Genomic DNA, 71,707 nt, shown 5'->3' on the forward strand with positions numbered 1-71,707 from the left:
CAGGTAATTTAACTGAATGAATCTAAATAGTCATGGGCTTATTTTACTCGTTAAGACTAATGACCTATAAAAAAAAGTTTAAAAAAAATACATTTATGTACACAAAATAATTTAATGTAGGAAAATGCTTAAAACCGGACCACCATTTAGTTTTTCAGTCCATGTGTATGAAAAATAGCAAAAAAAATATTATAGCAGTACATACCATTTACTTTATAATGTTTTGAATCATTTATATTCAACATTCATTAATAATAAATAAAAATTATTATAAAAAATATTTATTTTTCAAAATCCAGTGTTTGGTGAGTTCAGAAAATAGTTGCTAAAAGTTGACCTCCTTAAAAATGATTAACAAAGTTGTACCAATAATTGGAAAAAAGTATTAAATAAGAGAAAACATGATCTACTTTCTAAATATTTCAACAATTTCCAATATAATACATTAAATATACAAAAATATTTAGGACAACATCTTTGGCAGTTGTTCGATCTTTCTTTCTCTATTGAATTGAAACTCCCCACTTTCTCACCCCTTTCCAAAAAAAGGCTCTGCTATACTTACTTGATGTAAAACAGAGACATAACGAACAACGAAGAAAAAAGATGGTTTCCAATATAGTACATTAAATATACAAAAATATTTAGAACAATTATTAATTTATCTACAAAAATCGCAGATGTAGGCATCTTTATTAGCCCCAGCACAATCCACACGGGCCCACAACGAACACATAATGCACAAGACTCAAAATTCTCCTTTACAATCTTCCGAATATTTTCTGTCACAAAGCATGCACAAAGCGTCATCCTCTTTAGATGGTGGCATTCCCGGAATTATGTCCAATTAAGATGTTCCAGAAGAGACACTGATTTCACCTTCGGTGTCCGATTCTTTTATATTTTCCTCAAAATTTAGACATCTTTTTACTCTTTTCTAGAAGGTGCTGCTGCTGAAAACCTTTTCTGTCGCGGTGTTTTTGAAACCTTAAGCACGTTCTTGCTGTTCAGTTTTCATGGCCACTTTAGCTTTTTTAGATTCCATCAACTTGGATTTATAAGGAGAAGATGTGATGATTGTTGAACGCTATCATAGACGATTTTGAACTATGAGGATTGTCAAATGTAGATGGTAACACAGGATTGCTTTACCTGCCGAAGATGTTGACGATTGATTTGGGTCAAACACTCCATTAAGTTATTCACTGATCCCTGTAAAGCTTTCATTATCTGCCGGTTTTTGCTTTGACGTGGATTCGTAGAAATATTAAACTCGCCTTTTCATTGCTTCTTCAATGTATTCAGCATCAGAAAACAGCTTTTTGTTCAGTGGATATATACCTGTGGCTTTAAACCCATTGATTGCAATTTCAGCTGTTTGACATTTAATGTATGCTTTCCCAAAGAGCCCCATTACGTCATAAGCTGTAAGTGGCCGTTCATCGTTTCTTAACCACTGCCTTATTTCCTCACTTTAATAAGTTTTTAGACAACCCATGAAACTTTTGTCCATAGGTTGAAATTTGTGTGAGGAGTAAGGGGGTATGGACACAATGGTAACATGGTGTGTTTTTGCCAAATCTATCACTTTAATATTTTGAGTGTGGTTATAATGGCCATCTAAGAGTAACTGCACAGGTTTCTCCTTTGTAGGATGGACACAGTCGATAAAGTGCTTAAACAATTGAGTGAAGGAGTTGATTTGAATTTAACCTGAAGGATGCACTGCAAGAATTTTTCCTGATGGAGCTTCTTTTTTCAATTGTTCACTCATATTTTTTCTCGGAAAAATTACTAAAGGAGGGACGAATGAGCCAGTGGCATTCATACAAGCAACAATCGTTATAAGGGCTCTACGTTGTCCTGAACTTGTCTTTTATTTTTAAAGACCAAATTTTATAACTTTGGGTATTTTAGACTGCACCACACTGATTCCGCTTTCGTCTACATTATAGATTCTATCAGGAGTAAATTCATTTTTAACAGACAGTTAAACTGACAGTTTTGTTTTATTCCGTTTAAGAAATTGATTGGCCCACTTTTTACCAGCTATTTCTTCTTTGAATTAATGATTAATGCCAATTCTGTGGGTCATCTGCGCGGTCATTATTTTTAAATCACTTTTAGTGAGTCCAAAAAACAATACGTTCATTGCACAAGAATATTAGACTACTCCTAATTACACTTTCCAATCGATTTCGCATGGATCGGATGACTTTTTTAATAAATTCTTGAGGCATTGCTCCCCATTCATCATTTAGCGCAGCTCTCAATTCCGTTATGCTCCTTGATGCGTGATTTCTGTCCCGGACCCTTCGTTTAATCTCATTTCAAACATGCTCTATTGGATTTATGTCCGGACTCAACGCAGGCCAATTTATTGTAGGTATACTGGTCTCAGTCGGATAGGTGGTGGTGACTTGTGTAATATGGCATTGTACATTATCGTGCATTAAAATAAAGGCATCACCAATAAATCCCACGTATGTGACGATGATGTAACGATCTGCCGTTAAACCTCCTCCGCGTCCCCCACCAGGCATGAAAACCAACTGGGTTTACCATCCATGGAAATGCCTGTCATGTAGGCAGATCCTACTGTCGTCGGAGAATAATACCTAGCTCCATTAAAAGTCGTCCCAATCCAGATGTTCGCGAGCAAATTCTAATCGTTTTGGCTTCTGTGCTGCAGTTAGCTTGGGACCCATAGCTGCTCTTTTTGGTGTCAGGTTGGCTGCCTTCAGTCTTCTTTTGACTATCCAAATGCTGATAACCACACCTCGGACCTCTCTAAGCTCTTCTTTGACGTTAGCACCAGTTAAATGTCGATTTTTCAGGGACTTCGATACAACAAATCGATCATCTCTCTCCATTGTTATTCGTTTACAGCCTCCTCCTTGTCAGTGGACATAATCGCCAGTATCTTGATACTGACGATACACTCGGGACACAGTAGATTGGCTTAAATTTAGTCGATTTGCCACGGCCCTCTGGCTTAGGCCTTCTATCAATAATGTTACTACTAGGTGCTTTGACGGATGTGGTATCCATTTGTTAAGCAGTTTCGAACTTAAGTGACTGACGTATTAGTGGGTTACTACGGAAATTGATGCGTACGATGTTAACCGAACGCGTTAAATCGGAGCGTGTCGATTTCAATGAGTCAAATTCTGACCCCCTCCTAAGTGTTGCGTTATTTATTTGTAATAGGTCATCCTATTCTCCAAAAAACAAAACTTTTTTAAAACTCAATAATGAGGTTAATGATTGTACATTAAATATTCTTAAATGTATACTTTTTAGATTGGAACAGGAGACGTACTTTCGCAAAATAATTTTGAGTCGATTATTTTGCTTAAAAAAATTCCAAATTCATTCAAATTGGAATATATCATGTTTTTCTTACTTTACAACTACTTGCAAAAATCCACAATATTTTTATACCAGAACTTTGATCTATATTTTGTATAACCAGATAAAACTGGAGATATTTTTTTAAAAAAGATTTTTTCTAAAGATTTTTGTTCGAGGCAGTGCGCAAATTTATCAGAATGCTGTTATTTTCTCTATTTCTCTAGATTTTATATATTATTATGCACTTACGATCTTTTTTCAGTAAATCGAAAACATTCTTTAGTTTTTGTTTAATGCTGGTAATTAACGATTGCCTAGAATGAAATATGTTTACTAGGAGGGTTCTAAATGTCGAAAAAATATGGATAATATAAATAAATGTGCTAGCTTTACACAAAATTGTGCTGTTCCGTAGAATAAAAGACACGTGTGTAATACTGTCTTCATTGAACAGCTTGTTAGTATTATGTGAAATTTGTTGTATTTCTTTAAACAGTTTTTAAACCTACATTTTTAGTTATTTTGTTCAGAAAGAAAACGTATCTATTGTTCTAAAGTTAATACATCAGGAACATTTTTTCTTTGCGATTCTATTTTAAAATAATAAACATGTTGTCAAGAAATATTCTTATGCTCTCTGCTGTGAGTAATAATAGGCCTAATTTACGTTTTATGAGACGAACAAACTAAATCGTAGTACAGAAAAAATATCTCAAATTAAAATATTTGTGCACTGGCTAGGTGTTTGACGTTAACGTTAAGAGCGTAGGCGCAAAATTTCGGGCCAATGTTTTTAAATGCATTCATTTTTTTCGAATCCTGAGAAAACTAACAAATATTTTTGAAAAAATTAAACGCAGAATGAAAGATTACATTATTACCGAGGGCCGAAAGTCCCTTAGAATAAACAAAAAGTTTTTTTGAATGAGATATTTGAAATTAAAAATCACACTAAATTTTCTCTTTTTTTCACCCCTGTAACTTATCAAAATAAACATTATAGAAGTTTTCAGGGACTTTCGGCCCTCAGTAATAATGTATTCTTTCATTCTGCGTTTAAATTTTTCAAAAATACTTATTAGTTTTCTCAGTATTTAAAATGTATTATATAAATGTATTTAAAAAGCATTGGCCCGAAATTTTGCACCTATGCTCTTAGGCGCACAATTGTCCGGACTGGTTCGCAACGGAGCGCTCCACGACGATCGGCAATTTTGTTTAATATGAAATATATAAATCCGCTGACTGAGCTGACGTGATTTTTTCCAAAAAATGCGCATTACGGCATTTAAATCCAGGCTGTAGTGGTGCGTTCCGTTTCCGGACGATTCGGTCAAATTTGCGCTTACCTGAGTTTAAGGGCGGATCAGGATGACCGACACCTCTATATCGCTCATGGACAACTCTAGTATTAAATAATAGAGAGTTTTTAGGCCCTCTATTTTTTTATGTACGTTAAACGTAAAACGTTATACTTGTCATGCGCATTGAGTAGGAAATAAGGGATATCGTTTTTACTTAAAATCGTTTTTGAAATGCTTTCAGAAATTACGCTAACACAAATTAACGTTAATTGACATTTGACAAACGTAACCTATAAAACGGCAGCTCGATAACCTATTTTATTTGAAGTATTTACCATATTGAAAGAATATATTGAAAATATATCAAGACCTGTTTGATCCTGTAATACCTTTTGCATCAAGACCACATTTTGTGATGGAAACATTTAAATATAAATATGGTGAATTAAATTTTCGATTTAAGAAAAGAGATATTCCTCGACTAACTCGGTCCTTACGTATTCCAAATCATATGACATTTAGCTTATATGACTTTTTTTCGTTTTTTTACGATTTAGATATATGGCATTTGACAACATTACAAACACGTAATCCCTTAATAACGTTAACCTTATCTTTACCTAAATAAGGGAATACCTTATCCGCTAATAAAGTAATCCCTTATTTTTCTGTTAATGCGCATGAGCAGAATAACGTATAACGTTTAACGTTACTGAAATAAGGGGCTTAAAAACTCTCTAATAAACTTTCCATTAGAATATTATAAATGTTGAAGATTTTACAGTAGATTGTGATTTTTTACAAACCATTTTTCCTTCGGATTTACATCACATTTTTTATTTTAGTTGTGCACAGACAAAATCAATTACTGTTGCATATTATATATACTAAAAATCAAAAAACTTTAGGTCGACAATATTTAGTTTCTGCTGAAGATTTGAATTTATATATGGCGTTAGATGGATAGTATATTAATGTACATAAATGTATATATAAAATCGGATCATTATGAATAAATTAGGAAAATTAATCACAAACTAAAAATTAAAATGAGTTGTGTGAAGCAGTATATAGGTAAAAAATGTGTTTATATTTCCCTCGTATACTAGCTATATAGAGAGAATAATGTAAACGTTTTTTATTCCTATATGCCTATTATTTGAGATTTTCCCGATTTATATTTTTTTCTAGAATCCCTTTTTTTTAATTCAATCCAAAAAATACCAGCTACTGATAGATATCGAGCATATGACTTTTCATAAGCCTCCATGTTTTCGTATAGACAGATTTGACAATGACGTATAATAAGACTTTTTATAAGCCGCCATGTTGTTCGTACAGACAGATTTGACAATGACGTATAATATATATTATAAATCATGATACTATGACTAACAAGATAGGATCTTCCCGTAGCACAAAATCGGTCGTGTTCGCGCATGCCGTCATTGTAGAGTAGAATTTGAATTCCTGTTAAAGTTAAATGGGATTTTTATGCATTCTGTGATGAAATTATTTAATTAGCAAAATAATAATATTAAATAAAGGTTTAATAACTACAATAATCGTACACAAAAGGATATCTCCAAACTATTTAATAAAGATTATTTATTGACACATACAAAAAACTGACATTACTAACGTGCAACTCTCCAATTACGTCACGACCTATGCGCAATATCTTATCTTCTTAATCATAGTATCATGTTATAAATATATATTATACGTTATATACGTCATATTATATAAAAATAGGTTTATCAATTTATAAAGAAATATTTATTAAATAAATATTTTTTATTTAATAAAGCATTACCATTGCTTATAAAGAAATAAAGGCTTTAGAAAATTTATAAAATAATATATGTATTGTCATTAAATGATTTAGAGCGTGTATCACTCTTACATATTCCATAACAACACTGCTTTGTTATTTCTTTTCGTATAGGTATAATAATAATCGATTAAAAAAATTGACTTTCTGATTGTAGCACTTTATTTTTTTCAATAACTAGACTTTATTTGGTATCATTTATTTATTATATATATTTTTTATACTACTAACCTGTTTGTTTACAAAATGTCTGTTCGAAAAAAATGGCTGACATTATTTTTTGATGAAAAGTCCTATTGATTCCTTAGTGCTTTCAAGACTGCACTCACAGCAGGCATAATACATTACATACACGTCAGTTATGGTCTTTTAATATTTTATTTCTTCTATTGTTTATTAAAACATAATAGGCAATCAAAACTATTTGTGAAAGTCCTGGAGAGGTCAAATTGTCTTGTGTTGTTTATTTCTTATTTTTTCTGAAATGAGTACCTAACCTAAATACAAAAGGGAAAAATAAATCCTGATATCATTGAATCTTTGGAATTAACGTTATGATTATAGCGTAAATATACTTTATATAGTTTGAACTTTTCTTATAATTTTGTTCATTCAACTCCCAACACCAACGACGTTTTGTGATATTTTATTTTGCGTCGGTATAGTGGAGTTTCACAGAAATATGTGTATTTCATGATCTCAAACAAGCTTTTGTAACACTGATAGATCCTTTATAGCAAACTAATTATGTGCATCTATTTTTGGTGGTATACTGGAACATTCAAATGTAATTTGCAGGTGCACCTGAATAAACACTTAAGTTATAGCCGTTTTAATTCCGATCTAGGCTTTATATTAAGAATAATCAGCGGGTTAGTACTAGGAGTAGTTTGTTTTGGACTAATATTGTTCATTTCACCAACTGGAATAGTTCGATAGTTTGTATTTTCTATATTCTATGGAACAGTATAGACATATTTTCAAAATAGAATGCTTTTATCCAAGAAAAACTTATTGAAAAGATTCTTAACTTCACGAAAAGTTGACAGGTGTTTTAATCCGTTTTTTTTAATTCGATAACCAATCTGGTCTGAAAATAAATCTTTGTATGTAATCAAAGGCATATGTGAGTAATTATCTATGAAGTATTAATAATTTAGATATATACACAGAGCTGTTTGTAGTCTTATTATATAAAAGTATTAAAAAGAGCAAATATCACACAAATCTTGTATTTAGTAGGTCACAAACATCAATATTTAGTTTTTTTATAATTGGTACCTAAGGATTGTTGTGAAACTTCTTATTTTTATCAAAGGAATTATTTGCAGCATATATATTTATTATTTTCCTTTATGCTCAATATTCTTAGATGTCTCTTGTTAGTTCTTTGATTAATTATGAAATCGCAAAAGAGATAATATCATATTTGATTTTTGATTACATACACTTATTGACACTCCCTGAAAACATTTCCATGATCCTTGTATAAGATGTTGATTTTTTAGTTATTTAGAATCTTTTATTTTTATATTTTAGTTCAATTGTATAAAGACAGTCTTTGTAGAATATATAGCAAACCAAGGTACTCCCATTACTTCCTTGGAAATGCGGTTCTTTTTACTATCCAAAAGGAACCTTGGCGTGTTAACGTTTTTTAATTTAAATAGCGAATATAATTTTAATTTCTATTATTTTTTTTTTGTTTTACTCTGTGCCGTCAATTAATGTTATTTTCTGTTCTATTTTGTAATCTACAGACCTAGAAGATAGCCGATGGTGTACTCCCAAAGTAGGTTGTCATAGACAAAACAAACAAAAAAATGGTTTGAAAAGTATTGGCTTTTTAGAAAGGAAAAGGCTGGTTGTTGCCATTTAAACAATGACAATTTAAAATCAGAATATATAGTATTAGATAGGTGCCATATATCACTTCGTGTCTTATATGACAGCTATCAGTTTTTGATGTGATAGAACTTCCGTATTAATCTAATAGAAACCATAGACTGATTATATTAACATAGACTGAGCATGCAAGCAACGAGCACTGACGAGAACATCTTTGGCGGTTGTTCGATCTTTCTTTCTCTATTGCATTGAAACTCCCCACTTTCTCCCCCCTTACCAAATAAAAGGCTCTGCTATACTTACTTGATGTAAAACAGAGACATAACGAACAGCGAAGAAAAAAGATGTTTTCGTCACTTTCCTGTATAGATTGCTCAGTCTATGTTAATATATTACGCTTATGATACAAACAAGCAATATATAGGATCAAGTAAGGATGTTACTAGTATCGTACAGAGAAGAAAAAGCTATTATAGGATCAGAAAAAAACATGAACTGGCGCTTGTTTAAATTTTGTTCTGTATCAAAATGTTATACTCCATTTTATTTTTTTTTGTATTCCGTTTTACCATTAGTTAGCACGCCATTTGAGAAATCTTCCAAGGAAATCGTTATAGATTTACGACATTGATCAAATCAAATAAGTGTTTAATGAAGAATGTTTCAAGAAATACAAATTAATGTATTACTTAAGTAGATATATTTGAGTTACCTCAAAGAATTTCAAAGTTTATCGAAATGTATTTAAAAATATATCATATATGTCATTTTATTTGTTGGGTTAACTCACCGTCCGAAAGACTTTGATTATATAACGATTCTTTGCATTTCAAATAAAATTTACAAACATTTCATTTAGATTTACCAAGAGAATTTTTTTAGTGTAGGGAAAAGACGGGTTATACATTTTAATACTTCAAATAATTGAAGGACAAGTGATATTGGTAAACTATCACAAACAATATACATGGATAGACAAATAAAGGTCTACTCCCTAAAGTTTAAGTCCATAAATTATAGTCGGATTGGCCACACACTTCGTAAAAATAGCTCATGTATTTGCAAATACTGCCTTAGAGTGGTATCCCCAAGGAAAAGAAAAATAAGACACCCAGTACTAAGATATGAGAGGTCAAGGAAAGTCTTGGAACGAAGTGAAGGCCTTAGCTCAAAATATGACTCGATGGTGCTTTCCACCATCTGTGGTTTGCTCTGCTTAGGAGTTCAAGTATCTTATACATACTTATATATTTACATATATATATATATATATATATATATATATATATATATATATATATATATATATATATATATATATATATATGTGTGATGTAAGTACATAATGAAATAGGCCAGATGGTAGATGAGGAAAGTTGTCAGTGGAATGTTATCGCGAGATATATTCCTTTCCGGGCTAAATCTAGCGTATAGTTTGCAAACTCTGTGTGCCATTAGTGTGAGGAAAGAAAGGGATGTGTGAGAGTATTCGTGTAATTAGAGCTCCAGATAAAAGCAAACTGGAAGGTGAAATGAAAGATTTTTATAATGGTCTCCAATATCCCATATGCATATCCAATGTCCCATATACAGAATACAGAAATGTGAAAAAAAAAAGTAATTCTTGAAGATGCAAACCAAGAGTAGGAAATAACAGCATAGTGTTATATTGACACAATAAATCGTAACGATAACACCTTTATAATATTTTGAGAATAAAGAGCACGCTCCTCTCTATGATCCAGCCCCACAAGGTCAATAGTCAATGATAGACTACACAATAACAAATACAGAAATAATACCAAAATAAATTCTCTACGTAATAGTTACGACGCCAAATATAGGGTCAGATAACAAACACTGCGAAAATGTTTAGTAAACAAGAAGAACCCATCCAAATACACTGAAAAACTAAACGTAGAGTCTCCAGAATATAAAATTATTGTGTTAGAAGAAAAATTATGAGACAAACCCAGTAATAAAGGAAGAACATGCAAGTGAGATGTGGATAAAAATACAATATAACAGAAAGGATACTTAGAACGTCACAAATAAGAGCCTTGAAATCAATTACTACAAAAATATTAAGAGAAAATGGCTAACTACAAACAGCAATGAAGTTTATAAAGAATATAGAGTAATAGATAGAGAAGTGAAAAAAAAAACAAATAACACAACAAAAGAATGAAGAATGAGAAAGAACCTGCTTAAATATTGAAACATACATAGGAGGTACAAGAACTTCGGAGTCATGGAAAGTACTGAGAGGATTAAAAAAAAAACTCAAAAGAAAAAATTAAATTGGGAAATATACAGGACAAAGAATGGAAGGACTATTACAAGGAACTGTTAACAGAACAAAGACCACAATTCATGGGAAAAGGAAACAGGCGAAGACAAAGCAGATCCCCCACAACAAGAAATAGAAAAAACAGATAGGGAAATGAGAACGGCCAGAAAAGCAATCAAAAATAAGAAAGCGCCGGGACCTGGAGGCATCTCACCTGAGCTTATAAAGTACGACTCAAAAAAATTACACCGGATGATAAAATGAATATTTCAGAAAGCCATAAATGGAAATCAGCTCCCAAAGGAATGGACGGAGTCATATATGACATCTATATTTAAGAAAGGACATAGAAAACGATACGAAAACTACAGAGGAATAAGCGTAATATAGACCACATATACACACGGGAACAACTGTTAGAAAATAAAAAAGCAAAAAATAGAGGTGTACATTTGGCATTTGTGGACCTGAGAAAGGCCTATGACTCTGTAACGAGGTCAAAACTATGGGAGGCAATGTACAAATTAGAAATACAGACGGAACTCATAGAAGCTACAAAAGCTCTGTATAAAGAAAATAAAGTGTCTATTAAAATGGGAATAAGAATCATAGGAGACTTCACCACAACACAAGGGCTCCTGCAGGGTTGTTCCACATCTCCAATATTCAAAATATACTTAGAGGAAGCCTTGACTACATGGAAAAGAAAATGCGAAGGCATGATAGTACCTGTATATACGTTAAGCTTTGCAGACGATCAAGTAGTGATTGCACAAGACCAAGAAGACCTCAGTTACATGATGATGAAACTACAAGAAGAATATACCAAGGCTGGCTTAGATATTAACTTCGCGAAAACAGAGTACCCATCTACAAGTGAAGAAGACATAGAAGATCTACAGATTGATGACAACGTAACAAACAAAGGAAATGATAAATTCAAATACTTGGGGTTTATAATCACGAAAAAGGCAACAACAGAGGAAGAAATTATGCAAAGATTAGGACACAGAAAAATAGCAATTTGACAACTTAACTCAGTATGGTGGGATAGACACCTAAACATGAAGACAAAAACACATATTTATAAAACATTAGTGCGAAGTATTATGACACATGTGGCTGAAAATTGGATTATAAACAAGAAAAACAGCTGTTAGATAGTAGCAACAGAAATGGAAAGACTGCGAAGATGCTGCAGAGTAACAAGAATGGAAAGGAGAAGTAATGACGAAATAAAGTAAAGAACATCAATAGAAACAGACATACTAACATATATAGATCAAAAAGGACTAAAGTAGTATGAACATGTAAGAAAAACTAGCGACAGCAGATGGATAAAGAGAATAACCGAATAGGAACCTGCTCCTCTTCTCCATAGGAAGGAGGAAAAGAGGACGACCCCGAAGATCCTGGAGGAACGAAGTAGACGACGCCATGAGTAAGAGAGGCCTAAACGATGGAGAATGGGACAACAGAGAGAGATGGAAATGGTTGAGCGAGGGAAGGCAGTGAATACTATAGAATGCCCTATATTAAATAACGAAACTAGAGATCTTTGTAAAATATAGGATATTATATCATGGGGAATACAGAGAAGACGGGAGGGTAACCAGCTTGTTACACGAATGGGGAATGGGGGAATAGTCTGAATAGGAAGAGATTTATGACCAACAGGCACCAGATCATCAGAATATCCTTAAATGGCTTACAGTCAACAGCGGAATGATGAAAGTAAAAAGATGAGTGTATGTTTCAATGAAACTTAAAGTACATTCTAAAGGTCTGTCGATTCGTACCAAGATGGCAGACCATAGGTTAGATCGTTAGGCGTTTGGCGTTCAACGCCGAAATGATAATCACCAAATAAGAAGAGTTGCTAAGTTCCTTAAAGAAGTAGAAAAGGAAGGCCAACGAAAACCTGATGGAAAATGATTAGACAAGGAGGGAATTACTATTAGTGTGACCCAAAATATAAATTTATGTAGAAATGTGTTTAGAGAAGCCGGCCACTTAAAGAAAGAAAGGCAAAAAGCAATATGATATTTGGAGAGCAGAAATAAATTTATTTATAAGCTTTCCTAAGTTCTCTCGAAAAAAAGGCAGTAATGCAACTTGAAATAATGGAGGACGTTCAGAAAATTTTATGTACGATCGGAAAGTTATTGCTATATACTTTGTTTACCGTACGAGCTGGGCAAACTTCCATTATTCCATAAAAACCTACCTAACTTGCTTTCCCTCGTCATAATTAAAGTCTAATGTTTAATTCAGGTCAACTTTATTTTATTTAGAAGCTGTGTCTTTGTGCTCTTACTTTGACTATTTTGATAGTTTTCAGTAGGTAATGACCATCCAGCTGAAAGAGGAAAAGCAGTAATAAATGTCAAGAGAGGAAGAAAATTTTAAACAAAACAAGTCTTCGTTTCTCAAGATATATGCACTATATATACTCCATTCACTGAACTCAGTCCAACTGTCTAGTAAATTTACTAATTAACTATGTGCTTCACTCTTAGTGTAAGCACCTTGATGTTCCAATAAAAAATTCTTGAATTGTATATACATGTACATTTTCATCCATATAAACTTAAATTTTAAAAAAATATCTTCGTCTAACGAGATTCACACTTTTCTTGTAGTACCCCTTTTTGTTAGGGCTCTTTACTTTTTGAAAAGCTTCTCTGGCCTGTATTTTTTCTTGAATGGAAATATTTTGCATATCAGTTGGCATTATAAAGATTTCATTTTTCTCGTTATCAATTGAGTGAGGTTATGGTGATGCTATTTGTTTTATTATCACTCGCTAATGTCTGCACGATAAATGCAAATCTTAATTTTGCCATTTGTACTTAAAATAAGCAAAAATGTTGTTTTATAATAATATTTGTTTCTTCAATCAGCGAAGTTTTATTAATAAAACTAAATTGCGTTTCTCTGCTAAAAGAACAACTTTATTATTGGTTGTACAATATTAAATTGTTTAATTACATTACCTGCATAAAGAAAACATTTGAAGCTTTTAGCTAATATAAAAATGACGTATTTTATGGCAGTAATAAAAATTATTAATGGCAAGATAAGAGTCACTGTCAAAAGCTAAATAAGGCTTAGTATTTAGACAGTGGAGTAAGAAACTATTAAAACCTAAAATATATAAATTGAAGAAAGAGTGTTTTGTCTTTCTTTACATATATATGCAATATCATACAGCCTTCGCCGTTTAATAATATGTATATTATTTTAATGTAGTCTATGTCCTAATAATTATACACTGTATTTAAAGAAAAATCATCTTTCACATAAGGAAAAGTATATAGATGATATAACTGAACTAATCAAACTATAATTTGGCAGTGTTTTAACCCAACAATGTACCATTCAGACTTTCATGTACTCATCAATCCATCCATCGATCGATCTTATTTATTTCATCACTAGTGTGAGTATTCCTTCCAAAATTAAAATATCTAAAAGAATCCAGTGATGTTAAAATGTTTCAAATGGAAAATATTTTATACGAATCGTTATATATCCATATTGAAAATTTTATAATCACCCCACTATTGTTTTTACAAAACAGGGTGACTGAAAAATATACTACACATATACAGTATATTAGATGTTTATATCTATCCTAAATGTTTTTTCATGTAAATAAGTACAAATTAATGTTTGGACCATTAAAATTGGTTTGGAGTTTTGTTAATTATTACAGAAAAATTATTTATTTTCCCCAGGTTCTAGGACCCTGCTACATCAGTTGGATTCCAGTTTTTGTAATAATATTACAGTTTGCCAATAATTACTAAATAAGGTTACACTTCAATAAATTTTTAGATTAATTCTGAAAAAAAAATTCCAGAATAATTTTTATAGAAGTTTTTGGGTAGAAGTAAGCTATGGGAGAAAATATACAGTACTGTTTATCTAATATACCTAACATACCTAGCTAATTTGCATTAGCTATAAAGCCAATTAAAGAGTAGGAAAGCAACCGGCACAGTTGAAATTCGCAGGAAAATAATCAAACTACTCGACGACAAAGGTTAACATTATCTTCAAAACCTCTTCAATAAAATATACGAAACAGGGCATATGTAGCCGTCATCGCATTATCAGTCTCATGAGCCATGTACTGAAAATTTTCTTAAGAATACTGCACTCGAGAATTTAAAACAAAGCAGAAGTACAACTAAGTAAAATACAATGTGGTTTCAGAAACAACCTTAGAACCAAAGAAGCATTATTTAGTTTGAGTAATGGTTCAAAGATATAGGTATATAGAATAACCAGTATATATCTGTTTTATCGACTTCGAGAAGGCATTTAACCGAATCACACACTATAAACTGATAGGTGTCTTGCAACAGGTGGCAATTGATGACCAATTCCTTCGTATTATCAACCAACCACGCCAATCATTTGTATTGGCGTGAACATGCAAACATACGAATTGGTCAGAACTCGACGAAAGCAGTGAAAATACGTGGAGTGAGGACAGGGTGTATTTTGTCGCTTTTACTTTTTAATATATACTGTGAATTTATTTTCAAAGAAGCCTTAGATGAAGATGCAGGCATTAAAATCAACGGAATTAATGTCATTAATCTCAGATATGCAGAACAGTACTGATTGCTTCCAATGAAACAGAGTTGCAACGACTTATAAACAGGGTGACCGAATCATGTGTTGAATATGGGCTAAAACTTAATACTTTTAAGACAAAATAGTTTTCAGCAAAACGAAGTTATAACCAATGAACATCAGAGCCTATGGAATAAAGTTAGAAAGAGTCTACAGTGCCACTTATTTGGGGGGGGGGATAACTGGGAAATAAACAAGTAAATAAGAATACGCATTAAAAAAGCCAGAGCCGCCTTGTATAAACTAAAGAAAATTCTCATTAATAGAGACATTACATAAAATAAAAATCTTAAATCGGATTTATTATCTTAAATATTAAATTACTTAAATCTTAAAGCGTCTTAAAATCAAATTATTACGCTGCTACATATTGTCCAGATTACTGTATGTCATGGACCCTTGTAGGGATAGCAATGAAAAAATTGGAGGCCTGGCGGACACATTCTCCGGATTATCAGACAACCGATGGACAAAATCGGTTGATGATGATCAGTGCGAATTCGGACCCAATAAATGAACGACCCAAATCTTTACAGTAAGGCAGATTCTTGAAAAAACTTTTGAGTTCGTTCTGGACATCCACCACATATTCGTGGGTTTTTGGATTTAAATGCAACTGCAATTTAGAAATTCTTTAATAAATATATTACTCGATGCTATCCAGGTGTTTCTTAATCAGGGAGTCTCTTGAGAAAATACTTGGGTGGTAGTTTTGGCAAATTTCTGTTGCTGTCGTCACAAGTAATAAATTCAAATTTAAACAGAAATTATTTTATTAAAGTCTAGGACAACCGGTTTCGACCACTAAAATTTTTTCCTGTAAATTGTAGTGGCCGAAACCGGTCGTAATAGGCTTAATAAAATAGATTGTGAGTAAGTCCAAAATTTATTTCTACAACCCTGTTTGAAATGGACTCAAATGTGCAACCCATTAATTATTTAAATTTAAATTCATCTTATTCGAATATTTATATTGAGATAATAAAAACAAGTTAAGACAAATAATTTATCTTCACATACCTAAGCAGGAAGTAATACAAATAACATGAGTAACACTAATAAAAGTTTGTTTCAGGACAACCTTTGTTTCTGCAACTTTGTTTATTTTAATACTCTTTATGGTTTTAAGAACAAATTATCCTCAAGACGTTCTACAGAACCATTAACAAAATCTTAATAATTATTAATAATATTGGAATCTTATAAATTCTGGAATCGAATCTAATCGTAGCCCTTAATAATTTGTATATACCGATTTATTTCTTACCTGTCATATCATGTTGTAAGAGACATTAAAAGCTTTAGATTGCATTGTTCAACTAAGTATCGAAATAATTTTCATATCCGCAGAGTAATTGTACATAAAATAACGTAGATAATCACTATTAAGGTACACATTAATCGTAAGCGTATTTGCCGATGAAATTATTTTGAATATGTAAATACTGGATGTTCCAGGTTTGCTGAAGATAAAATCTGGAAAATACAACAGTGACCATAACGTTGTTGCCAAGCTTAGCACCTTCTTATGTTCTACTTTTAGGAACTCGATGTTTGTGGCAGCTTTATTACTACTGTAATATAATATTCTCTTGTATATTTCGATATTGTGATCAAATGAATGTTTATAATGGAACAGCACATTTTTATCATTTGGCATTTTTTGGGAACATTTGGTATTACGGAAATAAACTAGTTGAAGATGCACTTTAAACATGATTTCGTCTGTTGTTTGTAATGATAATACTCGCTTTTATTCATAATTTCATTTCATTCGCTGTGTAATATTGTATAATGAACGATAACTATTAACTAGAGACATTTATTACATAGACATTTTAAAGGGATATCCTCTTCTTCTAATCTGTATATATTGTAAGATGTGTAGTGATTATGAATGTTGAGGTTCTTCCAGGGATTGTATTGCTCTTTTACGCCGCTTCCATAATTATGTCCCTCTTTTGGGTTGCATGTACTGCATTGCTTATGTTTGTGTTTAATAATTTTTCAACTGTATCAGTCCATCAGGTGGGTGATTGCCCTTAATTTCTTCGTTACGGTATTCTTGAATAACGTGTTATATATCCGAAGAATGTGAATATCCTTGAAGATACGGATCTAGAGAGACGTTGCAGATTATTTATTTCTTTGGTATATATATTTGTTCTTCTCCCTGTTCAAGATATTGGAAGCATTCTTCTTCAACACTACATCTCAAATGTATCGATTCTGTTACTATCTGCTATTCAAATGGTCCATATTTCGGAAGCATATTGGAAAAACAAATGTTCGTACTGATTTAATATGATTAATATGATAATTGATATGATAATAAAAGATCACATATTATTGTGTATACTGTATCCTCTTGTTACCTTTTTATTTCATTAGAACTTTATGTCAATTATAAAATATGATTTTCCTTTCCTTGAACGTAGGTCTCCCGTAGCAGTTTCCATATTTCCTGGTTTGAAACAGATTGCAGTCAGTTTTTGCTGATACGTTTTATATCTTCAGTCCATCTTCTTTGTCTTTGCTCAGGAAAGCAGCCTGTCTTTATTTCCACTCGATAACACGTTTTGTCAATTAGTTCTCCAACAATCTGCAAACGTGCCTAGTCCATTTTCACTTCACAGTAATAATTTTTTCGTATGGCATCGGTGAATTGTGCGATATAACTTTTATTCTCTATAAAATGATATGTGTTCGTTGGAGAATTAAATAACGTAACTCTGAATGAAATGCACAAATTTATTTAGATGTTAACAGTTTAGGGTATAAAACTATACTAAAATTAAGAATTACAAACTATATCCTAAAAACCTCTCATAGTTCTTGATAATATCGTAAACACTTCGAGATACTCAGATAGTTTGGCATTGTTTCTTCATTAGGGATTTGATTTCCCAGTTGGTTTGTTTGCCATATATCTATCATATCGTTTGTTGTCTCAAGCGTCTCCAACAGTTATTCATCTAGCAGTTACTCTTCAATCAAAAAATAAGTAGCGATGGTATGTACGGGTTGTTTATTTAGTTTATGATTTTCTAATATTTAACGGAGACAAATACGTATAGAAATTCTGGTCTATTGGTTTTAATTTATCTAAACTTACACTTATCACTAAAATAGAAACAGCATTGTTCATTTAAAATGTCTATAAAGGTCCAGTAAATTCTGACAAAGATGATAGAATTGTCAATAAAAGTCTAAAAATATCTGACTGTTTAAATTTCAAGATTTTTGTTAAAAAAAGAATTTTGGATACGAGTTTGATTTCTAGTAGTTATGGATAACCAAAAACTAGTCCTTGAATATTACTCAGAACTCATGGTGTTAAGACTTCAATGGATTTATTTACTTTTAATTTTACTATGTAAATGAAGGCTATATTTAAACTATATTTTTCCTATGTATTGTTTATTTTTTTGTTCAGATTAAATAGATTAAAGATTATTTTAAAAAGCAAGTGTTTTATTTGGACCGTTTCTACGATCACATAAATATTCTCAGGTTTTTTTCTCGTGAAATAACAATACCAACCAAAATTGTAATATCATTATGAAAACAGGCCTGCGATACGTGAAATACGATAATCTCCTGAAACAATGACTCACAAACGTTTAAAATCATATACGAGTTTAAACGTGTGTTACACTGCCAAATACCAATATTTCATTCTGTCACGTTCTGTCCAACATCATTTAAGACACTAATTATCGAGGAAACCTGTAAAATAGAGATAGATGATACTCTTTTGGATAGCTTTAAACGTAAAACTCAGGAAGGATCCAACAGGCAAATTACTCATGAAACATACAATTCTTTAGACTTATTCCATAAATCTTGAATAGAACAACAGGGAAATAAATTTATTTCAGTTTGACTCACAGCTATTCCGGATGTAAAAATTGTATATATGGATTTTGTGTTACTACCTTAGCAACTTAAAATTCACAAATTGTGGGGCACGGCTTTAATTTTTCTGTTTTTCTTATTTAAAAATATAATATTTTCACGTAAATTTCAAAATATGGCCTCCATAACAGGATGCGCACGCGCACATAGATTGAGTGCATTTCATTGAACAATGTTGCCTGATTTAAAAAATATAATTATTTTTTATGGAAATAGAGAATTTGTTAGTTCAGTTATGATTATTTGTTGTATTTACTTAATATTTATTAAAATATTTATTTCAAATATATAATTAATGTAACGTATTGCTTATTTTTGTCTGATTTCTTTCTTTTTTTCATTCAATGTGCTTAGCATTGGCTGGCATGCCTTAGTTGTCTAAGTCTTATTTTACTCGGAAATAAAGAATTTGTTAATTAAATATAAATATTGTTTATTAAGTGGTTAGGTTGGGTTAGGTTTGTTGTTTTTTAAAGTTATTAAGTGATTTGGTTGGGATAATTTATATTGGGCAATTTCAGAGAATTATAATATAATTATTATTCTGCAGCTAACTTCAATTTGCTCTTCTCGCTGTTGCCATGTAAATCATCAAACAATCATAAATAAGGAAATACTGATATTTTTTTATTAATATGTATCCAATATATTACCGAAAATTGATTTATGGTTAGATTTTGAACTTAAATTAATGTAAATGTTTTGTTTTTAACATGTTTATAGATTTGTACGTAAATATATGTCTAAACAAATTATATGGTATGGAAATATTTCTGCGAACATCTAAACTTGGCAATCATGTTTCTACCCTTAACTAAGGGATGCGCAAAAGTAGCATTTCTTAATAAATTGTTGCGAAAACGTGAAAAGCTTTAAAAAAATGGCGTGTGTTGGTTGTAGCGTGGGTATCTTTTAGGAAAGCGGTTTTGTGGCCAAAAATCAAGGCAAACTTATGGATTTTTATTTCTAACACGGTGTTTTGAAGGAGGTGATAGTTTTTAGTCCACTTTTATTTTTTTTTATCTTATTTCATACTTTTATTAACTTTCTGCATCGCAATTATTAAAATTTGGCCTTTTCTCGCATTTTTAGGCTAACTAAAAAAAAACGGAAATAAATTTAACCCATTTGAAGATATCCAGAAAACTGAAAAAGGTTAGTAAGTAACAATATATAAATAGGAAGAACAATATTATTGATTTTTTGTTGTTGATATGCCTGTATTGAATGTGGTAATAAGCGTCTATCAAAGAATATAGACGCTTATAGAAGAGCAGTTCAAATGGGCGATTTGGTTACGGTTTATACACATACTTCAAAACACTCCTCCTGGGGGTGGCTGCATAAACTCAAAGCGTGGCGCCGTGGCGAAAATTTCATAATGAAATATGTAGTTAGGGGGAAGTGGGAAAGGAGTACGAACGGGTAACTTTTCATCTACGCCTAAACAAATTTCGATGCCATTGATTTGCAAACTGTCTTTTTTTTGTTTTTTCACAATAAAATCTTTATTTTTAATATATTAAATTGTTAAATTTTTTATTTTAAAACTTAAAAATTTATGATGTTTACAATATTCAAAGTATTTATTTTTTTAATTGTATAACTTTGAATTAAAAATAGGTTTGTTCCAACACAACGAAAAACCGTCACATAACTTTTTATTATACTGTTTTTCTGCCCAGAAATTAACGAAACATTTTTTAAAAATTTCAATTAAAAAAAAAGTAGTCAATGAAACTTTTTACTAAATTATGAAATTTTCGCCGAAACTTCCAAACTTCCATTTCATCCATAATTTTTTAATATCAACAAAAAGCATTCCTGATTTATTTTTGAAATATTTAACAGTACCTTTTAATGAATAGTATATGTGAAAGTTTTTACGCTGTATGGGTACTATTTAATCTTGTTTTAAAATAACAACTAGTAGTATCTAAAACATAATTTTCACAATGAATGAATTGTTGTGGATTTATTAAAAGGTTCAATATTTATAACACTTACGGATTTAATTTATTTCTTTATTTATATTAACTTATCTGACAAATTTATATATATCCGTACGTTACAAATTCGCGAGCGCGGGTTCAGAATTAACTGTTCCTTCCAAATCAAATGTCCTTTATATATGCCATTGCCTTTACGCTAGAATCATCGAACAGCCTTCTCGATTTGCGGCGAAATTATAACGGTAAGGCAAACGGGTATTTTTTACATCGGCTCGACCGTTTCTGGAAGGTCCATTCAGGTAAATTTCTGCCGGCTAATAGAATACTCTCGTAAAATCTAAAAACAGAACACATTAGTCATAATATTTACGGTTATTTTAGGCCAGGATAATTATCGTAACATTGCCCCCCTCTTAAAAGATGGTTCCTCCTGGAACCTTGTCGGGACTGAAACCGGAACTGTATGCTGGTATCGGCAACTGGACCCTCTTTTACAACTTCCAGTTGTATAAAAATGACAAGGGACGGTTTTCTCTCCGCACCAGTAACTATGCGGATTGCACCAGACTAACACCTGGACTTCGGTGTCTTTAAAGATCTCCTCCACCATATTTCGGATAACCCTCCAATCTAATTGGCGGCACTCCAACTTTGGCATGGCTAACTTTTGCACGTCGGACTCTAGTACGTGCTCTCTCAATTGAAGTAAGGCTTCCCACACATCTCGGTAGGTAGGTTGGTCACGGGCAGTGTCTTTTGTTACCAGGTAGAAAAGGTAACGTGATGCATCTTGGAGTTTCAAGGTTTTACCGGGAGCTGGCACCTGGCATTGAAGTTCTGCAACTCGACCAAACTTCCTTCGAAAGACGGATGCCAACCCTGGTGCGTCTTTGATACTGGCCGGGATGGTAAGGGCCAGCGAGTAGTCATCGGGGAGCGCGAGTAGATCTTGCTTTTCTTCAGTGGTAACACCATGTCTTGCTTTACCGGTACCTCCATAGGCACCCATGAATTCCTCAAACGTGAGGTCAGACACGTCTTGGACTTGGTTTACTTCCACTTCTTCATCTACGTCGTGGTCACCTTCGAAAGACGCCAGCCGGTTATGGTGTACTATCATCGGCTTTCCCCTCGGAATCTTGCTTATTCGGTAGATGACATCGTTGATCTTCTCCATGATGAGGTATGGACCTTCCCAAAACTGCTGCAATTTGGGAGAACAACCTTTTCGCTTCTTGGGATTATACAGCCATACTTTGTCGTTCTTCTTAAAGCAACCCTTTTCGGCTTGTGTATCGTACCGTTTCTTCATTCGGTCGCTAGCGATCTGAAGGTGGGAACGGACCAACTCATGTACATCGTCCATTCTTCTTCGTAATTCGATCACATAATCTTCACCTGCTACATCTTCTCCAGGTCGACACCCAAATTCTAGATCACAAGGTAGTCGCATTTCGCGTCCGAATAGGACTCTGGCTGGTGTCTGGCCCGTTGATTCGTTAACAGCAGATCTGTAGGCCATTGTGAAGAACGGAAGGTATTGGTCCCAGTCTCGCTGATGATCGGACACCATCTTTGTCAAATACTTGCCAACTGTCCTATTCATTCGTTCTACCATACCATCCGATTGCGGATGATACGCGGTAGTTCTTGTTTTCTTCATGCCTAGTCTATCACATATTCCTTGGAATAGATCACTTTCGAAGTTCCTGCCTTGGTCACTATGGATCTCCAAAGGCACTCCAAATCGGCTGATATATTCTTGGATCAACTTATCTGCAACGGTGGCGGCCTTCTGGTCTGGAAGTGCGTAAATCTCGACCCACTTAGTGAAGTAATCCATTACTACCAGCATTTACTTGCCTCCATTTTCACTTTCTGGAAATGGCCCAGCGATGTCCAAAGCTATTCTTTCAAACGGGCTTCCAACATTATATTGTCTCATAGGAGCTCTCCTTTTTCGGTAAGGCCCGTTACTCGTGGCACAAATAGTACATTTCTTACACCAGTCTTTTACATCGTCGGAACTGTTCATCCAATAAAACCGTTCCCGAATTCGCTGAAGGGTTTTCCTTACACCAAAATGCCCTCCCGATGGACTGTCGTGTAACTGACGAAGTACTTCGGCTATTCTGCTCTTTGGGATCACCAACTGTCTTCTCTTCTCTGAACCGTCATCATTTTCCAGGACTCGTTTGAGCAAGCCATCTTCGATGATAAATGAGTCCCACTGGGCCCAATACGTCTTAACTACTGAGCATAGGTTCGATATTTTCTGCCAAGGTGGTCGACGGTTTTCCTCTTTCCATTTTCGGATTTTCTGTATAACTGGATCTCTCTCTTGTTCTTCCCTTATCTTAGTAGGCGTCCAGTCGTCGTTGAGAATCGTCGTTCTTAGCACTGCTGCTTCCTTGGATTCCGTTTTGTTGCAGTGGGAACACTCTGCTGGGCATGGCCTTCTGGAAAGAGAATCAGCGTTTCTGTGGCTAACTCCGGCTCGGTGCTCAATCTTAAAATCGTATTCTTGGAGTCGTTCGATCCACCTGGCTATCTGACCCTCTGGATTCTTAAACTGCATCAACCACTTAAGGGCGGCATGGTCGGTTCGGATTAAAAACTTCCTTCCATAGAGGTATTGATAGAAGTGCTCTACTGATTTCACTACTGCCAGAAGTTCTCTTCTCGTGACGCAATAATTCCGCTCAGGTTTTGAAAGAACTTTACTAAAATATCCGAGGACTCGTTCCTGTCCTCCTTGAATCTGAGACAGCACTCCTCCAATTCCCACATTACTTGCATCCGTATCTAAGATGAACTCTCCTTCTGGCAGTGGATACCCTAAAATTGGTGCTGTTATTAAATGCTTTTTCAACGTTTCAAAGGCATTTTGGCAGTCTATATCCCAGCGGTATTCTCTTGCTTCCTCTGTAAGTCGCGTTAATGGCTTAGCGATATCTGCAAACTTCTTAATAAACCTCCGGTAGTAAGTACATAGTCCAAGAAAACTTCTCACTTGATGTTTGTCAGTTGGTTTTGGCCATTCCTTAATAGAATCGATTTTTCCCTTATCCACGGCCACTCCTTCTTTACTGACTATATGACCCAGATAATTGACTTTACCTTGAAATAGCTGGCACTTCTTGGGGTTTAGCATCAATTGGGCAGCTTTAAGTCGATTAAAAACGTTTTCTAAATTCCTCAAATGATCTTCGAATGTCTCCCCCAAGACGATTATGTCATCTAAATAAACCAGGCATGTTTTCCAAGATAACCCTCTCAACACATTTTCCATAAGCCTCTCAAATGTCGCAGGAGCATTACAAAGTCCAAATGGCATAACGTTGAATTGCCACAATCCAGATCCTGTGGTGAAGGCTGTCTTTTCTTTATCTACTGGGTCCATTTCTACCTGCCAGTATCCAGACTTCAAATCTAAAGTAGAAAACAATTTACTTCCAGCCAATGTGTCCAATGTGTCATCGATCCGAGGCAGAGGATAACTATCTTTCTTGGTAACGTTGTTCAGCAAACGGTAATCCACACAGAACCTCGTCGTTCCGTCTTTCTTCTTAACCAGGACCACCGGAGAGACCCATGGACTCGTAGAAGGTTCTATCACCCCGTCTTTCTTCATTTCCTGAACAATCGTTTCAGCTTCCTCTCTCTTCGCCTGTGGTAATCGTCGAGCTGTTTGACGAATTGGCTTAGCATTACCAGTATCAATTTTATGCTTAACAACGGTAGTTCTTCCCGTCTTTCCTCCTTTCGGTACGAAAATATCACGATACTGCCGAAGAAATTCCCTTAATTTCCTTTTCTCCATCTGATTTAGAGACTGTCCTGCAACTGCAACCATTTGGTCGAATTTGTCGTTGGAATTATCAGATGTTGTCGCCTGACGGATTATGGATGTCACAGGTACACAAGTTCCTACTTTTGTCTCTCTCTTGATGGTCACTGGGTAGTCGTTAACATTGATAAGTCTCACAGGAATTTCTTTAGCCGAAGTCACCAATTCCTTTCCAATTATGATTCCACGGCCAACCTCATCGTCGTGGTTCCAAGGCTCCATCATAACAGGTGTCCCTTCGTCTACAATTCCCTGTAGTCGCGCTACTATGATCGTTTCGCTTCTCGCAGGCACGACTGTATCTTCTGTAATGGCTGCTTGCACAGTGTTGTCATTATGTGGATGGAGAAATACCTCCTCGTTGCCAACTTTGATTACCTTATTCTTAAAATCCAATTGGAATCCATGCATATTCATTACGTCCATTCCTAATATAACATCCTCTTCGATGTCAGCAACTATAACAGTATGGACGAACTTTTCTGCTCCAACTCCCAATTGTACCTGGATTTCTCCATGAATGTTGGCATTTTCACCTGTAGCGGTCCGAAGTCGCAACCTCGTTGGTAACAGTTTCTTACGGCTGTTTATAACTGTTGGACGTATAATGGTTCTGGTCGCTCCGGTATCCACCAACAACGTATGTCTTTTACCATTTATTTCTCCATCTACATATACACTATCTTCACGACATTTCAAAGAAGCTATTAGTATGAGAGGGTCTTTGGAAAAGTTTTGGGTCGAAGCTGCCCCCCTAAGGCTGACCCATTCTAGTTTTCCTGATGGTGAGTTTCTTGATTTGCGTCATACCTAGGGTGCTTACAGGAGCTTCGTACGTGTCCTATTTCGCCACAATTCCAGCATCTGATGGTCTTCGTTTTCTTGTATGTCATGCTTTTCATCATATTAACGAGCTGGTCAAGTTTATCTTCATCTCCTTCCTCTTTTACAGTCCTAACTTTACTGTACCCGCCAGAGGCCTGCGTAGCTGACTCGTATTCGAGGGCGGCGGATAAGACATCAACCAGCGTCTTGTGACGAGCTAATCGTAGTGTTCTCTGCATTTCATGATCACGAAGACCATCAATAAACGTTTGAACGGCCAATTTTTCCATCATGTCTTCGGGAGCTGTTGGATAAGCATATCGTACCAATCTGGCAATATCTACCTCATATTCTTGAAGAGCCTCATCTTTCTTCTGTCTACGATTTTTGAGCTGCGACTGATATACATGCTCCAAATGTTCGTGGCCATATCGCATATTTAACCTCTTCTTCAGTTGTTCGAAATCATCGGTCTCCTCTACGGCTATGGTCTGAAGCACATCTAAGGCATCTCCTCGAAGAGCGATAGTCAGGTTTACAGCCTTTTCTTTTTCAGACCATCCATTTGCTCTTGCGGCTGATTCGAACTGTTTCATGTAGTTGTTCCATGATGATTTTCCGTCGAAAGTTGGGACTTTAACATGAATAGAACCTCCACTTCCTTCAAATTTCGGCCGTGTCTCCAACTTAAATTTCGTCTCGTCTTCTTTTATCTCCACTGTAATCGGATTGTTACCTCTCTCTGCTGTCCCTGTTTCTTCCATCTTCCTTTCCATCTCTTTAATCTTTTCTTCGAAGGCTAACATATCGGCAGCAACTTGGTTTTTTAACGAAGATATTCTATCGTCCAGGGCAGACATCTCAGAAGTGACTTTGCTTTCTAAAGAAGCGATGTCGCCGGAAACTTTCGAAATATCGCCAGAGACTTTGTTCTCTAATTTCGAAATCGACGAGATGACAGCATCATGTTTGTCTTCAAATATATAAGTCTCTGGATCTAGTCCTTCTTCTAGCAAAGCGTTCTTTAGTCGTTGGACTAACTCAGCCTTTTTTCCGGTAGAAGCTAATTCTCTGTCTTCTAGATGTCTTCTTAAAGTAGTCACTGTCAGCTCATAAATCGTCGTCATTTTCACAATTTATTTTATATTCACTTGTATTATTATTATAAGTCTAATTTATGTTCGATCTCACTCTGACACCATTTGTTGTGGATTTATTAAAAGGTTCAATATTTATAACACTTACGGATTTAATTTATTTCTTTATTTATATTAACTTATCTGACAAATTTATATATATCCGTACGTTACAAATTCGCGAGCGCGGGTTCAGAATTAACTGTTCCTTCCAAATCAAATGTCCTTTATATATGCCATTGCCTTTACGCTAGAATCATCGAACAGCCTTCTCGATTTGCGGCGAAATTATAACGGTAAGGCAAACGGGTATTTTTTACATCGGCTCGACCGTTTCTGGAAGGTCCATTCAGGTAAATTTCTGCCGGCTAATAGAATACTCTCGTAAAATCTAAAAACAGAACACATTAGTCATAATATTTACGGTTATTTTAGGCCAGGATAATTATCGTAACAGAATATTGGTGAAATTATTACAATATAGTCTTAAACTGATTTATACTTAAGATTTGTACATATTTCAATTAAAAATTTGAATCATAATAATTTTTCTAAAAAGATTAATTTATTAAAAGTTAAAATAATATTATTTTCTCTAAAAAATTTTATAAAACGCAAAAATTTAATCCTATTCTACGACCACGCGGGATCTACATATAAAAATATCTAAAGTTGCATTTATTGTCCCACTCTTTCATATTTTAGAAGCAATAATAGAGCTGACATGACCGCTCCTTAGTGGTACCACGTGCGTCCCACCCTGCCTAACCTTTGCCGACTTTCAAAAATAACAGTGAACAATTCTTCTATAAGCGTCTACAGATTGAACGAATTTAAAACGGAACATACGAAATCAATGTATTTCGGCTCAACTCCGCTCTAGGTGGTTGGCCAACAAAAGGTTGTCAAATAATTATATTATAAAAATCCAATACTTCAGCGGGCTGCTGGATTCTGAATTCATTCAAGAACAAGTCAAAACTCCACCCAAATAGGTTGCCTCGAATCACTGTGAAAACTAGACTACACAAGCAGTTATTATGCTGTCAAACCACTTATCGCTTCCTTATAGTCGAAGAGATAGAGCCGAAATTTTGAACTGATCAGTAATATGACATTTCTCTATTGGAATATATTCATTGTAACTGGGTTAAGACTTTGCCTTACAGGCGGACGCCCCTCGTGGTACAGGGGGTGGCTATACAGGGATGAAGTTGTAATTTTTTTCAGAAAAATTAACGATCGATAATATGGCTGAAACTTTGCCCAGAGTAAGATCTTGGTATAACCAGACGAAATCCCAAAGGGCGGACGCGAGAGTGGATACATAAGGGCTGGCGGACAGGGGTGAAATTGCAATTTTTTGGGGAAAAATTAACGGTAAGTAATATGTCCGCCATTTTCATGGCTCATTATTTAGCCCCTAAAAACTCTAAATCCAAAAGGGCGGACAGCTGGGTTGGTACAGAGAGCCATAAAACGGGGTCAAATGTACCACTTGCCTGCGCATTTTAGGTCTCGGTAACAATTTTCAAACTGATTTTATTATGATATTTTTATACCGATTAATTTAAAAAATTGTATGCTCACTTCTGTTACTATTCTGAGAAGCGTCAAGTAAAGTTTTCCTCAAAATTTTCCAAAAAAATTTCCGTAAATGAAAATTTTCGTAATTTTTTGAGGTAAAATCTAATTTATAGAATCCTTTCGATTTTCTGTAAGTTATACCATGATTTTTTTCCAAAAATTTTCAAACGATTTTTCCGATAAAAAAAAACTTTGGAAAAACTTTTCTAAAACATTTGATAAAACTCTACGTCATCGTCTGAATCTTTTATAGAATATTTTGTAGTTTTAAAATGATATTAAGATAATGTTTTTTTTTTCAAACTAAAGTCATATTTACTTTACAAATCACATTTTTTTCTTAAATATAAATATTTTACGAATTAATTTTTAATTGAATAAATGTTTGATATTTGATATTTTATTAAATTAAAGTAATTTTATAATGTTAACTATTAAATATTTTTGGTATAACAAATAGTAATTTTACTTATTTTTTATTACAATAAAAAGGTTTTTAAATTTATATTGCATAAATAATGGTTGTTCAGATATAAGAAAAATTTGATTTATTATTACATTAATAATCAAATACAAAATATATTATTTCTATTTATCAATAGGTAAAATTCAATTTGTAGAATTCCTTTAACATTTTACAAATAATTATTAACAAAAATCAATTTAATAGTGGAATTATCAATTTTTTAAGTTTTGAAATTTACTTTGTACTTAGATATTTTCAATATTTTTTTTAACTTTCAAATTGATTGAATTTTTTTTCATTATTTAATTATAATTTTACAAATTCTGTTTGGACATTAATTTTGCATCATTATTATTTTAAAATATTAAAATAATAATGATGCGCGTTCCATTTAGATCAGTAATTCTAGACGCATGCGCTAAATGTAATAAGTATCAAGATGCTTTTATCCAACTTGGTGAAACTGACTTCGATTGTAATGAAGTTTTTGAAACCTTAGAAACTTTCATATGTCACTTATATGGAACAGGACTGATGAGAACAATTCCAAAAAGAAAAGTAAACGATGTCAGATTTTCACTATTTAACCGGCAGTATAAGTTGCATGATATGAACGAGCCTTTTAAAAAAAAAAAAAATTTCGATGCTTCAAGCTTACCACCATGTCAAGATGAATTACACCAACATCTAATGCGAGCCCATTATATTTCAAATATTTGGACAAATGCTCATAAAAAGTACCAACAGAATTGATTGTTGAAGAACATGGTTGGGAGTTTGAAGATGAAACATATAAATTCAAATGGTTTAGTGGACCTCAGATGCCAGAATCAGTTCGAGAAGTAGTGATTGAAAATGAAGCAGATAATGAAGGTGATATTATTGAAAGTGAAAGTAACGAAGATGATGAATGTGATGACATCAGTGAGAGTGAGAAAAATGACGAAATTTTTAAAGTTTTTCTAAAGTTTTTTTTCTTATCGGAAAAATTGTTTGAAAATTTTTGGAAAAATTCATGGTATAACTGACAGAAAATTCTAAAAGGATTCTATAAATTAGATTTTACCTCAAAAAATTACGAAAATTTTCATTTACGGAATTTTTTTTGGAAAATTTTGAGGAAAACTCTGCTTGACGCTTTTCAGAATAGTAACAGAAGTGAGCATACAAATTTTCAAATCAATCGATATAAAAATATAATAAAATCAGTTTGAAAATTGTTACCGAGACCTAAAATGCGCAGGCAAGTGGTACATTTGACCCCGTCTTATGGCTCTCTCTACCAACCCAGCTGTCCGCTCTTTAGGATTTAGAGTTTTTAGGGGCTAAATAATGAGCCATGAAAATGGCGCACATATTACTTATCGTTAATTTTTCCCCAAAAAATTGCAATTTCATCCCTGTCCGCCACCCCTTATGGATCCACTCTTGCGTCCGCCCTTTGGGATTTCGTCTACTTATACCAAGATCTTACTCTGGGCAAATTTTCAGCCATATTATCGATCGTTAATTTTTCCGAAAAAAATTACAACTTCATCCCTGTATAGTCACCCCCTGTACCACGAGGGGCGTCCGTCTGTAAGGCAAAGTCTTAACCCAGTTACAATGAATAAATTCCAATAGAGAAATGTCATATTACTGATCAGTTCAAAATTTCGGCTCTATCTCTCCGACTATTAGGCAAGCTCCTCTTTCCTTTAAAGGAGACAGATAGTTGAACGATATTTTATACAATGTCTATCACCGGGTATGGATTTATTTTTGTCCAAGTTTTATATTGGTCCACTATTTCAAATGCAGTTCAAACAGACATATATTAAATTGTATGTTCCGTTTTAAATTCGTTCAATCTGTATATATATAATATATAATATATATATATATATATATATATATATATATATATATATATATATATATACATATATATGTATATATATATAATATATATATATATATATATATATATATATATATATATATATATATATATATATATATATATATATATATATAATATAGTGTTACAGTAGACTCCCTCTATAACGAGAACTGAAATGGCAGACTAATGACCTCGTTATAAGCGGATCTCGTTATATCCAACAACAATAATATTGTGCATACATATGAATATGTAGTTTTCTTAAGCATTGACTTTCTATAGTGAAGCCATTCGGAGCAATATAAGATGCTAATAAATATTGTTTGAATGGCGTTTTTAAAACAAAGTTGTTTACTTTTATTGTCAATGAAATGCATTAAAACAAAAAAGAGTTGTTTACTTTTACTGTCAATGATATATGTTAAAACAAAAAATCTGTATTCTGTAAATATGTATAAAGCGTATAAAGTTATTTTGTCATTTTTGACTGCTTTAAATTGTCCAGTATTCTGTCTATCATATTTTCTAAAGATGTGAAACAGTTTTATGCTTCTTTATTTGCATTTTGTCCTTGGATAAAGTTTCTGACAACCTTTAAAACAGTTACCACATCTTGTCTATTAGGACCCATGTTATTAGGTGTGAATGGTCAACCCAATACAATGACACTTGTGAATCATAAATTTTACATTTCCGACTAAGAATCATAAATTGTAAGAAGTTTATTGCGGGCGGCCCGCAGTTAAAAAGGGTATTTATTTATAGCTACGGCCGGGCCAAAACGTAAAAAACACGTTTTGCAATCTTATTTTCTCTCGTTATAAGCAAATTTACCTCTCTATAAATGGTTATAGTTCAATAGAAATTTCAGGGGACATCTAATGTACCTCGTTATAAGCGAAACCTCGTAATAACCGTGTTCGTTATAAAGGGAGTATACTGTATATTTACAACATTAAAATACAACTTTTTACAATTATTATATGCTAATTTCTTAAAAATGCCCTCACATAAATATATTTTTATAAAATTCTCTAGTATATAACTTATTAAAATAACCAAATACTTTTAATATCTATTATCTAGTATATAACTTGTAAATTAACTTTTTAAACACTATTTTTCTTTCTACTATATTCTATTCATTTCAATACCCCAAAATAATATTTAAAATAAATAATTTACTTATTATTTCTTTAAATATTAATTTTCTTATCCACATACCTTAATAAATTAATAATTCAATTTTTTTTTTATTTAAAATGTGTTCTATTAAATACATCCCTGTTCGCTGTCTATGTCAAACTGTCATGTCAAATGGAAGTTTGTGTGTTGTGTGTTTACATTTTACAATGGATGTTAGGATACAAATCTAGGAATTATTTCCATTCAAAAGGCTTTCATCCATATAAATTGGTAAGTTTTACACTTTTTATAAAGACATTTACACAATCAATTCTGTATCTAACCCCAAATTATGATTTTTAGGGTACCAAACAATTTCCATATGTACAAAATTCAACAAGTATGATGTCAAATTTATTCACAACAATGAAATATACCATCTATTTAACAAATCAAGTCTATTGAATAAAATGGATATATCAGTAAGCTGTTAGTGTTATTATTATAAGTGTTATACTTAGATCTGGTATCATCCTTTTATAATAAATAATTATTCCAATGAAACCTCTTAAAGTTCTTAAATTGTGTGGTGTTTTATATTCCTGAATGACCTGTGTCCGTTCTGGATCCATTTCTATTCCCTTAGTATTAAGTTTATAACCTAGATTTATTACTTCTTTTTGAAAAAATGTACATTTTTCTTGATTTATTTTTAGTCCAACTTTGTCTAATCTGTTTATTATAATTTTTAGGTGTTTCTCATGATCTTCAGCCGTTGTAGAAAAAATTAATATATCATCAATGTAGTGAATTACAAAATGTTCATATTGATCCAAAATATCATGAAGACATCTACATAGAGCACTGCAAGATGATTGAAGTCCAAATGGTACTACTTTGAATTGATATACTACTCCATCTATCTGAAATCCTGTATACTGTCTACTTTTTCTTTCTAGAGGTATTAACCAGAAACTATGCTGTAAATCGATTTTAGTGAAAAATGACATTCCTGTAATTCTTCCTAATATTCCATCTTCTAACATATTATTAATTGTTTTGTTTACTTCTTCTTTGTATTTATATGGTATTGGGTATGATTTTGTTTTAAAATCTTTTTCTTCTTTAACTTTTATACTATGGATATAATTTTGTGCAATTCTATTTTCTTTATTGACAAGTCCCTTGTGTTGCTGCAATATGGAAATGACTATTGATTTATATTTTTCAGGGCAAGTTAAAACTTTTATCATATCTTCTTCTTTACAAATAAAATTATTCTTCATTATGTACTCATTATTCCTTGCTTCCAATTTTACACACTCCACCTCGTAGGCATCCATCTGCTTAAAATTTCCATTCCTTAAATATTCACTACAATAATTATTCTTCACATTCTTTTGGGACATATCCCTATCATCAAAATACATTTCTTCTTCATAAACATCATTATTTTCTTTTAATAATATCCTATCGAACTCTTATTCCTTCTTCCACCTCATCTTTCTGCATAAATTTAAATATTTGCCCTTCCAAAGTTACCATTTTTTCTTCAAAATCTATCTTTACTTTCTTCTTTTCCAATTCATCATTTCCCATTAATATATCAACACATAAATCCTTGACAATAAATCCTTGCATATTAATTTCTTTATTAAGAATATTAATTTTAAAATTGGCTAGTTTATCAATTTCACCCAACTTCTTATTATTTGCACCAACAATTTTAATTTTTGGAATCTTTATTATATCTGATAGTTTTAATGTATTAAAAATAAAATTCTCCGAGACTAAAGTACTTTCTGAACCAGTATCTATCATAATTTTAATCATTTTATTTTTGGCCAAAGCATTTATATAAATTAAATTAATAGAGTCAATAATTTTATCCTCATCTAAAGAAATAAATTCAGAAGGTTTTTCATAATAGCAATGGCCTAACTTGTAATTCAGAAAGTTTACTGAACAAAATTTTGATTATTAGAATTCTCAGATTGTATCTGACCACTTGGATCTGATGTCCTATGTCTTTCCCTACTATGACTTCTACTCATATTTTCCTGCCTTGTACTACTTCGTTCCCTGTCTTCGCAGCTTCTATTCCTTCGAACACAATTTACCTGTCTGTTATAGTTAGGTCGCTCTGTATTTCTTCTATTGCTAAAATCTTGTTTGTTATTATTAGTACTGTTATTAAAATGTTGTCTATTATAACTAGTATTGTTATTAAAATTCTGTCTATTTTGATTACTGTTATTATTATTAAAATTTTGTAAACTATCACCATATCTAGTATTATTGTTATATGATTGTCTATATTGTTGATTATCATTTCTATTATATTGAAAGTTATTATTGTTTTTTCTGTTATTATTATTACTTGTCATATTGCCTCTTTGTATTCTTTGAATAAAATTAATAAAACTATCTATTGTTTGAATATTTTGTACAGTTACTGTTTGCACCACATCAGCATCAAAATGTCTAGATACATTTAAGACTGTTTCATCCTCTCTAAGTGGTGGTTCTAAATATTTTGCAACTGTTATCAGTTTCAATGCATAATCTACCATATTTGATTTTAAATTGTGATTATACTTTCCAAAATATAGAATTTCTCTAAACTTGGCTTGCTCTAGTTCACCCCAATAATAATTTAAAAATTTATTTTCAAATGTTTGAAAATTATCTAAATCATTTTCAATACTAGCAAACCAAGTTGCTGCATTGTCATTTAATGTCATTCTAATATAATCTTTAATATCATTAATATTATTCACGAATCTTAATTTATGTTTTAAACTATTTATGTATACTCTAGGATGCAAATTTTTTATATTACCAGTGAATTTAATCCCAGTCTCATTTGTTAAATTTAAGTAAGGTCTCCCTATGTCTCTCATTTGTGAAATATCATCTATTCTCTGTTCCACATTTCTTATTTGATTACTATTTATTTGGATATTTTGTTGTATATCGTCTAATTTTTCTTCGGCGTTTCTCCTGTCTTCGTTAATTTTTACTTCTAAGTTACATTTCTGCAACTCTATTTTCTGTTCTATATCTATCTTATTATCTTGAATAATCCTCTTTACTTCTGTCCTCTCATTGTCTATCCTTTTCTTGTAGTCATTCCGTATACTTTTTATTTCATTTGCTACTTTTTTCTCTGCAGCTTCAAGTTTTTTATCCATTTGTTTTTCCATTTGTTTTACAATTTTATTATTATTATCTTCTATTTTCTTTTCTAATTTTCTATAATTCTCTTCCAATTTTTGTTCCATTTTTTTCATGTCTTCTTTGATTTCTTTTGAATTCTCTTCCAATTTTTTTATGTCTTCTTTGATTTCTTTTGAATTCTCTTCCATTTTTTTCGTATTCTCTTCCATTGTCTTGTTCATCTGCATCATTAATGACATCAAAGCTGCCATATTGAAATTTTCCTCTCTTTCTGGATTCATTTCTGCAGTATCTTGTGGAACTTGAACTAAACTCTCCTCTTGTATAGGTTGTGTTTCTACTTCCACATCTTCATTCTTTTTGCTTCTTGTACCTTTCTTTCCTTGAGACATTTTGAGACTTTACTTGTTCAAATATAATTAAAAATAAAATCTATAATTTTTCCTTTCTACTGATAATTAATTTAATTATATGAGAGCACTTATCTTCCCAAACTAATTCTTTTAAATAGAGAGCCACCGCGTTGGGCGCCATATTGTTATGATGTATTGTTTGTTTGAATGATGAGCAATGAGTATTTTTAATAATATAATATATAGGGTTTTTATAGCGGTTCTCAAAGAATTAGTTTGTAAGTACTTTTTTAAATTATCTTTATTATAACTATTATGAAACACACATATATATCTAACCTAGCCAATGTAAATTTAAAATAAACTATCTTTAAATTGATATTCTTATAAAACTAATTAAATTCTATAGACAATGTAAAATTTAAACAAACTATCTTCAAAATTGAAATTGTTATGACACTAACTAAATTATATTAACAAAATTTTGTACCTTTCTTTCACTGAATGCCTAAATGAACTGTTTTCCACTATATAGATTCTAATCACCACTGAATGTCTTCGTACTTCGGTTATCCTTGTTTTTGTGAAATTACTTTTTCCAATTATCAGCTTCTACCAATTTAAGATATATTTTTCTTCACCAGCATTTATAAACCACCAAGCAAACCAGCAAACAGCATTTATATTTATTCTTCTTTTCAATATACCAATATCCAATTATTATAAGTTGATTTATACTAATCTCCAATCATAATATAATTTTAATTTCTTCCAATATCCATCCAATATTCTTCTAATATACTTTTTAAATCTTCAATAATTATTTGTGTATAATTATAAATGTGCATTAAAATATATGCATAATTTTTAATCTTCGTTTAACTCACTATATTAAACAATTGGACTATTTGTAACTGATTGACTGACTCCAACTAACTTTCATATTTCTTACTAAACTTTCTGACTTTCTTACTAAAAAACTGCCTGACTATAACTTTCTGACTAAAAACTTTCTGACTGCTTGACTTAAACTTTCTGACTGCTTGACTTAAACTTTCTGACTGCTTGACTTAAACTTTCTGACTGACTCCCTGAATCCAAATCACCGGGTATTTATATCTTTTTGGATGTTCCAGAACCATCTGGTAAGAAATCATGTTCCATTTGTTCTATTAAATACATGTCTGAATTTTCTGGAACAAACCATTTCGCAAACAAGGCCATCTCCGGTGATCTAGAGAATTCCATACTTTTCTATTAATAATTTTGTTGACATTTAGGCTTTTCAGATCAGAATAAACACTTAAATCAGTAAATATATATAAATTAAACATTTTAAACTAACATTATTATTATAACCCCACTTTTTATTCGTAATAATTCTTAATTTCTATCTGTCACTTCGAGAGTATGTATATCTGGTTGCCTAATCACGTGGCTCACTTAAATATGTATATATAAAACATCATTTTCACAATGAATGAATATTGGTGAAATTATTACAATATAGTCTTAAACTGATTTATACTTAAGATTTGTACATATTTCAATTAAAAATTTGAATCATAATAATTTTTCTAAAAAGATTAATTTATTAAAAGTTAAAATAATATTATTTTCTCTAAAAAATTTTATAAAACGCAAAAATTTAATCCTATTCTACGACCACGCAGCATCTACATATAAAAATATCTAAAGTTTCATTTATTGCCCCACTCTTTCATATTTTAGAAGCAATAATAGAGCTGACATGACCGCTCCTTAGTGGTACGTGGTACCACGTGCGTTCCACCAGACTCACTTTTTGCTGACTTTCAAAAATAACTGAACAATTCTTCTATAAGCGTCTATATTCTTTGGTAGTATACTTGAGCTATTAATACTGAGAAGTAGGAATTGTTGTGTTGTAGGTTTCCGACAATGAATCTGTCAAAATATGCCCGAGCTAAGCGAATGGAGTATATAATTTTCACTTTACGCAAAACATATCTCTGCGCAAAACAGAGACTTGTAGAGACCTTGATGAACATTTGGGGAATTCTCATCGAGCAAAAAGACAAAAGAGGGAATGTAAAGGTAGTGGGGGCAAAAATATTGATAGACAGGAAGTGCCATCTTGAGAGGCCACATTAAACAAGGAAAGAGAGGCTCTTTCCTTGTTTAAGAAATCAAATTTAGTTGGGTTATGTTATTGCTGATGTTATTGTTTGTCTCAACTGTCACATGAAAGATTATTGGTATTTGAATTGAAGTTTTTTAACAATTGTTTCACATTTTAGACTATTATTGTTATTATTTAATTAAAACTTTATTGTGTTCTAGTGTTAAAAAAGTATTTTAAGTGTATTATGTATTAATATTATGTAATATAACAAATAAATAGATAAATTAGAACCCCTACACCACTGTATGATTATTTTGAAGTGTCATGAAATTTAAATTTGGCGCATTCGCATTTCCGGATATGTCCGCCATCAGAGGCCACTTTTTTGGTCTCCTTTTCATAACGATTAGATTCCCTCTTTTGTCTTTTTGCTCGATGGGAATTCTGTTCAAAATCTGGCAACTTTTAAAACACAATTTGGGGAAATAATTTTTTTGAGCCTGGCAACGCTGGCTGTTCTGTTCTGTGTTGTGGTCATAGAATAACAGAGCATTGTGGTGGTGTTGTGTATCTTGTCTTGTCTTAGTCTTGTCTTTTCTTTTTCTTTTGGATTTGTTATTTTGTTGTCCAATTTTTCACAAGTGAACATTAAGTGAATGAAACTTGAAAACTTTTAAACATACAGTATGGAGACACAGGAAGACATTTACACAAAAAGTGAAGTAGAAGTATCTAATATAAAATGCGAAATCCAATTAGAGAACGATGATGTGAATAACACAGAATTTCCAGTTACTATAAAAAATGAATTTAAACAAGAATTACTTATACTCGAAGATAATACAGCTAATGAAGATTCTGAAGATTGGTTCAATCAAATGAATACGGAAATATTTATTGAAAATGTAAAACAGGAACAAATTGAAGGTAATAGTAATTTGTTAACCTGTAAAAATTTGAAGTGTGAACCAAATATTAAGGATAATAAAGACCTAATTGAAGAAAATCAGAGTCAATGTGGTATGTATAAATCAAAATAGTTTTGGGAAAATAATTTTTAAAAAATGGAAAAGGAAAATTATAGATAATCCTAATCATTTGCAAACTGTTATTACAAAAATGGTTTTTTATGTGGGTGCATCTCTAAAATATATCTTTATTCTTAAATATAAATGTAACCTCAATTCAACTATTTGACTATTGTAATATGGTATTAAACAGAGCCTTGGAGATTAGCCTTGATCTTAAATATGTATGGTTTTTGCTTACTATTAAAATGCTAATATTTTAGGTTGATTTATTGTGAGTGTTGTTTTACATATGGGTGGCTTGTTTGTTCTTTATGTGATAAATAAATGTGTTTAGTCAGAAAAAACTGCACACTTGAAAGTTTATTATTCTGACTATGTTCGGACCATAGACTTATGGCTGCAATATAATTCTGTTCTTCCAGTGTACCAGAGCAAACTGATGCAAAACAGTCCGTATATCTCTGTATAATGGGCCAGATTTATAGAACATGTGACCTCAGTTTTGCTTCATGCCAGTTGAGGCTTTGCCTCAGTTTTCTCTGTTACACTGGGGAAAAGGACTGAACACAGGAAGAACACAATAAGCAACTTAGGTTTTCATCATTATTAATATGATTTTTCTGTTTTAAAGTTTTCGTTTTTATAATATTATGTAAATATAGAAGAGTTTAAATATGACTCAGTAATGCTTCAGAAATATGTTCATAATAAATTTGATAATGAGTGTTTTTTATTGAAGAATCCATAGTAGAACACTACTAGTTAAAGCTGTAATTAATTTTAATAGCAGTAAATATATGCATAATAAAAATAATTTTTGTTTTGTAAAGGTTTATAGGACAGTTGAAAGGTAAAGGTTATAAGTTACCTTCATTCAACTTAACAGTTAAATGATTTCAAGATTAAAATTACTGAAAAATGTTTATAACTATTTATTAGTAAGTGTGTCTCTAAACAAGCAATACTTTCTGCATATTGGGGAATGTTTTTAGTATGGCTCTGCCATAAAGCTTTATTTGTAGCCACACATTTTTTGTATAAACTGTGTTGTTTTACCTGGTTGCTAGACAATCACTTGGCAAGCTAAAATAGTTGCAATATTGTTTGCAGTTTTGGAAAATTTCATAGGAATAAAAAGACCAATACTTGGTCTGATCAGAGGATTATATATTATATTAAAGAAATACATTTGAGCTGTGAGTTGTGGAATTTGGAAGTCGGAATGTATATAGAATGATATGCAAAAAGACTGATAGGTTGTTACTGAAAAATTAGAGATTTTATTTTTTCTTGTCCAATTGTAGGAGAGAAGAGGGAGACTTGATCCCAACATTACATTTCTTCGGATAACTTTTTTTATAACCAATCTAGAACCTTGATAATTTAGTGGAACATTATAAATTTATCAAAGTTTTGGGTGTTATGCACCCGAAAAATATACTGCTAATAAATAACGAGTTTTTGTAGAATCTAGTAATAGAGAAAAACTAATCATGTCTCCCCGTACTTCGGGAGACTTGATCCTTGTGTATGGGTGACTTGATTATACCTTCCCAGATTTACAATATTAAAATAAAACCAAAAATTATTAAAAATATTATTAAAAATAGAAACACTTTCTGGCAGAAAATTATATTCAAAAAGTTATAAAAGTGAAAAAAATAATTATTGTAGAATATTGAACATTCTCAGTGATTTAGGAAAGACTAAACATCCTATGCGTCTACTGTAGCTCCTAAAAGTCGGGCTTGGTAACTGTTTTAAAATTTGGTCACATGCGACTTCACCCATGTCTTCGTTTTCTGGCCACTTAAAGGTTTTGTCACCTCTTTTTTGGTCAAATTTGATTTTAAAATCCTTGTTCTTTCTTCCTGTTATCTGTCCTATGTAACGATGGGCTAAGTTTCTTTCGGAGAAAAAGCTTACAATTACCCAATCTTGCACACTCAATTCAAACTCGTCACCTTTTGCTTCTGATTCACATTCAGTATCTCTCTCTACTTGCATTTCATCATTACGGTCATATTCAGACTCTAACGATGATAGCAGAATGTCACTGCCCCCCGAAATTGAAGATTTTCTCCAATCCTTAAGTTTTTGTTTAGTCATTTTTTAAGTGATCTTAATTTGGCCTTTTACTCTTTTTCTAGTTTTTTTTCTTCTTTAGCTCTAACTTCAGCTTCATGCCCAAGTTTTTCTGGTGTAGCTGTGAGAATTTTCATAGTTGCTCGCTTTCTACCCTTTTTTGAAGTCCTGGTCCCGGCTTTAGGATGAGGTCTGATCATTTCTGGGCTACTAAAAGTGGCAAAAGTGAAAGGCTGGTTATTGTGCTCCATTGATGTTTGTTGTAGCTGATCATTTTGTGAAGTATCTCCATTTACAGGATGTGACCTAATTATTTAAGGTGTGGTAACAGTACCAGTAGAAGTAGAAGGCTGTTTAGTGAAGACAGTCTAATTATTTCAGGGGTGGTGAAAGTGCCAGTAGAAGTGGAGGGTTCATTATTATCTATTGCTGGTGTTGCAACATCAAACTGACATAAAGTGGAATTATTTTCCGGATCTTCGCGATCAGTTACATACGCCGACATAAATTTTCATTGGTAAAAATATTGGAATTGAAAGGCCATATACCCTTAACTCTGAATCCGCTTTCAATATTACGTGGGGTAAATGCTAACGGGAAAGCGTAAGCTAAGCATCCTCCGACTTAGTATATTGTAATTGTCCTATGTGGGTCACCATCTAATCATTACAGGCAGTTTTATAGAAACTCTTGAGAGGGCCAAATACACTCCTGTCCAACGCCTGGAGCTTATGCGACATGTGGTGGTATGGTAAGAATTATTCCGTGTTCTTTGGCATATGTTATGGCTTCGAGAGTAACCTGGCTATCATGATTGTCCATTATGATTAAACATTTATTATCGGTAGTCGCCTTTACATATATTTGAAAATTAAAAAAATTTGATAAAATTAGAAGCGGCCATCCATCCACTTTCATAAACTACGTCTGTGGTCCCTGGTGGACTATTATCAATCATGCGAGCATGCCAAAGAAAACCATAAAAAGCGGTATATGGTTTCCAATTGCATTGATTGCACAACAAACAGTCACTGTTGCTCCATGTTCCCCTGACGTAATTTTACCAACGTGCTTATCACCTTTACATGCAATGATCTTCTTTGGCTTATAGATAGTGGAAAGTCCAGTTTCGTCCACGCTACAAATTGCTTCTGGTCCGATTCCATGGTTTTCAAGAACTTTACGAAAAATTTTGATACATTATTTCTGTTGAAACTAGTTGCTCTAGAAAGACTATTTGCTTCCGGAGAGCGTAATGATAAGGTCTTCATCCTCTTCAGAAATCCATATAACCAGTCGTAACTGGCTTGCTTATTTTTATTCCAAGAAGCAGATTTTTTTTACTATTTATAACGGCAAACTCGTACGCCAGTTCTTTTGCTTGTTTTCTTGTAAGGCATAATTTTGTTGGCAACGTCTAAATAATTTTTAAACATATTTTCCTCTGCATTTGTAAATATTTGAGCCTTCTTGTAATCAGGAGAGAAGGATATTTCAATATTTTCGGATTGTTGTCTGCGAACGTATCTTTTTAATGTCATAATATTTATTTGAAAACGACTTGCCATTCCCTTGAGAGACGTACCGTTATTAATAACGTCTAAAACAGCTTCTTTTAACCTCTGGCTGTCGACTGGTGTTCTTTTCTTGGCTCCTTCCCTCCTATCTACTTCAATATCTGGGATATAAGTGTACCAGAATTTGTTGGTACTCAAAAGTGCCGATTATGTTTAAACACAATTAAGCCACTGAGATGAGTATGATTTTGTCAATCCTTTGTTACACGATTGTATTGTCTATTTAGGAAACATATTTAGGAAACAAATGTACAAGCCATACTCTTGCTGACAATGTTTTTGAGATATACAGGATAATCAATTATTATGATAAAATCAATTACATCTGTTATTATAGGAGATGCCGTGATGCTGAAGAAAGTTATTTACAAAAATAGGAGTTAACTGTAAGCTTCACATTTTAAAATTAGTTATAAATATACAGGGTCTTTCATAGCACTGTACCGCATCAAAAATATATTTTTTTAAACGAAGTACCCTGTATTTTATTTTAAATTTAAAATTTCATTATAAGGATAAAAAGTTGTAACCTGTTATACTGGACATTTAAATACTTTTAACCAATATTACATGAATAACCATAAAAGATGATTACCAACAATTATTTTGAGTTGGCCAAAAACTGAAAGTTTATCATTGTTATATGTCAGTTTGGTAATCATCATTTACGTTATATCAAAAAAAAATGTGGAGGTTATATTTTATATTTGTTAAACTATTTGTTCGGGCTGTTAGGCCGTTGTCTTCGGAGATTAGTTCTCGACGTTTCGCCAACACTAGGGGTTGGCATCTTCTGGAGATGTTACTGCTTCGCTTGTAAGCTGAAACTGACGCCGCGTTGTAGTAATAGAGTTGTTCGTATAGTCTCTCTTTGAGTGTATTCTTGGAACTGGTGTTTGATGTCCTGTTTTAGGCCTTCTGCCTCTTCAGGACGTGCTTTATTTTTTGTTTTGTAGTTGGCTGGTTCTTTTTTGTTGTGGGTCAACTGGTGGTCATTGGAGGAGCGCCTGGACAATCAGAGGTGAAAGACAATGTGTAAAACGGTCCTTTTCAGAATTTATTGATAGTATACCGATTCGGCAAGTTTTCAACTACCGTATACGTTATTCAGTATGTGGAACAAAAATAACACTTAATTGTTTGAATAGAAGTGAGAAGCAGTCACCAGCTCGATGGAGTAGGTATGACTTTTAAACAGTGTTGATATTATTTCTGGTATATCTTTCCTTCTAAAATTTTAGTCCGATACATGAGTCTAAAATAATATTTAAATCCACTACAGTTCACTGTGGAATGAAAATTAATATTGTCCCAAAAAAATTCAAATAAAGTAGCCACGTAATTGTTATTTTCTAATAGATTCTATCAATTACTTAATTGGTTAACAAAAAACAAACATTGATTTAAGTAATTTATGTGTGGCAACAACGCATTATTCCCCTGAAGACTTGTAAAATTTTAAGCTATGCCTTCTTCTTTCACAGTGCGAAGCGGCATACACATACACCGATACATCGCGGACGGCATTCAGTAATGACAGTAATTATCGGACACTGATAGGGAGCGCAGTTCTTTGCATAAAATTATTTCGTCGCCAACTTTCCGTCGGTAAACCTTTAGAAAAACTCGAACACTTATATTCGAGTTTTAAATGTAATTTTTGTAGATTTTTAGCTGTGGAAGCTAGGAAATAAAACAATAATTAACTTAACAAACATTAACTAAATATAAATATTATTTTTATAAGAAAAAAACCAATTAAAAAAATTATTCTAAATAATTAAAATTAAAGGCATTTAAAAAAAAATATCTAACCGATAAATGTTCAAACAAACCACTATTTTGACCTAAACAAAATCCGAATCTATCAATTAAAGCAAGTCTCATTGCATTTAGCTGATTTGGTTGTACTCGACTACAAAATTGAACCATTTTTTCTTCCAATTCTGCTAAATTGGTGGCTCGTTGGAATTCATGCCGATATAATTTTGATTTTAGCATTCCCCAGAAATAAAAATCCAAAGGTGCCAAATCTGGTGATCTATGGGACCATTTTATTATTCCTCGTGTAGAAATTAATCGTCCAGGAAATGTTTGTTCCAAATAATTTGTAACTTCGATTGCATTATGTGCTGGGCAACCATCCTGTTGAAACCAAAATTCATCGAAGTTGACCGCAAGGTTTCGAACTGCTGGAATAATCGGATTGCGTAATAAATCTAGATACTTTCGTCCATTCAGAATTATCGTATTATTCGTATTTTCGTCCAATTATATTATCGTTATAAATGCCAGTCCACACATTTAATTTCTTTGGGTATTGTGTTTTCACAGCAATACTCAAATGTTTATTTTCCATAGACCAATAGCGGACGACAGATGGATTATGACGTTTATGAATTGTGAATGAAGATTCATCGGAAAACAAAACATTTTTAAAAAGTTATTGTTCCCATTCGATTTCTCCATCATAGTTTCACAAAATTCCATACGTTTAAAATGATCGTCTGGAAAAAGTTCTTGGCTGGTTCGCACTTTATAGCAATTGTATCTATTTCTTTTTAAAATATTCCTTACAGTTCTCTCCTTTAGGTCAACTTCATCCGCAATTTGTCTACTCGAACAAGGCGTTTCTTCAGCAGTTAAACAAACTTGCATTTCACGAGCCTCGCGTTCAAGAGATATTTGTTTCGGTAGTGGTTGATCCCTTGGACCACATTTCGTACAGGTATTGATGCAACCGAAATTTTCGGAAAAGTTTTTAATAATTGATCGTACTGTTTTCTCTGTCGGAATTGGACGATTTTAGAAAAGCAGCAATAAGTAACTGTATTATTTCTACAATAGAATGGTTCTCATAAAACCATTTCACCATTTGAATCTTTTCTTCTTGAAAATATACACTTGGCATGTTAATTATTTGTTTTCAACTTTTTACCACGACAGCTAAAAATCAAAGAAATAGACCTTACCTTATTGTACAGATAAGCACCGCCTATTTTTTTGAGGGGAAGTCATAGAGAGGGCAAACGGTTTACACTATTTGTCTGTCTACTGAAGTGCGTTATTTATTTAGCTCACGCTGTTGTCGCATCTCAATTTCTCAATTTAGTGTTCTTTGTTCATTAATCAAGTAATGATATAATCGTTTAAAAAATAACACTTCATGATTACTTCATGTAAGTTTTGTTGGGGCAATATTAATTTTCATTCTACAATGAACTGTAGTGGATTTAAACATTATGTTACACTCATGTATCCGACTAATCTTTTAGAAGGAATTATGTAACAGAAATTTCGCAACACTGTTTAAAAATTAGACTCGCTACTCCAACATGCGTGGATTGTGTCTCACTCGTATTCAAACAATTAAGTGTTTTCTTTGTTTCACATACTGAATAACGTATACGGTAGTTGAAAACTTGCCGAATCGGTATATAGAGAATATGAATTTGTTGATTTGATATTAATAACTGTCTGAAAACGCGGCGCGAGAGGGCAGCTGTGGCTGTATCGTTATCGTTGTGCAATGGGATCGGGAAACCACAGAAAACCGATCCCCCCTGTCTAGGCAAGCTCGAAGTGAGCATTTATATTTACTGGCGACGGTGATAAATGAGGGGAGTTGCCTCCAGAATGTCAATGTATTCATCAGGGAGTTCATTGCTGGCAAGGTCTAGTAAAATAGAGGGTAGGAAAGAGAGTTTGGATTTGGGATGTCTTTTGATTGCCGAGGGATGAGCTGGTAGTTTTAAGAATGCGTTGGGCTCTGAGGTTTTGGCCCCGGATGGTGCGTATTGCATAACTGCCGCGTTGTACTACGGAGGCCATATTTATATTTTCCACTCGCCTCCCCTCCACTGGTTTCGCCGTGAGGGGGCGTGTCGTCGTTCGTAGCTTTTCTTTTTTCGTGTTTTGCGGGAAGGGTGTTTGTGGATTTTAATATTGGTATTTTGTCAATTTTTAGTCCTTCGTCTATCCGATTAAAATAATTTGGATACTTATATATTTCCACCGCTTCCTGATATAACCGTGGGTAGTACTGTTATGTTTTATCCAGCATCTGCGTTTCTTGCCTAAACTACAATGACTTTTATGTTCGTTGATCCTTGTGTTTGTGTGTCTTTTCCTGGTTCCCACATATACCATTCCACATGTGCATGGTATTCGGTATACTCCGGCCGTTGGTAATGGGTCGCGTTTGTCCTTCACCGATCTTAAATAGTCCTTGATTTTCTTTGTAGGCTTGAAAATGGCCTTTATATTGGCTTTTTAAGTATTCCCACAATTCTGTTCTTATCCCCGATATATAGGGCAAAACGCTTTGCCTATACATGCTGTTTCTTCGTCTTTTCTTCTAAAATCGTTGTTAATCGCTTTATGTATTTCTGTTCTGGTATAACCATTAGAGGTAAGCGCTTTGTCAATATGAAGAAGTTCACTTTGCAGATGCTGTGGTTCACATATTCTCTTTACCCTCTCCTCCAGAGTTTTGATGATACTTTGTTTTTGGCCTGGATGATGATTTGAGTTCCTGTTTAGGTATCGTCCGTGTGTGTAGGTTTTCGAAACACTTTATGTCCTAAGTAACCTACCTTTCGATTTATTAATACTTTACTCTGGGAACGCTAGTTCTCTGTTTCCATCGTAAATTGAATATTTGGATGTAGTGTGTTTATATAAGACAGGAAATCGTTAAGTTTTTCTACTCCACAGCAAATCACAAAAGGGTCATCGACGTATCTAACCCATACCCTTGACTTGTATGCTGACTCCATTACCTTCTTTTCTAGGTGCTCCATGAAAAGGTTGGCTACGACCGGGCTTAGTCTGACTAAGCTTACAGTTGCCTACTATTTTTGTAAATAACTTTTTTTTTTAGTTTATCCTATTAGAACAGACATAATAGACTTTGTCACAAAAGTTGATCATCCTAGATGGTACATTGTTGCCAGTATTAGAGTCTTATACATATGGCAGTAAAAATATTGCTGATTTAGGCGCACCTAGAGACAATCAAAAAGTGGTATACAAACAATTTTTGTTTGTATATATGTGGGGCTTAAAAGACTAATTTGGCACACTTCTATTAGACGCAAAAAAAAACAAATTAGCAATTTTGTAATAATACAAGTAGGTACATAAAAATTAAGTAAATAATAATGCAGTAGATATTTAACACATAGTAAAACACAATATCCATCCCTTTCCAAGAAAACAATTACTAAATGAAGTAAAGAGATTATTAAGTAAAAAACAGAATAAACTATTTGGTATTATTGCTTTCCACATTTAAATAATGATTACAACAGTCGTTTAAGACTAAAATGCCACTCAACCTCTAACACCTTTTTTGGGATCTCAAAAAGATGCAAAAATGTTTGCCCTCCTTCCTCGGGCTTTTCTCTAAACCCCCCTCGTTGGCAGTGAAAAACGGAAAACATTGATTTACCAAGAATCTGTACGCCGTAGAAAAAATGTTTCAAACTAGTAGCAGGTTATTTTAAAGAAAAATGTGTGTTAACACTTTTGGTGTAGAATAAATAGTTCTCTCAGAAATAACGCTTGAAGCGACCGGCTATTTTGAATGTTACTTACACGAGCGAAATCAAATTTTTAAGTAAAATTTCGACTGTAAAAACTCGATATCTTTAAATCCGAATGTCCCATCGACAAAAATCAAAGTGCGTTTTAAAGGTGAAAAATGAAACTTTCGCATCTAATTTCTGCGTTTTGGCACTAATGAAGTCAGGATCTATGAGGCTGTTAAATAAATAAAATAATCATTTTTAGTTTTCCTCCAAATGTTTTAGTTAAAGGTCGGGTACCATGGGACGCTAGACACTATCTGCCTACTTCTTGCTAGAGGAGGTAACATGCTTGATAGTCATATGCTGTGAACATAACTGAGAAGTATACCCAGTCAAACACATAAAAAATTAGTATTTGGTAGACATGCGTTAATAGGGCTGAAGTACTGCATAAAAAAGCAGAAACAAGCTCAGAATCATCACAAAAAGTGTTGCAGTAAACCTAAATAGAATAGGTCAATGTATAAAAAGATTTGGAAACTTAGTACAGGGCATAGTACCAACTATGGACTTGGACGTTAAATGACGTTGTCATAGTGTGTCTTTACTTTATTTATTCCAGCGTTGTAAGATGTTATTTATGATCTGCAGTTTCAGCATGCAAAGTTTTATAGTTTGATTTTTCTTTTAGGTTTACGTCAGAATGAGATTAAAGCGAAATCCGAAAAAAAGTTGGTAACACACACCGGAAAAAAGCCTTTCAAGTGTGAAATTTGTTCTAAGCAATTTAGTCAAGATGGAAATTTAAAAACGCATTTAAGGATACACACTGGAGAAAAGCCTTACAATTGTGAAATTTGTTCTAAGCAATTTCGTCATAATGAAACTTTCAAAAATCATTTAAGGATACACACTGGACAGAGGCCTTACCAGTGTGAAATTTGTTTTAAGCAATTTATTCAAAATGTAAATTTAAAAAGGTATTTAAGGATACACACTGGAGAAAAGCCTTACAAGTGTGAAATTTGTTCTAAGCAACTTAGTCAAGATCAAAGTTTAAAAATGCATTTAAAGATACATACTGGAGAAAAGCCTTACAATTGTGAAGTTTGTTCTAAGCAATTTAGTGATGGTGGATTTTTAAAAAAGCATTTAGGGATACACACTGGAGAAATGGCTTGCCAATTTTGTTTTAAGCAGTTTAGTGATGCTGCAACTTTAAAAAAAGCATTTAAGAGTACACACCGGGGAAAAGCCTTACCAGTGTGAAATTTGTTTTATGCAATTTAGTCAAGATGTAAATTTAAAAAGGCACTTAAGGATACACGCTGGAGAAAAATCTTTTAAGTGTGAAATTTGTTCTAAGCAATTTAGTCAAGATGGAAATTTAAAAACGCATTTAAAGATACACACTGGAGAAAAGCCTTACAAATGTGAAATTTGTTCGAAGCAATTTAGTCAATATGGACATTTAAAAACGCATTTAAAGATTCACACTGGAGAAAAGCCTTACAAGTTTGAAGTTTGTTTTAAGCAATTTAGTCAAGATGTAAATTTAAAAAGGCAGTTAATGATACACACTGGAGAAAAGCCTTACAAGTGTGAAATTTGTTCTAAGCAATTTAATCAAGATCAAAGTTTAAAAACGCATTTTAAGATACATACTGGAGAAAAGCCTTACAAGTGTGAAGTTTGTTCTAAGCAATTTAGTCGAGGTGTAGATTTAAAAAAACATTTAAGGATACACACTGGAGAAATGCCTTGCCAATTTTGTTTTAAGCAATTTAGTGATGCTGGAACTTTAAAAAAACATTTAAGAGGACATACGGGGGAAAAGCCTTACCAGTGTGAAATTTGTTTTAAGCAATTTAGAGACGGTGGAACTTTAAGAAAGCATTTAAGAGTACACACCGGGGAAAAGCCTTACAAGTGTGAAATTTATTTTAAGCAATTTAGTTACCCAGGAGCTTTGAAAGGTCATGTACACACTAGAGACAAACCTTAGAACCTAGAGTTCTAAGCGATTTAGTGATGCTGTAATTTTAAAAAACATTTAAGGATACACACTGGAGAAAAGCCTTACCAGTGCGAAATTTGTTCTAAGCAATTCAGTTAGTCTGGAACTTTAAAAAATCATGTATGAATACACACTGGAGACAAGCCTTGCAAGTGCTGGAAACACATTTGAGAGTACCGCATCAAAGATATATATTTTTAAATGAAACACTCTGTATTTTATTTTAAATTTCATTGCAAGGATACAAAGTAGTAACCTGTTATACTGGACATTTAAAAACGTTTAACCAATATTACATGAATAACCATAAAAACCGATTACCAATAATTATTTGTTTCATCAAAAATTGAACTTTTACCATTATTGTATGTTAACTTGGTAATCATCATTTAAGGTTGATCTGCACCCCCCAAAAGACAATCTCCAAATTCAAAAAATTTGAGAAGTTATATGTGATGACTAGAAGTATTTTGACAACTTTTAAGCAGACTTCATGTTTTCGTTTTTGAAAAAACAAAAAAACTACTTTTTTCCAAGTATAAAGCGGGAAAACCAAACATAGGATTTTGTTAATTTTTTACAGCATTAAGATATACTTATAAGAAATACTTATGAATTTTTTGAAAATTTTTGATTTTACAGTTTTGTCCCAATAGGAAAAAATAATTTGTTTCGGCTTATAATAAAGCTACCGGTAAGAATACGAAAAAAAATTTAATAACAACATATATAAAAGTGGAAAATATTTGCAATAAAACGTTAAATATTTTTTCCTAAACATATGAAAAATCTCGTTAAACAAGAATTATGTCTTCAACTGCTGCTTTCAAATTGTTCTCTCATCTGAAGCAATGGTAGTATTTATCATCGATAGATAGCATCACGTTCGTCTTCGAAACGCTTCAAACGAAACGTCATACTAACAGGGTTGCCGTATCAATTACTTTGTACAACACTTTGGCAGATTATCAAAATTTAATAGGAATGTTATCGGTTTGAATTTTGAACTGGTCACGCTGAAACTTACAGAGTTACAGAATAGTAGATACTGCAACTTTTATTTTGAAAGTAAGATATCATAAAATTTACACTCTATAAGTAATATATCTGTAAAAGACCTATTTAGTTTGAAAAATCTATTTAGGCGTTTTTAGTTAATTATTTTAGTATTTATAAACAATAGAGTAGTATACCTTTATATGCTGTAGTCTAATTAATTTTTAATATCTCACTATGAAGTACAAAGTGTTATTTTGAAATTTTCATTCTTCGTTGTTCCAAAAACACCATTTTTTAGAACTAGACAGCATACAAATTTTTGATGAAATGGTTTCAGCATAACTTGCAGAACAATAATTAGTAAGTGACCCTCCTTATTCTCAAATAGTAGTCCTTATTGGTATGCAAGTTATTCTGAATCTATTTCAGCAAAAAATTGTGTGTCGTCTCAGAACAATCAACCGAAACCATTTTTTTTTATAGATCCACCCTATTAAAAAATGTCTGTCCGTCAAAAGTCGTGTATGTCGTTCTGCACAACAACTCATTTTTACCAAACTTTGCACAAAATTCTATAATAATAGTTCATAGTTTAATACAGAGCTGTATATGTATACAGAATGATTTAGAGAATACTGTATTTTTGGTCATAGTTTTGCAATTTTTATATTATATACTTAATAAATATTATAATACCAAGACCTTTAGAATGGATTTTGTCCAGGGCGTCTAACAATATGGCGATCGCTATAACATCACAAAATTCAAACCGATATTTTTAAATTACTATTGTTAATTAAAAACTTACAAATGTTATATTTATGACGTTTTTGTAGTGTAACTGATGTCACTAATATTTACAATAAATTTTCTTGGAATGAGCTTGAAAGTTTTTTTTATTTCATAAAGTTCTTTGGGAAAGTTAGATATTTTAGTTTCTGGTAGATAACTAAATTTATGAAAAAAAGAAACACCTATATTGGTTGTTATTAAATTGGTCCCCGCTCTATAAAACCAAGATTATGAAAGTTTATCTTCTTTTAATTTTCTTCAACTTTCGGAAAGAAATAATATAGGCATAATAGCCAATTAGTAATACAACTGTCTAAATATTAATTTGTCACTTATAGAGAAATCTGTATTATTATACTCATTTTACCATTTCATAATGGTAAAATGGTAAGAACAGACATAATGGAATTTGTCACAAAAGTTGATCATCCTAGCTGGTACATTGTTGCCAGTATTAGAGTCTTGTACATATGGCAGTAAAAATATTGCTGATTTAGGCGCACCTAGAGACAATCAAAAAGTGGTATACAACCTATTTTTGTTTGTATATATGTGGGGCTTAAAAGACTAATTTGGCACATTTCTATTAGTCGCAAAATAAAACAAACTAGCAATTTTGTAATAGTACAAGTAGGTACATTAAAATTAAGTAAAGAGATTATTAAATAAAAAAAGGAATAAAGTATTAGGTGTTATTACTTTCCACATTTAAATGATTACAACAGTCGTTTAAGACTAAAATATTTCCCCGGGCTTTCCTCTAAAACCCCCTCGTTGGCAGTGAAAAACGGAAAACATTGATTTACCAAGAATCTGTACACCGTAAAACAAATGTTTTAAACTAGAAATAAAACTAAGACAATTTTGAAGGAAAATGTTTGTTAGCACTTTTGGTGTAGAATAAATAGTTATCTCACAAATCACGTTTGAAGCGAACGGCGATTTTGAATGTTACCTAGTTACACGAGCGAAATCAAATTTTTAAGTAAAATTTTGACGGTAAAAATTCGTTATCTTGTAATCTGAGTGTCCCATCGACAAAAATCAAAGTGCATTTTAAAGGTGAAAAATGCAACTTTTGCATCCAATTTTTGTATTTTACCACTAATGAAGTCAGTTTCTATAAGGCTGTGAAATAAATAAAATAATCGTTTTTAGTTTTCCTCCAAATGTTTTAGTTAAAGGCCGGGTCACGTGAGACGCTAGAAACTATCTGCCTTCTTCTTGCTAGAGGAGGTAAAATACTTGAGAGTTATATGCTGTGAACATAACTGGGAAATATACCCAGTCAAACACATAACAAAATTAGTATTGGGTATACATGTGTTAATAGGGATGAAACTATTAGGGATAAACCCAAATAGTATAGGTCAATGTATAGAAATATGTGGAAACTTGGGCGTAGTACCAACTAGGTTGGACGATAAATGACGTTGTCATAGTGTGTGTTTACTTTATTTATTCCAGCGTTGTTAGATTTTGTTTATGATCTATAGTTTCAGTATGCAAAGTTTTATAGTTTGATTTTTCTTTTAGGTTTACGTCAGAATGAGAAACCGAAATCAGAAAAAACGTTGGTAACACACACCGGAAAAAAGTCTTTCAAGTGTGAAATTTGTTCTAAGCAATTTAGTGATGCTGGAAATTTAAAAAAACATTTAAGGATACACACTGGACAGAGGCCTTACCAGTGTGAAATTTGTTCTAAACAATTTAGTCGTAGTGAAACTTTGAAAAATCATTTAAGGATACACACTGGAGAAAAGCCTTACAAGTGTGAAATTTGTTCTAAGCAATTTAGTGATTCTGGAAATTTAAAAAAACATTTAAGGATACACACTGGACAGAGGCCTTACCAGTGTGAAATTTGTTTTAAGCAATTTAATGTATCTGTAAATTTAAAAACGCATTTAAGGATACACACTGGAGAAAAGCCCTACAAGTGTGAAATTTGTTCTAAGCAATTTAGTCGAGATCAAACTTTAAAAATGCATTTAAAGATACATACTGGAGAAAAGCCTTACAATTGTGAAGTTTGTTCTAAGCAATGTAGTGATGGTGGATTTTTAAAAAAGCATTTAAGGATACACACTGGAGAAATGCCTTGCCAATTTTGTTTTAAGCAATTTAGTAATGCTGCAACTTTAAAAAAGCATTTAAGAGTACACACCGGGGAAAAGCCTTACCAGTGTGAAATTTGTTCTAAGCAATTTAGTCAAGATGGTAATTTAAAAACGCATTTAAGGATACACGCTGGAGAAAAGCCTTACAAGTGTAAAATTTGTTCTAAACAATTTAGTCGTAGTGAAACTTTGAAAAATCATTTAAGGATACATACTGGAGAAAAGCCTTACAAGTGTGAAATTTGTTCGAAGCAATTTAGTCAATATGGACATTTAAAAACGCATTTAAAGATACACACTGGAGAAAAGCCTTACAAGTGTGAAATTTGTTCGAAGCAATTTAGTCGATATGGACATTTAAAAACGCATTTAAAGATACACACTGGAGAAAAGCCTTACAAGTGTGAAATTTTTTCTAAGCAATTTAGTGATGCTGGAATTTAAAAAAAACATTTAAGGATACACACTGGAGAGAAGCCTTACAAGTGTGAAATTTGTTCTAAGAAATTTAGTGATGCTGAAATTTTAAAAAACCATTTAAAAGCCTTACAAGTGTGAAGTTTGTTCTAAGCAATTTAGTCAAGATGTAAATTTAAAAAAACATTTAAGGATACACACTGAAGAAATGCCTTGCCAATTTTGTTTTAAGCAATTTAGTGATGCTGGAACTTTAAAAAAGCATTTAAGAGGACATACGGGGGAAAAGCCTTACCAGTGTGAAATTTGTTTTAAGCAATTTAGAGGCGCTGGAACTTTAAGAAAGCATTTAAGAGTACACACCGGGGAAAAGCCTTACAAGTGTGAAATTTGTTTTAAGCCATTTAGTTACCCTGGAGCTTTGAAAGGACATGTACACACTAGAGACAAACCTTAGAACCTAGAGTTCTAAGCAATTTAGTGATGCTGTAATTTTAAAAAACATTTAAGGATACACACTGGAGAAAAACCTTACCAGTGCGAAATTTGTTCTAAGCAATTCAGTTAATCTGGAACTTTAAAAAATCATGTATGAATACACACTGGAGACAAGCCTTGCAAGTGCTCCATACACATTTGGGAGTACCGCATCAAAGATATATATTTTTAAATGAAACACTCTGTATTTTATTTTAAATTTTAAATTTCATTGCAAGGATACAAAGTAGTAACCTGTTATACTGGACATTTAAAAACGTTTAACCAATATTACATGAATAACCATAAAAACCGATTACCGATAATTATTTTGATTTGGCCATGATTGTTTCATCAAAAATTGAACTTTTACCATTATTGTATGTTAACTTGGTAATCATCATTTAAGGTTGATCTGCACCCCCCAAAAGACAATCTTCAAATTCAAAAAATTTGAGAAGGTATATGTGAGGACTAGAAGTATTTTGACAACTTTTAAGCAAACTTCATGTTTTCGTTTTTGAAAAAACAAAAAAACTACTTTTTTCCAAGTATAAAGCGGGAAAACCAAACATAGGATTTTGTTAATTTTTTACAGCATTAAGATATACTTATAAGAAATACTTATGAATTTTTTGAAAATTTTTGAATTTACAGTTTTATCCCAATAGGAAAAAAAAATTAATAACAACATATATAAAACTGTAAAAGTGGAAAATATTTGCAATAAAACGTTAAATATTTTTTCCTAAACATGAAAAATCTCGTTAAACAAGAATTATGTCTTGAACTGCTGCTTTCAAATTGTTCTCCCATCTGAAGCAATGGTAGTATTTATCATAGATAGATAGCATTACGTTCGGCTTCGAAACGCTTCAAACGAAACGTCATACTAACAGGGTTGCCGTACCAATTACTTTGTACAACACTTTGGCAGATTATCAAAATTTAATAGGAATGTTATCGGTTTGAATTTTGAACTGGTTACGCTGAAACTTACAGAGTTACAGAATAGTAGATACTGCAACTTTTGTTTTGAAAGTACGATATCATAAAATTTACACTCTATAAGTAATATATCTATAAAAGACCTATTTAGTTTGAAAAATCTATTTAGACGTTTTTAGTTAATTATTTTAGTATTTATAAACAATAGAGTAGTATACCTTTATATGCTGTAGTCTAATTAATTTTTAATATCTCGCTATGAAGTACAAAGTGTTATTTTAAAATTTTCATTCTTCGTTGTTCCAAAAACACCATTTTTTAGAACTAGACAGCATACAAATTTTTGATGAAATGGTTTCAGCATAACTTGCAGAACAATAATTAGTAAGTGATCCTCCTTATTCTCAAATAGTAGTCCTTATTGGTATGCAAGTTATTCTGAATCTATTTCAGCAAAAAATTGTGTGTCGTCTCAGAACAATCAACCGAAATCGTTTTTTTTTATAGATCCACCCTATTAAAAAATGTCTGTCCGTCAAAAGTCGTGTATGTCGTTCTGCACAACAACTCATTTTTACCAAACTTTGCACAAAATTCTATAATAATAGTTCATAGTTTAATACAGGGCTGTATATGTATACAGAATGATTTAGAGAATACTTTATTTTTGGTCATAGTTTTGCAATTTTTATATTATATACTTAATAAATATTATAATACCAAGACCTTTAGAATGGATTTTGTCCAGGGCGTCTAACAATATGGCGATCGCTATAACATCACAAAATTCAAACCGATATTTTTAAATTACTATTGTTAATTAAAAACTTACAAATGTTATATTTATGACGTTTTTGTAGTGTAACTGATGTCACTAATATTTACAATAAATTTTCTTGGAATGAGCTTGAAAGTTTTTTTATTTCATAAAGTTCTTTGGGAAAGTTATATATTTTAGTTTCTGGTAGATAACTAATGTTCTTAGAGATAGGAACTTTTTTTGGACTGCCCTGTTTAATGTCCTAGTACTTAATTGTTATAACGTTTAACTAGAACTAATAAAATTTAAAAAGTGATTCTCACTTGCTATGGTTTTTTTAAATTCATGAAAAAAAAGAAACACCTATATTGATTGTTATTAAATTGGTCTCCGCTTTATAAAACCCAGATTATGAAAGTTTATCTTTTAATTTTCTTCAACTTTCGGAAAGAAATAATATAGGCATAATAGCCAATTAGTAATACAACTGTCTAAATATTAATTTGTCACTTATAGAGAAATCTGTATTATTATACTCATTTTACCATTTCATAATGGTAAAATGGTAAGAACAGACATAATGGAATTTGTCACAAAATTTGATCATCCTAGCTGGTACATTGTTGCCAGTATTAGAGTCTTATACATATGGCAGTAAAAATATTGCCGATTTAGGCGCACCTAGAGACAATCAAAAAGTGGTATACAACCAATTTTTGTTTGTATATATTTGGGGCTTAAAAGACTAATTTGGCACATTTCTATTAGTCGCAAAATAAAACAAACTAGCAATTTTGTAATAATACAAGTAGGTACATTAAAATTAAGTAAATAATAATGCAGTAGAATTTAACACATAGTAAAACAAAATATCCATCCATATCCAAGAAAACAATTACTAAATGAAGTAAAGAGATTATTAAATAAAAAAAGGAATAAAGTATTAGGTGTTATTACTTTCCACATTTAAATCATTACAACAGTCGTTTAAGACTAAAATATTTCCCCGGGCTTTCCTCTAAAATCCCCTCGTTGGCAGTGAAAAACGGAAAACATTGATTTACCAAGAATCTGTACACCGTAAGACAAATGTTTTAAACTAGAAATAAAACTAAGACAATTTTGAATTAAAATGTTTGTTAGCACTTTTGGTGTAGAATAAATATGTACTCACAAATCACATTTGAAGCGAACGGCGATTTTGAATGTTAGTTACACGAGCGAAATCAAATTTTGACGGTAAAAATTCGTTATCTTTTAATCTGAGTGTCCCATCGACAAAAATCAAAGTGCATTTTAAAGGTGAAAAATGCAACTTTTGCATCCAATTTTTGTATTTTACCACTAATGAAGTCAGTTTCTATAAGGCTGTGAAATAAATAAAATAATCGTTTTTAGTTTTCCTCCAAATGTTTTAGTTAAAGGCCGGATCACGTGAGACTCTAGAAACTATCTGCCTTCTTCTTGCTAGAGGAGGTAACATGCTTGAGAGTTATATGCTGTGAACATAACTGGGAAATATACCCAGTCAAACACATAAAAAAATTAGTATTGGGTAGACATGTGTTAATAGGGATGAAACTATTAGTGATAAACCCAAATAGTATAGGTCAATGTATAGAAATATGTGGAAACTTGGGCGTAGTACCAACTAGGTTGGACGATAAATGACGTTGTCATAGTGTGTGTTTACTTTATTTATTCCAGCGTTGTTAGATTTTGTTTATGATCTACAGTTTCAGTATGCAAAGTTTTATAGTTTGATTTTTCTTTTAGGTTTACGTCAGAATGAGAAACCGAAATCAGAAAAAACGTTGGTAACACACACCGGAAAAAAGTCTTTCAAGTGTGAAATTTGTTCTAAGCAATTTAGTGATGCTGGAAATTTAAAAAAACATTTAAGGATACACACTGGACAGAGGCCTTACCAGTGTGAAATTTGTTTTAAGCAATTTATTCGAAATGTAAATTTAAAAAGGCATTTAAGGATACACACTGGAGAAAAGCCTTACAAGTGTGAAATTTGTTCTAAACAATTTAGTCATAGTGAAACTTTGAAAAATCATTTAAGGATACACACTGGAGAAAAGCCTTACAAGTGTGAAATTTGTTCTAAGCAATTTAGTGATGCTGGAAATTTAAAAAAACATTTAAGGATACACACTGGAGAAAAGCCTCACAAGTGTGAAGTTTGTTTTAAGCAATTTAGTCAAGATGTAAATTTAAAAAGGCATTTAAGGACACACACTGGAGAAAAGACTTACAAGTGTGAAATTTGTTCTAAGCAATTTAGTGATGCTGGAAATTTAAAAAAACATTTAAGGATACACACTGGTCAGAGGCCTTACCAGTGTGAAATTTGTTTTAAGCAATTTATTCGAAATGTAAATTTAAAAAGGCATTTAAGGATACACACTGGAGAAAAGCCGTACAAGTGTGAAATTTGTTCTAAACAATTTAGTCATAGTGAAACTTTGAAAAATCATTTAAGGATACACACTGGAGAAAAGCGCTACAAGTGTGAAATTTGTTCTATGCAATTTAGTCGAGATGTAAATTTAAAAAGGCATTTAAGGACACACACTGGAGAAAAGACTTACAAGTGTGAAATTTGTTCTAAGCAATTTAGTGATGCTGGAAATTTAAAAAAACATTTAAGGATACACACTGGTCAGAGGCCTTACCAGTGTGAAATTTGTTTTAAGCAATTTATTCGAAATGTAAATTTAAAAAGGCATTTAAGGATACACACTGGAGAAAAGCCGTACAAGTGTGAAATTTGTTCTAAACAATTTAGTCATAGTGAAACTTTGAAAAATCATTTAAGGATACACACTGGAGAAAAGCCTTACAAGTGTGAAATTTGTTTTAAGCAATTTAGTTATGCTGTAATTTTAAAAAAACATTTAAGGATACACACTGGAGAAAAGCCTTACAAGTGTGAAATTTGTTTTAAGCAATTTAGTGAAGATGTACATTTAAAAAATCATTTATGGATACACACTGGAGAAAAGCGGTATAAGTGCAAAATTTGTTCTAAGCAATTTAGTTACTCTGGAGCTTTGAAAAGTCATATAAGCATACACACAAGAGAAAATCCTTAGAACCTAGAGTTCTAAGGTTTCACTGACGATAAGCTTTACAAGTGCGAAATTTGCTTTAATATTTAAACTTTACTAATATTTAAAAAAAAACCGACTCAGATTGTTTTGAAGAAAATAATCTTCTTGAGTGTCAGTCATGGTTCAGGGAATCAAGGGGTTGCATTGATAAGTATTCACCTTCACTTTTGTTGTACCACTGCGACTAAAAAAGCGCAAAGTACTGTGACCAAAACCAGCTAACTGTGTATGAAGACCAAACCAAAATTCTTCCATTTGCCCGAAGCGGTCTCATCGGTAGTAGGGGTGATAAATTTCTTTATAAGAGCAATTGAAGTTGTTATATAATAAATTTGTATACCTAGGAGTCACCCTACCTCAATTTAAAACAGTGGCCGATACACCCGTAGAAAGAGCAAAACGTGCAATTTCCAATATAATAGGTTTAATGGCTAACATGAAAATGCATTCTTGGACATCTCGTGTAAAACTTCGTTTGTTCAAAGCCTTGTTATGAGCTGTGTCCTTTTCAAAAATAATATATGCTGACTAGTTGGAAAGAATACAAATAGTGTTTTTTTAAAACATATCTTAGTATCAATACACCTGATTATGCTTTTAGATTTGAAACAGGAAGAATCAAAATTTCTTTCACTGTTTTCAAGTTTGCTTTAAATTGCCTCAAGCTATCGCAAATGCACGATTCAGGACTTCCGCCTATTTGTTTTCTGCGCTAGCTTCAACTTACTTCAGTAAATAAGAACAGATGCAACTGGGTCTCACAGTTTAAGCAACATTTTCAAATATTAAACTATGAATTCTCTTGGGAAAGAAACATTTCTAATTCGCTGTTAAAATACAAGAAAACCGTGTTACAAAAATTAATGGATCTGCTTCATCAAAAAGACGTGCACAGTTTACCTATCAACATTCTCAACTATTTACATAGAATTTATTCGTAGATACTACAGTACAGTAAAACCTCGATTTAACGGACTATTTGGGGAACGGGGTGTCCGTTAAAGTCCGTTATATAAGAATATATTTAAAATAAATCAAAAAACTTTTTTTGAAAATATGTACTTATGTACACTGTATTTAGATATATGTAAAAAGTACAAAATACAAACAAAATTCTATTTAATTTTCTTCGAACATTCGTCATGAAGTGACGTTGCTGTTAATATCGACGCACTTGCTGTCGGTAATCCTGTTTTGAAAAAGTAATTATGTTTCATTTGTACTTTCGATGTTTGCTGTTTTTTTATAATCAACTCTCTAAAATTACGAAAATGTGTAGGATGCGATTGAACTGAGATGCGATTTTAACCTCTGATAACTTCATTTTTGTAAGTGTTGTTTGGTCGTCGTCTTCGCTTTCTTCACTTCCATCCTCATTTTTTAGGTTCATACCTTCATCTGCTATTTCACTTTCAGTCATGATGTTATACCCAGGGTCACCTTCGTCTACTTCTAGCTATTGTAAAACATCTTCCTCAGCTACATGTTCTCCGGCTTTATTATGTATTGTCCTACAGCAATCAGGAACTTCCGACCTTTCGAAATCTATGTATGTGTGCATCTTGACCATCAAACAAATTCTTCCAACAATTTTTTAATGTTTGCTCCTTCACCTCCTCCCATGCTTCAGCAAAATTAAATATTGTTGATTTTAAATTGTAAGACCTGTATATTCTGCATTATCTTCATCATGCAATACAACTATATATACACATAGATCGGTTTAAAACGTTCTCCTACGTCTTCCGATACTCAGTTGCCACTCCTCTCGATTCATCCATAAGTCTTCTTCTATGTCTCTGTCTGTCATTTCTCTATTGATGCTTTCTCTCCAACTTAGGCGGGGTCTTCCTCTTTTTTTCTACCGTAGGGGACCACATTAAGACTTGTTTTGGGAGACGTTCTTCAGACAGTTTCTGTACATGACCGTACCATCTGAGTTGTTGGGTATCAACATCGTCTCGTATCGAAGCAATACAACCATTACTTCGTCTAAAAACTTTCTGCGATATATTTGTTTGGTTTCCAAAATTATTCCCTGATCCATGGGTTGAATAAGCTATGTTTTATTTTTTGGAATTTAGAATATTTAGAATGAAATTAGAATATATGCAGAGGAATGAACAGAAGCCTCGTTTAAAAGCAAAAAACATTTCACCTCTTCTGGCGGTATTTCTAATTTCTTCTCTTCCTAGATACCTTCATGCCTTCGTAGAGCTATAATATGAAACTGGCAGATGATGCATTATATCTTTTAAAACTCTAGGTTTACGAGATTTGCCAATCATTACAGGAGTCGATCTATGCGATCCATCGGCGTTAGCACAAAACAGCGCCGAGATCCTGTCCTTGCTCATTTTTCTTCCAGAATTCGATTTTTCATGTTTGGAGGCTTGTGTGCTTTTCTGCAAAGTGCGCCACAACAAACCAGTTTCGTCAGCATTGTAAATCTGAGATTATAATAGCATTTCATTACTTATATGTTCTACTAATTTTTGACTAACGGGTTCTGTTTCTTCTTTTGGTGCACTTTAAGCTTCCCCGTAAATTATTTGATTTACGATTCCGTGTCTTTTGCGAAAGCTCCAGAGCCATCCATCACTTGCTCTGAATGGTATGTCCATATGATTTCAATTCGACTGTCCGGACCGGGCATCTTTCAGTGAAGTTTCACGAGCCAATTTCATTCGTGTTTTGAGACTGCTGTTCCCTCCTACATCACACATTAATGCAAATTTATTTTGCTTTTGTTATTTTTTAGAGCCGAAACAGTTTGTTTTTTTATGCCATATTGATCACATGTATGAGACGCAGTCGTTTCAAACTCCAGCTTTTGTATAAGTTCTAGTTTTTGATTAATCGTTAGATTGATTCTTTTCCGTTTATCCATATTTAAAGGGTAGGACTGCGAAAATTTTAATTTATTTACGGGCGTACACTAAATATATTCATTGAAAACGAATAAACAAGTCAAACTGCTATAGAGTTGCTTGAATCCCCGGCCAGCGTGGTAAACACACAATATAAGCATACAAACCTACGCGTTATTATATTAGGGAATCCCCCCTTTCTCTCCTTTCTTTCTTTCTCTCTTCCCTACAAATGTGTAAATTTATATCTCATAGATATATTATCTTACTCTTACAAATATTACTATTAGAAATGTGCTTATGCTAAATTTTATTGAAATTCTTTGTAAAATACAGTGTTATGGGACGGGTTAGGTATATATATATATATATATATATATATATATATATATATATATATATATATATACATATATATATATATATATATATATATATATATATATAATATAAACATTACGATTTTATTTTTTTTTTCATTTTACCGGATTTTTTGTCCGTTATAGCGAGTTTTTACTGCACAGAAATATCTAGAATTTCAAATTCCTATAAAATACATTCGTACCAAAGTGCGCCTTCGAACATATAATTTCTATGCGTTAAAATTCACCTATGAGAGTATAACATATTTTATCGTATTGGACCATGCGAAATTTGTCTATTTGCAACACAAACAAGTCGGAAACTCTTTACTATTTACTATTTGAATGTCCCGTTTACTGTTTAATGAAACCGGTATTGCTCCTCCTAACAATTGTACCGACCTTATGGGTTGTATTAATTTATAATATTCTTAAACTTCATTTTTTTATTGATTACGTTTCAGTTGCTCATTTATTTAGTTGATGTTCACTAAACCTGTTCTCCAAATCAGTTAGTGATAGCGCTTATCTTTTATTACAGTTGTTAATAATTACATACTAGAGTAGTTATAAGTTGTACACGTTCTTAACTTATTTTTATAAAACTGTAGTTTTTTAAAAACAATAAATATATATCTAAAAAATACTTCAGTTTATTAATTTCCACAGAATACGGCCAACTTGACATATCTGCTGTAGAAAAAGTTTCCTTAAGGCGGCTAAAGACACAACTACACGTTTGGCCAGCATGCTTGTTCAATCTTTTTGTACAAGTATGCACCATTTGCCTTTGGCACCACACGTACAAGCATTCTTAATAAAAATAGAGGTAGTTTAATAAAATATGTGTAGCTCGGACGACGATATGCTCGCTGTTGCCGCTTTTGTTCTCGTGAAAAAGAAAATCCCAAATAAAAAAGCGTGTTGTGTGGTGTAAACAATGGTTGATGAAAAGGAAAACCTATTCTCACATTAGCTTACTAAGTGAGCTGAAAATATATCCGAGTGACTGGCACAATTATCTTAGAATGGATGAACAGACGTATTTAAACCTTTTGTCTCGTGTATCACCTTTGATTCAAAAGCAGGATACGATCATGAGAGAAGCCATAACACCACATGAAAGATTAACGGCAACATTGCGATTTCTTGTGACTGGAAGGAGTTATGAAGACCTAAAGTATTCAACTATTATTTCACCACAAGCATTAAGTTATATGGTTTTTGAAACCTGCCACGTCATTTACAAGGTGCTAAGAAGCAAGTATTTGCACGCTATATACATTAGATGTATAACTATATATGTATTATACAATACGTCTCACGTCGTTTGATTTGATGTGTCATGTGCTAATAGTAGTTGTTTTGTTTGTTTTTTTTGTCATGTTATGACTTGATTAGTTGTTTATTTTGTATACAGCCAGAGGTCTTCTTTAAGTCAATAAATCAAAATTTGTTTTATAGTAAATCTTTTTTTATCTATAGTACCCTATGATATCTCGTATGTTGCTATACGTTCATTAATAATGAAGATAATGTGAATTGCCTTTTTGGCAGTCGCCTTGTTTATTTTTTCTATTTGAATATTTTCGTTATATCTTTCACAATTTTGTATTAGGCCAATCTTCTAGAGGTTAATAAATCAAAATTTGTCTTTTGGTTAAACTATTTTTATGCATAGTGCCCTATGACATCTCGTAGGTAACTATACGTTCATTATTAACGAAGACAATGTGTAGTGTAATTTAACATATTACACTCCCCAATCGGACCAAACACAACATATTCGCTACCGCCTCTCCTTTCCAATGATATATCATACGTCACTATCCGACGAACTATTCTATCCCTACCACAAAAGCCCAAAAAATTTAATTCTAAATAATTCTGTTTAACTTGATTTAATTTTATTTAATTCTATTTACCTTTATTTAATCTTATTTAGTTGTTATTTTATTTTATTTTGGTAAAGCGTTGTTGACGTTTATTAAATGTCATTTTATTTTTATTGTGTGTTTATCTTACCCAGTGACATATAATAAATATATATTATACGTCATTGATCTTACCTTACAATTACAGTAACCTATATTTTTAGCAAATTTCTAAAAAATTAATTAATTCAGATCTCTCTAAATTATTTTGTATTAAATTCTACCTTAAAAATATTATTAAAATTATTAATTATATTATATTAATATGTAATTAATACAGTATTATTAATTAAACGTATCGTTTCAAGTACAAAATATATTAATTACTATTTAAATGGGAATAAGCCACAATTAAAGGTTAATATACGTTTATTGACGTTTCAATTTCCACTTCGGAAATCGTTCTCAAAATACAAACGGCATTTTGTATTTTATTCCCCCCGTTTTTTAAGTGTTTTCTGTGTGTCTTAAAGTGTCTCAATTTTAAATTTTAACTTTATAATTTGGACTTAACAACAATTTGCCACATATTGTAACATAACTTTATCAAAGAAATTTGATAATTACAAGCTGATCTAATTGCACACCCACACAATTTGTACATCTATTCTTATTCATTGTCTCACAACTGTCACCTTCCAAAACAAAAATAAAAATCTCAACAAATAACACACATTTCATAAATATATCTCCAGAATAAATATAAATAACTTTAAAGAACTTAATGGTATAGAACATTACTTTCATCAAACAAACAATTACATTTACCTATCTACTTCATTGGATAAAATCTGTCTCCTCAAGAACTTCCCCGTTTACTGTTAAACAATTACAATAGTTGACTTGAGTTCTCCAATCAACAATACAAGATAGTTTGAACCATGTTCTTTCAACCATCAATTAATAGAGTACCGGCATGTAAGTAATATTTTATTTATTTGTTTATTTATTAATTAATTACAGTTTAATAGACTATTTCACCAATTTGTGGGTCTTACCTTGTCTGCTTAAACATTTTATTCATTTTTAAAAACCACAGACATGTAATATTGGCATAATTACTGTAATTTATATAATTTATATCACCTATCTTTGTTTTACCTTTATTAGACAACACCCTAATATGGGTTTATTATTTTCAGCATTTAATTAACTTTATATCGTGACCTGAAGATTCTTTGCATATTGTAGAAAGCGAAACCGGTCGTCTGATAGTTAAATTAAATTGATTGTGAGTAAGTCTAATTTATTATTTCTTTTACCTTTTATATAATTTTGTATTAAAATGTTTTCTTATGTATTTTAGTGTGTTGCAGTAATCTTAAAACTATGTGCATTTACTGTTAATATAATAGTTGACATTTTAAAAATTCCTCACTTACTAACTATTCTGATGTTTTGCATAGAACCAAGCACACGTGCTCATAGCTTATTTCATTGGAGTATTTCGTCGACCTTTTCTGCAAACTTATACTAATATTCTATTATTCCTATCAGAAACTAGTTCTGGACAACCCGGGATTTTACCTTTTTTATCTATAATTTTATTATACGATTATTTAACACAATATTGACTACGTCTTGTGATTATATATGGTTAAAAATATTGCTTATTCAGCGTTATTATCATCACTTAAAAAAACAATAAATTAGCCGGTCAATATTAAAATTTATTCGTTTATTGAAACTATTCTAAAGGTAAATGCTACCAAATATTTTAAGTTGGTTGCCTACATTTGGCGCAACTTAACGATATAAACTAAATTAGCCCAACTTTGTTATAAAATATATTTTTTTATATATATAATAGAAACTTACTTTCTTTATACATGCGATAAATTTCTAAGCGAATTTAATTTTTGACGCTCTTATCATTGAAGTCAGTCGTTAATTTCCTTTTGCGACTTTTCTTCTTTAAAGTGAGGGTTTTATTAGGCCCAAATTTATATTTACCCACACTTTTTTCTGAGACTTTCAGACATTTGGATGTTAACTGAAATGTTTTTGTTATTAAGCAGATATGTAACATTTACCTAATTCGATGAATACATTTTAATGATCAACTTAACTCAACAGAGTTTTCATTCGGCAAATAATTAAAAAAAAATGGTAGGCATTTTGAATAAACCTTTGTGCAGTTTCATTACCTTGTAATTTGACAGCATCCTTTCTCATCTAAAAATATTAACTTTTAATAAACATTTTATTATACTTATTTGTTAAAGAAAAACTTTGATAATATATTTAAACCACCTTAAAAAAGCCTTCCTTAATCTTAGTATGCATCGTTGTTCTGGCTCAATTCATTTTCAAAAAATGTCGGTGATAAAGGGTTTGAATTTTTCCCTCTTTTTCCAAATGGTTGAAATTTCGAGTGTGATACACCATATTCCTTTATCGAATCTTTGTTTAGAATTTTGCTCTCTAGCTTTGGTATAATACGCGATTTTTCTTGGAAATTTGTTTTGTTTGCGACATATTAAAAGTTTTACAAATAAATTTGGTGTGTATTGTGTCTGAACAGATATGAAGAGGCGAGTTTAAACTCTATCTACTGCATGAATGTGGTTTGTAATCTGCAATTAAATGGACTTTTTAATGAGTAGAAACAGACAAAAGAACTTGTATTAGAATAATGCAAAAGACACAAAAGGTTTTTGTTTAATTTTGCGATTTTCATAGCCACACGACATTTTACATTACAGCTGAACTGGTTGTTCTAATGGATATAATTCTCCTAGATATATGTATGTCGTAATAAGCAATGTAGCGGCAACAGCGCGTTGTGCGAAATAAAAGTGTTAAACATTTTTACCAGTGTTTATTCCGATTTTTGAGGTAATAGTGAGAAATAAAATCCAAACTATACGTGAAAAATTGTATGAGGACATAAACTCTCTGCAGTGCAAAGAAAATTGGCAAAAAGTGACCTGTAAGTAAGTTTTAAAACATTTTATTGTATTCAAAACAAAACGACATTTAGAAATTCCAGTTCTTTTAATAACAGATAAGAAGACAAGTCTTGATCAAATTGAATGCGACGTTGCCGGTTATCCAAAAAGTTTCAAAAATCCAAGAAAGGAAATCCGCTAATTAATAATATTAACTAAATAAACAAAATTTAGAAGAAATAAAATATTTAATAAATTTAAATTTCATACTCAATTATTGCTTGAGAAGTTCTAGAGCTTCTGACGGGTTGACCGGAGAACTAGAACTTACCGCTTGCTATAATATAGAGTAAAAAATACATAAAAAAGAAATAAAAATGGATAGCGATGATGACTACACCTCAGAAGACAATAAAAAAAGAAGTCGAAAGGAAGATGATGAAGATATTTTCAACAAGAGCAAGAAACTTACCAGAACACCAACCAAACAACAGAAAGATGAAAACAAAATAGATCAGCTTTTAAAAATGATGCAAAATTTAACAGATCAAACAAAACATTTAACAACGGAGGTAAAAGGAATAAAAGAAGAACAACGAGAATATAGAAATGACCTCAGAGAATTAAAAAAAGAAATAAATGAATTCAAACAAAGTAACCAACAACTAAAAAAGGAAAATGATGAAATGAAGCAGGAACTAAAGATAGTGAAAATGAAGGTAGAACAGCTCGAGAAAGAGAGAAAGGCTAACAATGTTATTGTCCAGGGTCTACCGATGGATACAAATAACCCAAATGTAGTCAACGAGATTATGGCAAATTTCGTGGAAAAAGAATTAGGCATTAAAGTAGAAATAGAAGATGCTTATAAAATAGGCGACAAAACATGTCTTGTAAAACTAAAAAACAGAAATGAAAAAATTAAAATCATGAAGAACAAAAACAAACTAAGGGCATCAAAGCCAGAAATATACATCAATAACGATCTAACGCAAGAAGAGATGAAGATCCAACAAGAAATACGGAAAATTGCAAAATTTCAACAAGAAAAAGGTATGAACACCAGAGTAGGTTATCAAAAATTAAATATTGACGGGGCTATATGGAAATGGAACAAAGAGAAGAATGAACTGGAAAAGGCAAACCAAGACACGCCAAAAAACCGATAAAACAACAAATATCGTACACACAACAAAAAACGGAAACGAAAATGACAAAGGAAAAGGACATGAATAGATTAGATAAGATAAAACAGACGAGCAGGAAAAAATATAATAGAAAAATGAAAAAACGCGATGAACTAAAAATAAGTACGTGGAACATCAGAACAATGCTTGAACCAGGAAAAATGCAGGAGATTGTCTCAGAACTAGAAAGATACCAAATTGATATTGCAGTGATTCAAGAAATTAGATGGGCAGGTCAAGGAGAAATAAATAAAAAAAACTACACACTACAGTATTCGGGACATGGAAAACAAGGTCAATATGGAGTTGCTTTCATAATTATGGGAAAAATAAAAAATAACATTATGCAATTTAAACCAATAAATGAACGTATGGCTTACCTGAGAATTAACGCCAAACCATTTAATATATCAATCATAAACGTATATGCTCCAACTGAAAGTGCTGCTGCGGAGGAAAAAGACAAAATGTATGAGGAACTTGAACGAGAAATGGAGAATTTACCTAGAGAAGACACAATACTGGTAATGGGAGATTTTAACGCCCAAGTAGGTAAGGAAGACTACATTAACCAAGTAGCAGGTAAACACACATTACACGAAAAAACAAATGACAATGGTCAAAGATTATGTAACCTAGCAGCTAGTACCAATATGATTATCATTAGTACAAATTTCGAACATCCTAAATACCATAAAGTAACATGGATTTCCCCAGACCAAAAAACATGGTCCCAAATAGACCATATTCTGATTACAAGAAGGAAACAAACATCGGTTACGGACGTGAGAACTTACAGAGGTGCGCATGCAGACACAGATCATTTTATGGTGACTGCAAAGGTAAAACAAAAAGTCAAAAGAACTCTAAAAAACACGACAATGAAAGACAAATGGTACGTAGAAAAACTGAATGCTCCAGACATAAGGATTAAGTATGCTGATGACATGAACAAAAAACTAAAGGAACAGTGTAAATATACAAAGGATATAGAAACAGAATGGAGAAATTTAAAAAAATGTATAAATGAAACAGCGGATGTACACATAGGAATAAAAAGAAACAAAAAAAAACAAGAATGGTATAATGAAGAATGCCATAACATGCTAAAAAAGAAGATAGAAATTAGACAAATGTGGATAAGAACAAATAGACAGGATTATAGGGAAGAATACAATAGAATAAGGAATGAATGTAAGAAAAAAATAAGGAAAATTAAACGTGCCTGGTTAGATGATAAGATAAAAGAAATAGAAAAAGAAAGTAAGAACAGAAACACAAAAGCATTTTATAAGAAAATTAGCGAGCAAAACAAAACTTTTAAAGGAAAGATAAAAGGCATAAAAGATAAAAATGGAAAAGTATCAGAAAATGATGAAGAGTATAAAGAAATTTGGACTCACTATTTTAAAGAATTATTAACAGAGCAAGAAGATCAAGACCTAAATGAAAACGTAGAAGAAGAGACAATGATGTTAGGAAACCAGCTAGAAAGACCAACAAAAGAGGAAGTTGAGGAAATTATAAATAGCAGCCGTAATGGTAAATCTTCAGGATCAGACGGGATCAATATGGAACTTATAAAATATGGTGGTGAAGAATTAAAAGAAAAACTGTACAATTTAATAAAAGACATATGGGACGAAGAAAAAATGCCGGAAGAATGGAACAAAGGACAAATTATCACGATTCATAAAAAAGGAGACCAACAAATGTGTAATAACTACAGAGGACTGACGCTATTAAACACAGCATATAAAATTATGTCGACCTTAATACATCGAAGACTGACCAACGCTATGACGAATATCATAGGACACTATCAATGCGGATTTATTAAGGGAAAGTCTACAACAGATGCCATACATACAGTTAAACAAATTATGGAAAAAGCTCATGGATATAAAATAGAAATTGAACTGCTTTTTATAGATTTTCAGCAAGCATTTGATACAATAAAAAGATCAAAATTAATGGTAGCTCTGAAAGAAATGGGAATACAAAACAAATTAAGACGATTAATAAAAATGACAATGAGTAGAACTGTAGTGAGTATAAAAACTCAAGTAGGAGACACAGAAGAATTTGTCATAAATAAAGGGGTTAGACAAGGAGATTCGTTATCAGCAACCCTGTTTAATCTTGCCCTGGAATATATCGTCAGGAAAATAAACAAAGGTACCCTTAGAACTAGAGAAGGACAAATAATAGCATACGCTGACGATATTGTGCTAATAACAAAAAATAGAAAAACAATGGAAAAAATGTTAAATGAAATGGTAACAGAAGGAAAAGTAATGGGATTAAAAATAAACCAAGAAAAAACAAAAATAATGAGATTTGATAAAAACTTCGAAAACAAAAAGGTTAGACTAGGCGAATACATTTTTGAAGAAGTCGAAAAATTTAAGTACTTGGGAATATTAATAACAAACAATGGAGAAAGAGAAACAGAAATCAAAGAAAGGATTATTACAGCAAATAAGACCTTCCATGCAAATAAGAAATTACTAAAAAATAAACTATTGAGTAAGAAATCGAAAATGAAGGTATACAAAACAATAATTCGACCGACGATGATGTATGCAGCCGAAACCCTCAGCATGACAAAAAAACAAGAGGAAAACCTTAGAATACAAGAAAGAAAAATACTAAGAGCAATACTGGGACCAATAAAAATAAATGAAAATGAATTTAGACAAAGAACGAACCTTGAGCTACTGGAAGAAATTAAGGAAGATATAGTGTGTAAAATAAAACAACAAAGAGCAAAATGGCTAGGACACGTATGGAGATCAGGATCAACTACGACGATATTCTCAATATTGGAATGGACACCAGCTGGCAAAAGAAGACGTGGAAGACCAAGATCTACATGGTTACAAGAAGTTGTAAATGATCTCAACAAGGCGGGCATACGACAGTGGAA

General features: G+C 32.2%; 2 protein-coding genes across 2 annotated transcripts in view; both read left to right on the forward strand.

Annotated features, from left to right (window-relative positions):
• The window catches only part of UBL3 (ubiquitin like 3), a 437,881-nt gene extending 426,720 nt beyond the window's left edge, over positions 1-11,161 (forward strand). Inside the window, exon 4 of the mRNA XM_072530027.1 lies at positions 1-11,161. This exon is cut by the window's left edge and continues 2,332 nt beyond it. The gene's annotated coding sequence lies outside the window, so the exon portion shown is untranslated.
• Positions 11,162-38,218: 27,057 nt separating this feature from the next.
• Positions 38,219-56,560, forward strand: LOC140439864 (uncharacterized). Its single transcript, XM_072530028.1, has 2 exons — positions 38,219-38,675; positions 53,224-56,560. The coding sequence occupies exons 1-2, from the start codon at positions 38,342-38,344 to the stop codon at positions 54,252-54,254; spliced, it is 1,365 nt and encodes a 454-aa protein (XP_072386129.1). The 5' UTR covers positions 38,219-38,341; the 3' UTR covers positions 54,255-56,560.
• The last annotated feature ends 15,147 nt before the right edge of the window (positions 56,561-71,707 follow it).

The sequence above is a fragment of the Diabrotica undecimpunctata genome, chromosome 4 (genome assembly GCF_040954645.1).
Source record: "Diabrotica undecimpunctata isolate CICGRU chromosome 4, icDiaUnde3, whole genome shotgun sequence".
NCBI lineage: Eukaryota > Metazoa > Arthropoda > Insecta > Coleoptera > Chrysomelidae > Diabrotica > Diabrotica undecimpunctata.

What these genes read in the sequence shown, in the direction of transcription:
- LOC140439864 (XM_072530028.1), top strand. Translation starts at nt 38,342, where the DNA reads ATGGAGACACAGGAAGACATTTACACAAAAAGTGAAGTAGAAGTATCT. An exon ending in AGAAAATCAGAGTCAATGTG is followed by an intron (nt 38,676 to 53,223) that starts GTATGTATAAAT and finishes TTTTTCTTTTAG; the next exon opens with GTTTACGTCAGAATGAGAAA.